The 71,676-nt window shown below is 45.3% G+C and overlaps 1 protein-coding gene and 1 long non-coding RNA gene across 4 annotated transcripts; one reads left to right on the top strand and one right to left on the bottom strand.

The window, feature by feature from the left end:
- Nucleotides 1–4,636: 4,636 nt before the first annotated feature.
- On the bottom strand, nucleotides 4,637–21,693 carry DYNLL2 (dynein light chain LC8-type 2). 2 transcript variants are annotated; one of them, XM_047833569.1, is made up of 3 exons: nucleotides 21,642–21,693; nucleotides 8,605–8,743; nucleotides 4,637–6,693 (listed from the first exon to the last, which is right to left on the bottom strand). In XM_047833569.1, the coding sequence occupies exons 2-3, from the start codon at nucleotides 8,734–8,736 to the stop codon at nucleotides 6,556–6,558; spliced, it is 270 nt and encodes an 89-aa protein (XP_047689525.1). In that variant the 5' UTR covers nucleotides 8,737–8,743; nucleotides 21,642–21,693; the 3' UTR covers nucleotides 4,637–6,555. The 2 variants fall into 2 exon arrangements, with proteins under 2 accessions (XP_047689525.1, XP_047689524.1); XM_047833568.1 differs by lacking the exon at nucleotides 21,642–21,693 and adding an exon at nucleotides 11,646–11,871.
- A 3,164-nt stretch (nucleotides 21,694–24,857) lies between these two features.
- LOC125151873 (uncharacterized) lies at nucleotides 24,858–46,581 on the top strand. 2 transcript variants are annotated; one of them, XR_007146967.1, is made up of 3 exons: nucleotides 24,858–25,050; nucleotides 25,424–25,642; nucleotides 46,269–46,581. It is a non-coding gene; the product is annotated as an uncharacterized LOC125151873 (long non-coding RNA). The 2 variants fall into 2 exon arrangements; XR_007146968.1 differs by lacking the exon at nucleotides 46,269–46,581 and adding an exon at nucleotides 27,554–27,708.
- Nucleotides 46,582–71,676: the final 25,095 nt, after the last annotated feature.

The following is a 71,676-nucleotide window of genomic DNA, read 5'->3' on the forward strand; positions in this document are numbered from 1 at the left end:
AAACCAATTCCTAGTAAGAAACTAGATAGATAGATTAATAGATAGATAGATAGATAGATAGAACAAATAGATATCCTTCCTACCGGTTATGTTTTACTGGTGAAACTGGTACACAAACGACCTAAAAAAAATATTGCACTCCCAAGAGTCAGAGTTGTTTTTGACCCAAAAGGGATCACCCAGCATATTCATCAGGCATGATCCCCAAAACTCCCAGGCAAATCCTAGTTGTTCCAAAGATTATCCTGATGAAGGAGTCCATTGGGCAAGTCAGGACAATACACGTAGAAGAGTGTTCTGTCTTTCAGGACATGTCTTCAGGAGTCCTAGTCCTTTCATGCTTATTAAACTACATGCAACACATCGGAATATTGTACAGCCACTTAAAAATACGCTTTTTATCAACTGTATCTGAAAGGAAACACAAATCTCATAACGTTAATTGTTTCTAAGGAGGGAAACCCAGTCAATGCTCGGGGACAGAAGTGGGAGGGAGAATTTCCACTTTTTCTACTTTGGAATATTGAATCATGTTAATCTATCTAAATTAGGGGTTAGCAGGGGTGCCTGGGTGGATCAGTCCTTAAGCGTCTGACTTTGGCTCAGGTCATGATCTTGTGGTTTGTGAGTTCAGACCCCATGTCGGGCTCTGTGCTGACAGCATGGAGCCTGCTTGGGATTCTCTCTCTCCCTCTCTCTCTGACCCTCATCTGCTCATGCTCTCTTTCTCTCTCAATAAATAAATAAACATTAGAAAAAATAAATCAGGGTTGGGCAAACTATGGTCTACAGGTCAAATCTGGCCCGCTGCCTGTTTGGTTTTATTGGAAGACATCCAGGCTCGTTTGATTACATATTGCCCACAGCCACTTCCATGCTACAATGGCAGAGTTCAGCAGTTGTGACAACTACGTATACAATGTCATATGGCCCATGAAGCCTAAAATATTTACTATCTGACCCTTACAGAAAAAAATTGGCAATTTCAATACAGATTTTTAAAAAATAGAAAAGTAAACTGACATTAAAAAAATAAAAGATGCTTCAAGGGGCGCCTGGGTGGTTCAGTCGGTTAAGTGTCCAACTTTGGCTCAGGTTATGGTCTTGCAGTTCATGGGTTCCAGTCCCACATCGGGCTCTCTGCTGTCAGCACAGAGCCTGCTTTGGATCCTCTGTCTCCGTCTCTCTCTGCTCCTCCCCTGCTCAAGCTCTGTCTCTCAATAAGACATTTTAAATAAGTAAATAATCAAATATGCCCCCAAGAGAATTAAAAAACATATACATGAATGTTTACATCAGAACTGGCCTGGGAGTCGGCATCCCAATTGTCCCAAACATCCATGTGATGTTAGGTCAGTTTCTTTCCTTATCTGGTCCTTAATTTCCTTCTCTATAATACAGGTATATTTGGACATGAAGGGGAAGGCTGGTACAAGGTGTGAGGGGTTATTTGAAGGCCTCCCACTTCCCAGAATCCTTTATTCTTTCCCCAAGCTTTATTGTCACAGAGCCTAATAATCAGTGTCCTCCTCATCATTGCTTTCCACTCTCAAAGCACTTTTGCATACATGTCATATACTTTAGGGTAGATAGGTATCATCCCCATTTTCAGATGAAGAAATTGAGCCTCAGAGTGGACTTGAGCTGGGACTCAACCCTAGATCTTCTGATTCTAGAACTGGGTTCAACCCACACTACCACACTGTTTTTGCATGTTTGGCCTCTCTCTGGAAACTCAAGAGAACAACGTCTAGCAGCCTCACCACAAGCACTGCACACCTTTTAGACAAAGCAAGGAAGGAGAGGCACAGGGACCTGGGATTTTGATCTTTCCTTATGAACCTGTCTATATTGGCACAGCAGCTGTCTATGCATAGGACTATGCCTGTACGTTGATCTAGACACCAGGCCCATTACATCACAAAGATATTCATACAGGTACACTTGACCTCTGCAACAGGTGATATGGGTCACTCTTTGTTACCAGGATGGTAGGGAAGCTGTACCTTTAGTTCAGGGGAGGCCTAAGAGGTCAGGACTCTGGGATTCTGTTTTTTCTCCTAAGTCCAGAAGACTTACTAGGTGAGACCTCAAGGAGGGAGGGGCAGCTCCTCAATCTTTAGTATATGGGAGGAGCGAGAAGGGAGGATAGTTCCCTGCCCTTGCTGAAGCAGAGCCTGGGAAAGGGAATAGCAGTGCAACCAGGGATTTACTCCTAAGCTCAGAGAGCTGGGCCTAAACCTCAAAGAATATCAGCGAGACCACTGCTGTCAAACCCAGTCCAGCCTTATGGGTCACAGCACCTGGACTCCAGTGACGCCACCGCGAAGCTACACGGGCTTCGGCAAGTCACCCACCCTGATTCAGTCTTATCCAAAAACGCACCTAACGACTGCTGGGTCCAGCCCAGAGGGTTGCTCAGGGGTATCTGGGGCAGAAACTGAAATGCTTTAAAATGCACTTTATGAACACATGCTTTCATTCTTCCATAGCTGGCAGGCACAAAGGGCTGAAGCTTGAGCACACTTGGGGAGTGACACACTCACTCCTCTCCAGGCAGCAGGACGATGCACAGGTTGGGCAGCAAGAGGGCATGAAGCCAGACAGAAGTCTCTTCAGGAAAGGCCGGGCTGTCCTAGGGCAGGGGAGCTGCCCTAAGGCTCGCTTACACTCTTCCTTTTTCATGTGAACCATCAACATTTATCAAGCATTTACTCCAGGACAAGTGCTGTTGTGTGTGCTCAAAGAAGACAGTGAAGAAAAGGGAAAATGGCTCTGCTGTCAGAGTTTATATTCTAGTTGTGGGAGACCAACAAGTAAACAGCATGCATGTCTGCATTGGCAGGTTCTGTGCTGAATTAAACTGGGTAATAAGGTTAGTAGTGAAGTGGGGGGTGGGGGGGTGGAGAATGCAATTTCATATAGGATGTCAGAAGGCCCTTCTGATGGGTAACAGGATGTCTGAGTAAAGACATGAAGGAAGTGAGGGGAGAGTTAAGGGGACAGCCACCTCTTAGGCCTAGGCCTGTGGACACTAGAGTTCTAGAGACAGACACACATATCCATGGCAACAGAGACAACTCCCTACCATGTTCGTTTGGTTTGTCCCCCTTCGATTTATTCTCCATTCTGTTCCCTGAGAGGGGGCTGACCCTTACAGATTGCTCAGCCTTGCCATCTGCCTTTCAGTTAGGTCCAGCCAAAGGCCCCAGAGATTGAACAGGATAAAAGAGGTATTAGAAGATGGACAATCCCACTCTTTGCCCGGCCCCAGTTCTGACAGTGGCTGCTTTCCTCTATGCCACAATGTCCATCTGCCTTCCACAGTTCCCTCTGTAACCCATCCTCCCATCCTGCCCTTCCTGTGCCCCACAGGGTCATCCTCACCACAAAGCATTGCAGGATTAGCCTTCCAGATGCACAGTGTACCTACCTGTGCAGGGATGTGTTGTCCACAGATGCCAGCTGGACTGCCTCTCCCACCAGGGCAGGAAGGGGGTGGGGTTTGGGCCCTAGAGACACCCATCACAGACAAAATGTGGACCACAGCCTCGCTCATCCCTCAGTGCTCCAGCTGTCAAATTATTCATCACACCAAAGGCCAGAACAGAATTTGGGGTTTGACAGCCCCTTAGGACCTCACCGCCCCCAGAGACAGAGCCTTCTCCAAGATCCAGCCCACCAACTTCCTAGGTGAGGGAATTCAATCTACCTATCTGTAATAATTAATAGCTCATTACCCAGTTTATTTCCTTGATTGTACATTTATCACCATTGGAAAAAGCTTTTCAATGTGTAGACCTGCTTTGATTAGAAGGTTGTACACCTTGGAAACACAGAACTTGTGTTGTTCTGTGTGACAGCATCCTAGGTGCACATACACAAAAACTCAGGGCATGTTTTTGAGTAAGAAGCAACGGAAGAGTACGAAGCACTTCTGTTCCCTGACACTTCCACGAGGATTGTTAATAATTGCTTGGCATTCGGGGTGGGCAGATCCTTTCAGAAGTATTGCTGATTTCTTCAGGTGTGTGGGAGCAGGAGACCCCATGTGGAACAACCAGGACAACCTAGGGGTTGGGGAATCACTCACGTTCCCCCAAGTGTTTCCACTTTTCTAAAGATCCCCTACTTTTCCATTTCTAAGTGGCTAGAGCAGCATTTAGCTAACAGACAGTGTCCAGGTCTCAGGGAAGCATAGAATAAGGAGTAGGAGGGCATGAGCTTTGGCCAAAAGTTCTAAGAAGCTAAGAAGCTCCTCAGGTCTAAGACAGCAGCTGGAAACCACCATCTGGACCTGGGGTGGAAACTGGGGAGGCAACATCTACTACACCAAAGACCCAAAAAGTGGCTCATCTGGCCATCTCCACCAAGATACCTAGAAAGCCCTGTGGGTGAGTACTACTGGTTAGTCCTCCCCCTGCCCCGCCCCATGCCATTAAGGGGCCACAGACTAGACCCTACAACTAAGACCTAATTCGGACCAATCAGTCTCTCTGCCTGGTCTTAACTCTTCAGCCCCAATTCTATTCCACCCTAGATACCCTCTACCCCCACCCATGTGGCATCACTGCCACCAGGGCAACCCTTTTACCCACCATCCCCCCCCCAAAAAAAAACCCAAACAGCTCAGAAGTGCATCAATCGACCTTTAATGTCCAAAAGAGGCATGGATGCAGAGCATAGAAGATGTGGTGGGGTCTCAGCCCCTGCTCCAGAAATGAGGGAGAGATGAACACAAACCAGACATTTCCAACTGGCCACACAAGTCTGGGAAGGCAGGGGGAAACACAGATCTGGACAATCATAAAAAAACAAAACCTAAAACCAAGCACTCAATCTTGTGCCCACCGAAGGGTTTGATATAGGGAACTCACTCACCATCCCCGTACCCACCCTCCCCTGTCAGCATCAAAAAGAAAACTCGGCACACACTAAAGGCTTAGGGAGGGGGCATTCTCCTGCCTCCCCACCAGCCCCAAGGATGGACTTAGAAAAAAAAAGAAAAAAGAATGAGCTGGATCCCAACCACCCCCCTCCCATAGTGTCAACCCTACACATGAGAGTTTTAAATGCGATTTACAAGAATCAGCAGCTCAGTCAGCAATGACTGCCCTCCCTCCACCATCCCTGTTTGATCAACAGACAAGATTTCCCCCCACACTCTCCTTGGAATCTCCTGCCACTAGCGGCCCTGCTCCATCGCCTGATACCCAGCTTCACCACTGCAAGACTAATCCCCTCCAAAGTTCCCCCAAAGGTCCTCACAGCCCTTTATCACTTCTATCCCTACCTCCCACAAGAGGCTGCAACCACCCACAACGTCACTTTCCCTCTCCATGGAGAACCAGTTCCAGGGCAGATGGCATCATAGCCATCTCCTCATGGATAATCCTCCCAAAGCCTTCTGGGGAGCAGATAGCCATAGAGCAAGCAGTGTCTGGGCCAGATGGCCTGGGGAGTTGACAACTATCTTCAGCCCCAGAGATTTTTTAACATAAAGGCCCAATTAGAACTAACTGTGCAGCCTATCTACCCATACACCCTAGAGATTCCACACTGTCCTGCCCCTCCCTCCCCTCTACCCCAAACCAAGACACACACACACATACATACATATACACAGAGGAGAATCAAGGGAGACATTGATTTGGTTTGATTGCTAAGACTTAACTAAGGTACTACAGTCACCAGAAATTCCCTTGCCAGCCAACTAACAGGGGCTGCTCTAAGAGAACTCCAGAGGAATGAGAAAACCAAGGGCTAAGCAGGGAGCAGACAGAAGGAGAGAAGAATGAATCGGAAAAAAAATCAAGCTAATCCTACCTCCAACATCCTCCTAGCAGGAGCTCCAGCAGGAAGAATAAAAGAAGGTAATCCACAAAGACACAGCCCTTACTTAGAAACTCTTCTGACAAAGACAGCAAGACAAGTCTGCTCCCCACTCCCACACACCACAGACAAACACGTCTCAGGGCCCCTTAAAGAATCCACCCCCCACCCCACCCTTTGCCCCAAGCCGTGAAATCACAGTTCAGTGGAATATTCTCCCTGGTACTAGATCAATCCCCCTACCTCCTTCCTATCCCTCTCTCCCTGCCAATCCTAATGCCGCCCCCCCTGCAGCCCCCCTGGCCCTCCCAAAGCAGCATCCACTGCCAGGAGGAGGCTGCTACATTTACTTCCACCTCCAGAAACCAATTTCCTTCCCCAGCCCTCCTAGGCTTACAGACTTTGTGGAGGGCTTTTTATTTTATATAGGGAGAGAAAGAGAAGAGGGAGGAGTGGGAGAGACTTTCTAGTGCAATACAACCAAAGAAAAAAATTTTAAGTCTTGAAAAATAAACATAAAGCAGCCTTCTTCCCCAGGCAACTAAACAGAAAGAAGTTTGGTTTTGTTTACTGCGACATACACATGAAATCGAGTATACAGTCCATGCAGTAGCACAGCCATTGGAGAGGACATCCTGATGCTGGCCCCAGTGCAAAACAGTCCCAGCAACGCCGCCTGCTTGCCATCGCTGCCGCCGCCACTGACACCTTCACTGTGGCCACCTAGCCTGACTTGAAGAGGAGGATTGCAACTTGACCCAAGTAAAAATAGATGAAGTGCTTTGTCTCGTGTGTAACATAGCTGCCAAAATTTCGGCCCACGATACAATGCCAGGTAGGGTTATATTTCTTGTCAAATTCCTAAAAGAAGAATAAAAGGGAGAGAAGAAAGGTGATTAGGACAGCTGGAAGATGAGAAATCAGAATAGGAATCTGATTAATTTAGTTATCATCCCCCACCTACCCCTAGCCCATGGCCTCAGCTCCCCAAACCTCAGGAGCTCAGGTTAAGGCTGGCTAGGACACTCCTTCCTTCATTAATAATGGAACACCGCAAAGGCTCTGTTATTTCTCTCTAGCACTTTATACCCTGATCATCTCCCCTCCTCCTAGCTACCCTACTCCATAGCCCACCCTGTGATTTTTTAGCAAAGGAGTCAGGGAAGCCAGAGGCATAAACGACCACTCCAGAGTCACGCAGCATGTGGAAAACAGAAGAGCCTCCCTGACTGGACACCCATTGCCTCCCACATTATTAAACCAGCATTTCCAAATGCCAAGAAGCAAGACCCTACAGCCAAAGTCAGGAGTACCAGGAAGCAGTTCTTTGTAAGTCAACATTAAACCCATTCCTATGTGCCAGACACCGTGTGGGCTGTAAGATGCAGAACAAGGACATCGGTCATGAGATCAAGGCAATTTCCTTCACTTCTCTCAAGGGCACAAGTTCAGCACCAAAGCAACCTAGGAAATCCTTATGACCTAATCAGACAGGCAATTCCCGGTCATTCCATGCATGCAGCAGGAGACAGATGGCTGAGTAGATGCACCCTGCCATGCAGCAGCCCTCCACCATGGGCCTAGCAAAGCTGCCAACCCTGGGACTGTCCCCTGGGTGCTCAACATACAACTTGTTTGGACTCCTCACAGCCCCTATACCACAGGACTCCAAGAGGTATTAGGGAACAGTAGAAAGGGCATGGATCACCAAATCTAGACTTAATGCTGACTCTCACTCTGTGTAAGATAGGAGAGCCATAGTCACTTCCCTGGGTCTTATTTTCTCAATCAGCAAAACAAGGAACCTGGGACAGATATAATCTAAGGATTCTCCTGACCCTCAAAGTCCATAATTCCAGATTCCCTGTACAGGACAGATAAGGCCATCACTCAGCAAGGAGCTAGCACCCCCAGCAGCCTTGCTGGGTCTGCACCCATTGGCTCCTTACACAGAAAGTCTCTCAGGACTCCAGAGTTTCCTCTTTACCTGCACAGAGAAGCAAAACTCTGGAAAACTTAAGGATACCCTACCACCTCTATGGACCAGAATACCACTATACTTAGACATCCTTTTTGGGATATAAGAGTTGAAAATACCAAAGACTGGATTATGTCACCAATGGACATAGATTCTAAACAAAATCAGAGACCCTGGGTACCACTTCTCACTTCTAGCTCAGCTGCTTCTTCACCATGTTAACCATATCCATTCACTCATTCACTCAGGAATTTTTCAGGGACTAAACCTATTGCCCATATTGCTCATCCAATATTATATATTCAAGCCCACCCTTTTCTTAAGAAGGTGAGGAGAAAGAGATGATACAGTACCTGTGTCCTTTCTAAAAGAAAAAGAAACCACCACATGGTAGGGATTATTATAGGGATATCTCACTTTAAATGATGCAGTTCCCTGAAAATTTGTGTATGATCTTATATTATCTGTTCAAATATCCTTATCTACATTTTGAATACTTCTGAATTAATGGGGTCATATTTGATCCCAAGTTTCTCTCCCCAATGCCTTGCAATAATTATCTATAAATTATCTATTATCACATAACTATCTATACACACACACACGCACACACACTTTGGCAGAGTTCCTGTTAAGAATTCCTAAGGTGAAGGCTTTGGTAAGAATCATTCCCTAATTTGTCTGCTTTGCAATCTCCTGGGTTTTGTTTACATGGGTTATACCTGCTTTCCTAAGTCCCCAGCTCAGCTGCCCATCCCCATCCCTGGCTAAAAGGCACAGCTCTCTGGGCGCACCTTCTTGATATAGGCAGCAATGTCCTTCTCTATGTTGTACTTCTCCATAGCCTGCGTGGCGCAGTCAACGGCATCCTGTTGCATGTCCTCAGACATGTCTGCGTTCTTGATCACTGCCTTCCGGTCAGACATCGTGACACTGCAGAAGAAGCAGAGAGGTGAAGCTGACAGCCCCATGCGCTAAGCAATGAGCATGAGCAGCTGAATGTGGAGCCTCAGTGGGAGAGCTGAGTACAGAGAGTGAGGGAAACAGAAAACAAAGACATGAGGTATTAATTAGGAGAAGGAGGTCCTAAGCTTTAAGCAAAGACATGGTTCCCAAGCCTGGGAAATACAAGGTAGATAGTAAAAAAGACATAATTAGCCATCAGTTTTTAATCATTTGTAAAATGAGGTTTTTCTAACTTTAAATTTATTTCTGATATTTTCAAAAGCATCAATTGCCAAAACATTACAACGTATCTATAACCTACTAGCTGTGTCCTTGGGCAAGTTACTTAACCTCTGTGCTTTCATACCATCATCTTAAAATGGAGACTCAGGGTTATCAAGGGTAAACTAGGTGACATTAACACCTGAACACAATAAATCCTTAATTTAATGACCATTATTGCATCATTGGTATCATAGTGGAAACAAGATGGGACTAGGAATCAGTAGGCCTGACTTCTGGTCCTGACTATGAAGTCTTGTAGTCTAAGGACAAGTCACTTAGCCTTACTGCATTCATTATTTCCATAGCAATGAGGATAGCTCTCTATCCTCTATAAGGATTAATTAAGGTTAATATGAGAACACCTGCAAACAAGGACAGTCTACACTGGGGTCTGTCAGCCAGATTCAGCCCACCATCTGTTTCTGTAAATAAAGTTTTACAGAAACAGGCTACAATGGCAGAATGGAGTAGTTAGTTGCAAGAGAATGCATGGCCTATAAAGCCTAAAATATTTGCTACCTGGTCTTTCACAGAAAAAGGTTGTCAATGCCCAGTGATAGTGATAGAGCTAACAAAGGCAAGAAATTATTAACAGTCTTTTTTCATATCTCTGCTATCTAAGCCATGGCATTCATCCTACAGCAACCAGAGTTCTGGGATACACCTTGCATGGTCCATTCCTAGAATGACAGGAACCCCGATAAAACTAGTCAGGATCCAGCTGGCAGTCTATACCATGTGAGGTGACATGCAAGAACAGAGATGAGCTGCAAAATCCAATCTTGTCCTTGATCACAGTCCCATCACACTGACCCCCCCCCCAAAGAGGAATTTTGTCATTCAACCCAGTGGACAAAAGATGTCGTCATTCCAGCCCTGTCTGATAAGGCGGGGGTGGGGGGAGCTGCCCGCTCAAAGAGAGACCCCTGGGAATGATACCTTGATATGGGAATGATACCCTGATATGGTATCAGGCCACCCTGATCTCTGAGTCCACACTAGCCTGTGAGCTGGGTGAACTGAAAGGGAAAGCAGAACTCATGATTACTCCTTCAGCCTGCACCAGATGCAAAGAAAGCATACATGCCAGCTGCCAGCCACACAGCCCTTGACCGCACCCAAGGCCACCTCTGTCTGGCACTTTCAAACTAAGCAGGGCTGGTTCCACTTCAGCAGAGACTGGCAGAGCAAAGGGTTAGTGGACCAGCATCCTCTGCCCCACACCCGAAAGAAAAAGAGCCTCAAGGAGTCTGTGTGCACCACCTGGTGCTGAGGAAAGGTCTGGAGAACCCTGTTCAAGGCCTGACGAGCTACATGACCTTGGGCAAAACAACATCTTCATTTTAAAAACCAATGGTTGAAATATGATATGGGGCAACTTCAAGGAGTTTGAGCAGATATACAACAGCAGCAGAGGAAGAATGTTCTGATACTATAAGGCTCTTTATATTTGAAGAAAACTAGTGTCACCTGGTACCCTATGCCAGGTTACCACTCAGAAGGGGGCACTGTTTACAAACGCTAGGGTGGGGGTGGGGCCTGGTTAGAGACTGCGAAGTTAAAGCATGAAATTGGCACCGGTTTTCCCAGCAAACTCACCTGCTCCACTGCCTCATCACCAAAGTCCAAAGGAACAACTTTGTCACAATAATTAAAAGCCACCTTACTCTCTAGTAGGAGAGAGCCTGCAGTTACATAACGTTGGGTCTTGTGACTACAATGCTACGATTCTTCACCCCTGGCCCCCCAGGCGTCCGAGAGGGGAGGCCTAGCCCCAACTTGCCCTGTCCAAGGTGCCAATGAGAAAAGGACAGGGAGGGGACCGGCCTAACCCCTCCCTCCTGAGAAAAAAAAAAGGGGACCTGGGCCTTCAGACAGAAGAATGACCAGAAGGCCCCAGGCCAGCTGCCTCAGTCAAGAGCCAGGGGATCCTGTGAAAAGCGAAGAGGGCACTCCAGGACAGCACCCCATCCTCTAACCCCGGTTTTGCAAGAGAAAAGGCTAAGCCTCCGAAAGACGGACCACCCTACCCTCCCCAGCCCCCAACACACACAAACGCTTGTATTTCCTCCCTTGAGAACTCCAAGGGGGCTTATCCCTCCACCGTGCCATCCTCCAGAGAGCGGCGGTCCCCAAAGGCCAGCACCTGGGGAAGGAGAAAGCATCCTCCCCCCACCTCCGCCCCGGCCGGTCAGCCGCCCTCCCCCGCCCGGCCTGGAGCAGCGCCGGAGTGACTGGGCGTCCTCGCTGCAGGAAGGACGCCCCAGAGGGTGGTGGCGGCGGCGGCAGGAGGCGCCGCGTCACGCCCGAGCCCTCTCCACCCCCTCTCCCTCGGCCCCAAACACCAGAGGCCTCCACGCAGCGCAGAGACTGTAGGGGTGGGGGGCGGGGAGGAGGCGGGGAGCCGCACCTCCGCAGCCCAGGGTCTCTAGCCGCGCCCAGGGGTCGCCAGGACACGGGGTGGCGCAGCCCCGGGAAGGAGGGGCGCCGGGGGCGTCACACCGAGGCCAGCCCTGCTCCGGGCCTCGGGGCTGGGCCCGGCGCGTGGGCCTACACGCGACAGGTGCGGGCCGCCGCCCCGGGGACGCCCCCACCCACCGCTCACCTTCACGGAGGCTAGTCTGCGCGGGGCCCCGGGGGAGCAGCGATGGCCTGAGGCAGGGCGCGGGCAGGGGCGGTGTCCCCTCGGCTCCTCCGGCAGCAGCCGCCGCCGCCGCGGTCTCCGGTTCCCGCAGCCCCGGGCCGAGCGCTCGCCGTCGCCGTCGGCCCTTCGAGCTTCCCCGGCCGCCCGCGCTCCGCCTCTCGCCCGCCGACCCGCCCGCCTGCTCCGCGCTGGCGCCTCACAGCTCCGCTCCGCTCTGCCGCTGAGCGCGGCCGACGCGCGGCCCCCACTGAAATAGCGCCCCGCCCCCGCCCCCCCGCCGCGCGCGCCGCCGTCCGCCCTCCCCATTGGCTGCGCCCGCCCGGCCCCGCACTGCGGGCTTCTCCCCGCGCCTCTCTCGCCCCACATCTTGTTTCCTCCCACAATGCCTCGGGGCGGAGGGAGGGGGAGCTGGAAAGGGTTGGGGGAGGGAATGTGGCCTTAGGAAGAGAAAGAAGGAGAAGAATGCAGACCCTTCTACCAGGGCTAGGAGGCCAGGCCTAAAAAGGAATAAAGAGGCAAGGCTTAGACAGAGGGAGGGGTATAAAGACCCCAATCCCAAGAAGAATAAAGGAAGAGAGAGGGAAGGAGATTCAGACCCGGGAGCAGCTGGGGAAGGGGTAGAGATCCTAACCTGAGGAAGAAGCAGGGAAGGAGGTGAAGTCATCAGCCTCAGAGGAAAAGACAGGACCCCTTTCCTCCCCCCAGATCTGTAGGAAGAAGAGGAACAGCCTGCTCCACAGAGAGGTATAGGCACAAACAGCCCCAAGGGCTCCCCCTCCCCTTTCATTCAGGAAAAGTCCCTTCCCCACGCAGCTCAGCCTTTGTTCCCGAGTCTCAAGGCCACAGGACCTAAACTCCCAGCTGGAGCTCCAGCTGCTCTTTATCACCAAGAGCAATGGAGGCCGACCCTAAGCACAGTTGTGAGAAGGGAGGTTGGTCTTTGGCGCGCAGGCTCCTGGGATAGAGGTGAGAATAAGCCATTTCTAGTCAGTCTAGACTGGAGGGGGAGTGAATAGAACCCCCTAGACGTGCGAACCAAAGTATGGCAGAGATGTGAGGAGTTTAAAATTCAGGCCATCCATATTTCTCACCTTACAGAGGAGAGAACCAAAGCCCTCACCAGATCACCGGCAAGTCAGGCCTGGTCTTAGCTTCTAGGCAGCAGCCCCTCTGGTGGCTGAAGGGGCTATTTGTGGGAGTGAGCCTTAATGCATGTGCCCATTGGGAGGGTGCCTGCCTTCCACTCTACCCCACCCACCTCCAGAGAACAGGAAATGTCTGCATTTTTCTTCCCTTCTGTTTCACAAAGGAAGTATCTACCTAAAGGGGTGGTGAGACTCTGTATAGGGAGCTACGCATTTGGGCCACACAGTGAGGATGAAGAAGCTCCCGTTCCCATTTTCCCTTCACTGTCCCAAACCATGGTCAGGAAGTCAGACTTGCTCTGGCCCTGGTCTTCTCTGGTGAGGAGCATCATAATTTAATGTTCATTATGTGTTAGGGAAAACCTAGAAATCATGCCCTCCCATTCTACTCGCCACAGTTCTATCATCTCCCAAACTCTGGGTATTTCAGAGAAATAGACAAGGCCTGCTGTATCCCCTCACACCCAGGGTATTCTGATGTCAGCCTCTGTGTGAATGAATGGGGGGCGGGGCACATGTGGGCAGAGAGGGAGGAGATGAAGAAGGATGCTTTATCACCTCAAGGTTTGTGGAGAACTAATCTCATGGATTACTGGGAGGAGAACTCTTACCCTCCTTCTCCAATGGTCATTAGCTTCCAGCCCCTTCTATGGTCTAAAGATCAGAACAGCCATGTATGGTTGTGCAGGTTGTTCATTGTACAATGACATTCAGCCTAAAAGGCAAGTGAGAGCTAAAATATAGCCTGCACTTCACTTACTAAACTGCGTGCCCTGGTACAGGACAACGTTCACCCAAAAGATGCATACTTTTTTTTTCAAGTGGGCACAGAGGAAACTGAACTAGTGGTGGCCCTGCCAAGGCCATACTGCTGATGTATATATAAATCCTCCCTCTCCCTGGCCTCAATGCTTAGAGTAGAGTAGGCAAGCATTTGGTCATTCCCGGTCCTGGGCTGTGGTGGGGTGGAGGTAAGGGCACAGAGTTAGAACCAGTGCTTTGCTGTTAAGAAATATGAATGTCAGTGTGTGTGTGAAATATGTGTGAGAAAGACTGACTCTGTGGGATATCATGGAGACTTGCTAATAATAGTATGGTTTATAGACAATAATTAATATTTATAGAGCCCTCACTCTGCGCCAGGCTCTATTCTAAGTGTTTTAAATGTGTTGTTGCATTTAAATCTGAAACAATTACAGTGAATATGTATTACCATCTTTCTGCACAGACGCAGAAACTACCCCTTAGAGAAGTTCAGTAACTTGCCCAAGGTTACCCAGCTTTTGTCAGTGCAGGATTCAGCCCCAGGCTGTCTGTTCCCAGGGCCTATACTCTTAGCCTTCCGCTATCCTGCCTCCTAACCGAGAAAAGAAAAAACTGTAAACCAAGGGTTTGGTTTTCTATCTGAATTATACCAGCATTTCGTAAACTTACCTTACTCCTAAGCCCTTTTTCATCCAAACGTTTATTAACATCTCCAGGAACTACTATTCCACAGGACACAGTTTGGGAAACTTGTGCTATACTAATTACTGCTATTTATGTGAAATGCGTACTGTTTAGGGTAATTACTATGCAACACAGGAACTGCTGTAATTAATACGTCAGCTTAACTTGGTGGATCTTTTTATTTGATGCCACTACACATTCGTGATTGCCCAGTTATCTGTTGCCCGGATGACATAACCGTGTCTTCAAATGTAAAAATCACAGGGGACTTTCATTCTTGCCTTATCTGTGGGCCCCCTATCCCCTGCTCCCTTCTTTAACCTAAGGGTCCCCTAGGGCCCTGATGGTCCCCCCCCCCAAGTCTCAGATCTCCCCACTGTGGGTGTCCCACGGGCTCCTCAGACTCTTCACATACACACATACAAAGCCTGGTCATTAGAAGCATTGGCCCTGGTGCCAGAATGCCTGGATTCGAAATTCTTTCCACCAGTCTACCAGCTGTGTAGAGCTAGTCAAACTATTCATCATCTCAAATTTTCATTTTCCTCATCTGTAAATCAAGAACAATATCTACTTCATAGTTAGGAGAAAATACTGGAAAAACTCTTGGCATGATGCCTGGTCCATATAAGTGATTAATAAATGTTAGCCATCATCCACATTTATTTTCCAGACTTGTTTCCCTTCCCTGTATTTCTTACCTCAGTTCACGGCCCTATTATCCCCCCAGGCACCAAGTCAGAAACCTGCGAACCATGAATGTGGATGAAACTACTCCATGGCTGAGAAATATGGATTAGAAAGACACTCCATCCCTTCCTCCACCCAAAGAACTGTGTTTGGGATCTTCTCTTTCCCTAGAACCCACCATAGGTCTGTCATCACCCACCTCTTGGCTCTTTCTCCAGTCCGTGCCCCCTCTCATCATGAATACCCTGCATGGGGCACTCATCATCTCTTCTAGTTGGTTCCCTGCCCTCAATCCTGGCTCCTCCTCCCCAAATCCACACTGAAGTGTTCTGTCTAAAATGCAAATCTCCTAGGCACATCCTGCTTCCCTGCTCAGAAAAAAAGACTGCTCTTTCCCATAACTTACCTCCCCCATCTCACACCCCTACCTTATCTCCCCGCACTTTCCATCTCCCTCTTCGTGCTCTACTAACACTGTCTACTGCCTGCGGTTTTCCTCACACCCAGATTCCACACCTTTTTTCATGTGGTTCCCTTGCCTGTGAGGTTTGTGGCTTTCTTTGCTGGCTAACTCGTTGGTATGTGTGTCCTCTATGAAGCCTTCCTGAATCCCAGATGCTTTGACAACATCCAGGGCTTATCACTGACCACATTCTATTAAACTTGTGAGGCTTAAATTTGTCTGTAGTTCTTTGCAGACAGGGATTACATCTTATTTATGTATGGGCTGTAGAATCTAGCACAGTTCTTGTCACGTGGGAAGTTCTCTAGAAGTATTGGTTACATTGATCATTTCTATTAGGGTAGGGCCTGCGGGACTCCCACAGTGGAGAGGTCAGGACTTAGGGGGCCATCAGGGCCCACATCATGATAAAAACCATGAATGTGAATGAAACTACTCCGTGGCTGAAAAATATGGGTTAGAAGGACACTCCATCCCTTCCTCCACCCAAAGAACCGTATTCGGGTTTTCTCTTTCCCTAGAACCAGCAAAGCATGCTATTTACACTGGGGCCCTTCCTGCCCAGAACAAGTTGCTGGCTAAGGTAAACCATTGTCAGCACTGGGGAACACCCAGGCCTGATGTCTGAATTGATTTCCTCCTCATACTCCCTGTTGGGTATTTGGCTGATATCCTGACCCTTATAGGTAAAATAATCAAAGGTTCTTCCACCCCAGCTGACCAGGTCACTGAGAAGAAATAGAGCATGGCAATGACAAAAGTCATTTCACCAAGCCCTTGAGTTGTTGACTTGCTTCAAGGATTTCAAGAGGATGGAGAAGGGTGGGAACATACACCCTCAAACTCAGTACAGTGCAGACCCTGGTGCCAGTTCCCTCTGCCAAGTCCCCATTTTGGGGGGGGGGGGGACTAAGGAAGAAAGCAATGTGACAAGAATGACTGGAATCTGCCCCAATTCCCCACTGATTTCTTGAGTGGCCTTGGAAAACATGTTTCCCTAGGCAACCATTTACCAAGTCCTAAATATTGCCTTTCCTCCTCCCCAAGTCCCCCAAAACCTGGAGGAGCCAGCCAAGGTCAACCATGCGCCCAAGAACTAGTGAGATGAGACTAGAATAGGAGTCAGAGGAGAAGTCCTAAGCCCAAATTGGCTCAGTCAAATCATTTTATTCCTTAGAATATGGATTTCTTCATCTAGAAAATGTAGGACTGGATAATCTATAAGGTCCTTGTCAGCCCCCAGATTTCACAGGTCTATGATTCTCTGATTTCAATACCCCACCATAAAGGATACTTGCTCTGTGGGTCAGAGAAATTTCTCTACCTGTAGCCAAGCTTAAATACCCTCTTTTCTGATCTCTCTGATCCTCTTAGAATTCAGAGAGCATTCCTCTATACTCCCACCACCCAACAGAGTTGGGATATTATTCTGTTATCTTTGTATTCTCTCAACTAACAAAGTGCCTTGACATAGTTAAAGTTTAATTAATGTTTGAGCTTCAATTAAAATATTAAAGCAAGTGGTCATCAAGAAAGAACCAGAAAAAAGATGTTCCAACGCAAGTAGTGGTTTCTAGATCACAACTCCTCATAATTTAGGAGTCTTCCTCCTTCATTGTCTGCACAATCCTGAGGAACCCTGCCCCTGCCATGGGAGAACCAAAACAGTAATATGGAATTTGTCAGTCCTTGTGCAAAAGATCAAGTTAGGGTTCTTGAGTGCACGAAACATCTGAAGAAAAAAGCAGGACCAGGGTAGACCCCTGACTCCAGGGAGTAGGAACCATGGAATAGTTTCCCAGGGCATCTCAGTGGGGCAAATCACTGGCATTTTCCTTGAGTCAGACCAACTGTCGATTCAATTCCCAAAGAAGGGCATCTGATTGGACAGATTGGCTCACAGGTCCACTTTTTGGCCCTGGAAGTGAAGGCAGCCTGAAAGACCTTCTGAGATCGAGGGGGGAATATCTGACAGAAGGAAAATCCACATGAAGTTGCAAGAAGCAAGAGAGTGGGTGCTGGGCAGGCAGAAACACAGATGTCTACTCTTGGAGAGCCTCCAGAGTGGGAGGCAAGATTATTTATGAGGGAGAACCTTGTTCCCACTGTCATAAAAACAAACACTAAGCTCTCACACCCTCAGTCCCATAGAGCGAGGTGGGGAATGGTGAGTGGAGTCCTAAAAAATGAGGTCTGTACAACTTTGCCTTCCTCTCTGAGAACAATTTTGAAGAAAAACTTTGCCTTGCTAGGCATATTGAAGTATATTCCAGTTGGCAAAAACTTTAAAAAAAAATCTTCTCACTAGGATATGGAGGCCCACCTTACATTTCAACGTAATAAGCTAATTCTGTTTTTACATATATAGCAGCTTTAGTGCACGATTCAATGGTTTTTAGTATTCACAGAGCTGTGCAACCATCACCACTACCTAACTTTAGAACATTTTCACCACCCAAAAAAGAAACCCTATACTCATTGGCAGTCACTCCTCCATTTGTCCCCAGTTCCCATTAATCTACTTTCTGTCTCTATAGATTTGCCTATTGTGGACATTTCCTACAAATTGAATCATAAAATACATGGTCTTGGGTCGCCTGAGTGGCTTAGTCAGTTAAGCATCTGACTTGAACTCAGGTCATGATCTCATGTCTCGTAGGTTCAAGCCCCGCATTGGGCTCTGTGCTGACAGCTCAGAGCCTGGAGCCTGCTTCAGATTCTGTATCTCCTCTCTCTGCCCCTCACCTGCTTGCATTCTGTCTCTCTCTCTCTCTCTCAAAAATAAATATTAAAAAATTTTTTTTAATAATAAAACACATGGTCTTTTAGGACAGTCTTAGTTCACTTAGTATAATGTTGTCTAGGTTTATCCATGATATAGCATGAATCTGTACTTCATTCCTTTTTATGACATTAATATTCCATCATATAAACATACCGTATTTTGTTTATCCCTTCATCAGTTGATGGACATTTGGGTTGTTTCCACTTTTTAGCTGTTATGGGGAATGCCTCTATAAGCATTCTTACACAAGTTTTGGGGTGGATATATGACTTCAATTCTCTTGACTATACACCCCAGTGTAGAATTGCTGGGTTTTATAGCAATTCTATGCTTAACCTTTTGAGGAATGGTCAGACTATTTTCCAAAGCAATTGCTTCATTTTACATTCCTACCAGCAGTGTATGAGAGTTGCAATTTCTCCACATTCTGACCCCACACCTATTATTGTCTTCTATAGTATAGCCATCCTAGAGGGTATGAAGCCAACTGTAGTTTTCATTCACATTTCCTTGGTGTTTAATGATCTTGAGCACCTTTTCATGTAATTGGCAGTGTGTATATTTCTTTGGAAAAATATGTTCAGATCCTTTGCCCATTTTTATATTTTATATTAGGTTTATATTGTCTTTATATTATTGAATTGTAAGAGTTCTTTATATATTCTAGATACTAGACCCTCACCAGAGATTATGATTTACAAATATTTTCTCCCATTCTGTGGATTGTATTTTGATTTTCTTTTTTTTCTCTCGGTTGTATTTTCATTTTCTTGATGGTGACCTTTGAAGCACAAAAGTTGTGAATTTTGATGAAGACAAATTTGTCAAATTTTTTGTCCCTTGTGCGTTTGATGTCATTCCAAGAAATCATTGCCTAATCCAAGATCACAAAGATCTACTTCTACATTTTCTTTTAAGAGTTTTAGCTCTTTCTAAATGAACCTATTTGAGTTAATTTTTGTATGGTGTGAGATGGGGTTTAACTTCATTGTTTTGCTTATGGATATCCAATTGTGCCACATCTTTAGTTGAAAAGACTATCCTTTCACCACTAAATTGTCTTGACACCCTTATCAAAGATCAATTGACCATAAATTTGTTTCTTTTTTAGACTGCCAGTTGTATTCCATTGATCTACCTATCCTTATGCCAGTATGATACTGTCTTCATTACTATAGCTTAGTAAGTTATGAAATCTGGAAATGTCCTCCAAATTTGCTCTTCTTTTTCAAGATTCTTTGTCTAATTTGGGTCCCTGGCATTTCCATATTACCTTAAGGACTAGTTTACCAATTTCTGTAAAAAAGCCAGCTGGACTTTCAATAGAGATTATGTTAAGTCATAGATCAAGTTGGGGAGTATTGCTATCTTAACAATATTAAGATAATTAAGATAATATTAACATGTTCTGATCCATGAACATGGGATTTCGTTCCATTTATTTAGGTCTTCTTTAATTTCTTTTAATAATGTGTTATAATTTTCATTTGTGTTATAATTTATAATTTTCACTTTTTTGGTAAATATATTCTTAAGTATTTCATTCTTTATTGTATTTTATTAAATATTTTATTTAATTTATTTATTTTGAGAGAGAGAGAAAGTATGAGTGGAGGAGGGGCAGAGAGAGGGAGAGAGACAGAATCCTAAGCAGGCTCCCCACCATCAGTGCAGAGCCTGATGCAGAGCCTGATGCAGGGCCTGAACTCACAAACCATGAGATCAAGACCTGAGCCAAAATCAAGAGCCAGATGTTTAACCAACTGAGCCACCCAGGTGCCCCTCATTCTTTTTTTTAATGTTATTATGGGGTGCCTGGGTGGCTTAATCGGTTAAGCGCCAACTTTGGCTCAGGTACTGATCTAGCCCCATATCAGGCTCTGTGCTGACAGAGGATTTTTGTATCTATATACATAAGCAATATTGATGTATAGTTTTCTCGTGATGTCTTTGTCTTGTTTGGGCATCTGGATAATACTGGACTGCATTGGAAAGTGTTCCCTACTATTCTTTCTTTCTTTTTCTTTTTCTTTTTCTTTTCTTTTTTCTTTTTTTTTTTTTTGAAGAGTGTGGAGGATGGATATTATTCTTTAAACATTTGGTAGAATTCAGTAAGGCCATTTAGGCTTGGAATTTTCTTTGTGGGAAGTTTTAAAAATACCAAAGCAATCTACTTCTTTTAGGTCTAGTCATATTATCTATTTCATGAAGTAGTTTCAGTAGTTTGTGTCTTTCAATAATTTGTCCATTTTATCTAGGGTCACCTAATTTGATAGCATATAGTTGTTCATAGTGTTACTTTATAATCTTTTTTATTTCTTTAAGATCTGTAGAAATGTCCCTTCTTTCATTCCTGACTTTAGTAACTGAGTCTTCTCTTTTCTCTTGGTCTAGCTAGAGATTTGTCACCTTTGTTCATCTCTTCAAGGTACCAACTTTTATTGCATTAATTTTTCTCTTGCTTTCCTATGAATAGGTGGTTCTCCAGCACTCAGATGATAAAAGCTCCTGGGTCAGGGGAAGCTCAGACTGGAACTATTTCTTTGAGCAGCTGGATTTCAACTCAGTTCCTTGTCGATTTTCCTCTAAATCAGAGTTCTCTCTATTTTAGTGTCTCCCTTGCCCCCCCAATCCCTGAAGTGATATGAAAAAAAAAAAAAAAAACCAGAGACCACACTATTAATTGAAGGCTGTGAGGGACAAAATTTCATTAAATCCATAAACATTTCTTAAACATTTGTAACAAGCTCTGTGGAAAGGGGACATGGATGAGTATCCAGAAGTAGCCTCAGACTTCTCCACCCTCACAGCCTATTAGCTGGGGAGACACACATGTACGCAACCAACTTGACCCCAGGCTAGACTATGATGAGAACTGTGATTAAGAGTGAACAAATGCTCATGGGGGACACAGGGTTGGGTGGTAATCAATCTTTCTGGAAGAATCGGAGCAGAAGAGTTGACATTTGAGGTAAGTCTTGAAGCATGGTAGGTTTCGAAGGAAAAAAAAGAAAAGGGAGGAAGTACGTTTCTTTAGTTAGAGAGAAGCTCACTGGCTAAGGTAGAGAATGATAGGAAGTCAGGCCTGGCAGGAGAGCAGTGTTCTGGAGAAGGAAACAGGGTGGACAGAAAAGTTAAGGCCAGACTTTGGAGGTGGCTAAAGGATATGCTGTGGAGCTAGAACTTTATCCTTAAGAAACCCAGAGCCCACTGAAGGACACTGAGCAGGAGGATGATGTGACCAGCCTTTGTTGGAACTTGGGGCTGCAACAGAAACCGAAGTTGGTTTACTCAGACTCTCTGGTGCCATCCACACCTACAGAAGCAAGCAGTGACAGCTGCCATTACCACTGTTGGTCACACCCTCCTTGGGACTCTCTCCTCCTTAAGCTCCATGGCACAGCACTTCCCTGATGCCTTCCTACCTCTCTGGCTGCTCCTTCTCAGTCTCCTTAGCAGGCTCTTCTTCTTCTGCCCATCCTAAGTGCTGGTGTTTCTCAGAGTTCTGTTCTAGATTCTTTTCTCTTCTCACTGGACCACTTTCCCTTGGAGATCTTCTATGTTACCATGGCTTCATGACCAACTATGGACTGGAAATTCCAATCTATGTGTAGCTTTCTCAGACCTGTCTACTTATTTAGACCCATCAGATCTAACTATCCATTAGAGATCTCCACTGAGGTGCTATATTCTTCAAAATTAGGTCCAGGGGTGCCTGGGTGGCTCATTCAGTTGAGCGTCTGACTCTTAATATCAGCTCAGGTCATGATCTCGCTGTTGTGAGGCTGAGCCCTATGCTGGGGCAGAACCTGCTTGGGATTCTCTCTCTCCCTCTCTCTCTGCCCCTCCCCTGTTCTTGTGCGTGTGTGCGTGTGTGCATGTGTGCACTCTGTCTCTCTCTCTCTCTCTCTGCCTCTCTCTCTCTCTCAAAATAAATAAATAAACATTAAAAAATAAATAAATAAAATAAAATTAGGTCCAGATGTGACTAGAAGGGAAGTCCCAAGTAAAATGGCCCAAATGAGATAGAAGTTTATTTCTCTTTCAGATAAAAGGAGTCTACAGGTATTAAGTTCCGGCCTGGTATGGCAGCCTGGGAGTCATCTCTCTGAGATCTGTCCCTTTGTCTCTATCCCCAAGCCACCATCCACCTCCAGGTCCACTGCAACAGCTCTGCCATTCTTGCTCCTCTCAAGCACACTCTCTGCATCTACACGGTAGCCACCAAACATATGTAGCTATTGAGCACTCAAAACGTGGCTAGTCCAAATTGAGATGCATTATCAGTGTCAAATACACACTGGATTTTGAAGGCTTAATATGAAAAAAAAGTAAAATATCTTATTAAGATTTCTCTATTGATTATCTGTTAAATGATAGTATTTTGATATATTGGATTAAATAGCATCTATTATTTTTAAAAATTTCACCTATTTCTTTTTACATCTTTTTACATTTTTAAGGTGACGACTAGAAAATTTTAAATTACATATGTGGCTCACATTTCCAGTGAACATTGGCTCTTGTCACATTTCCAGTGAACACCACCTCTCCACACAAAACCAAAATAGATCTTTTTAAAACACAAATCTGAACACGTCACAATCTTCTTAAATCCTGTTCATGGCTTAGCCATTATCTTTAGGGTAAAGTTCATTCCACTCAGTACGGTTTTCAAGGCTTCGTGACCCAGCCCCAGCCTCACCTTTCAGCCTCATCTTTTATTACTTTCCTCCTCCCCCTTCCTCTTGCCTCTTGTCTCTAGGTTCCAGGCCTTCACACATGCTATTCTGTGTCCGGAACACTCTTTATACTCTTGGGTGCTTAAAGTGCCACTCACTCATCTTTCCATCCTCAGCTTAGAGGTCTCTTCCCCAGGAGGCTTTCCCTGCTACCCTGTTTCTCTGAGCTCCCTTTACATCTCCACCTTGACCCTGCTCTACCCCACCCCCAACTAACAGTTTTGCCAACTAGCTGTGTCCTTTTCCAGACTGATTAGAATCCTGCCTGTTGCATTCACTGTGGTATCCAGAGGAAAGACTACTGACATGTGGCCAGTAGTCAACAAGCATTTGCTGAGCCAATGAACAAGTCAATGAATGACTCACCCCAAAGCCAAATAAACAAAATTTCAGGTAGGGTAACACCAGACCTCATGACTTCTAAGCCTCAAAGAAATGGCCAGGTGACCATTAGGTTCCCAGTCTGGGAAGTGAGGCAAAGGGAAATTTGCAACACATTGCCGGTCTCCAGTCCTGCTCCAGGCCCACATATGTTCATTTATAGAGACCCAAGCCACCACTGTCTCTTCCCCCTTCCCAAGAAGGGCAAACAGTACTGGCTCTCCTCCCAAGGAAGCTCTCTGGCATGTGCCCCCAACATTTTCAAAAAGAGCTATATTGAGGATACTTACCAGAAATGAGCTTCCTCCTGGGTGGGGTGGAGTGGGGTGGGTCAGAATGAGGGAAGGAGGTGAGAAGGGTGCCCATTTTGAGTTGCTGTCTACCCAGCACCAGGAGAATTGATGTGCATGTTTCTTATAAAGTGTGAGCCTCTCTGTGAAGATTTCCTTTGAGGAGACAGGAGGTGGAGGAGATGGGGAGATGGGGACCCAGAACTGAAGATAGGAAAGAAATTGGAGTCAAGAAGCCAAAGAGGGAGTGCCTGGGGTTCCATTGTTAATTTACTGTGTGACCCAAAACAAGCCCATATAGCTGCTCTGGGCTTTAATTCCTCATCTATAATCAAAAGAGGGGCACCTTGGTGGCTCAGTCATTAAAACATCCAGCTCTTGATTTCGGTTCAGGTCATGATCTCATGGTTATGAGATAAAGCCCTTTGTCTGGCTCTGAGCTAACAATGCGAGCCTGCTTGGGATTCTGTCTCTCTCCCTCTCTCTCTGCCCCCCCCCCCCCACTTTTCCTTGCTCTCTCTTTCTCTCTCTCTCAAAATAAATAAATAAATAAATAAATAAACAAACAAACAAACATTTATAATAAAAAAAAATCAGCTTTTGGGCCACCTGGGTGGCTCAGTTGGTTAAGAATCCAACTCTTAATTTTGGCTCAGGTCGTGATCTCACAGTTCATGAGTTCGAGCGCCACATTGGGCTCTATGCTTGTTAGTGCAGAGCCTGCTTGGGATTCTCTCTCTCTCTGTCTCTCTGCCCCCTCCCCACTTGCACATGCATGTGCCCCCTCTCTCTCTCTCAGCATAAATAAAGAAACATTAAAACAAAGTTAAAAAAAAAAAAAGAATCAGCTTTCTGCACCTCTGGAGGGGTTGTTGTAAGAATGAAAGGTGATAATGGATGTAAATGGGCTTTGAAAAGACAAGTATCAGAGTAAAACTACCATGCACAGGCAAAGTTTTTAGGCTGTGATTCTGTTTGGGCAGGAGATTCCCACAGTTGTGGGAATGAGGCTGGGAGTGCTGGCTAGGAACCTACATTCTCTCAACAAAAGTGAGAGCAGAAGGCAAAGCCGGAAACCATTCTCTCAGCCATGATCCTCCCAGGAGTCTGATCAGCCTATCTGCCTATTTTGCCTTGGAGCAGAAAAACTGAATCTTTTATTTTTTATTCTTTTTTTTTTTTTAAGTAAGCTTCATGCCCAGCATGGAGCCCAATGCAGGGCTCAAACTCACAATCGTGAGATCAAGACCTGACTCCAGATCAAGAATCAGAGGCTCAACCTACTGAACCACCCAGACACGCCCAGAAAAGCTGAATCTTGAACAGAGCCTTGAAGAAAGTGCACCCAGCAGCTATCCTCAAGGCCTTGCAGAAAGCACAGTCCCACTTTGGGGCCCCCTCACTGCTTCTGACACATTCAGGTGAGCATGAGCACACACAAACACCCATATGTGCACACACACACACAAATACACACCCTTTGTAGATGATACACACACTCCAGGTCCTCCGCCCAGTGCCTTGAACCTCAGAGCTTCTCAACTTGGAAGGACTCCCGGTGGATCGACCCTGCCCTTAACCCAGCTAGAGACCATGAGCTGCTCCATGCGGAGTCCCTGATCCCCCAAAGAGGCCAGCCAGCACAGAAAGGGTTGCTGGAGACCCCTCTGAGCTAATGAAGTGGGTCTTGAAGGTGGGGTGCATGCTGGAGGCCCTTGCTCTACGGGCAGACCCTATACTTGACAAAGCGATCACTCACAAGTTTTATCAGCCTCTTCTCTCTTTTCCTTTCAGAGCCGTGTGAGATCACACAAAGCCATCAGGAATACCTGCAGTTTCCAACCTGGAGAACTGAAAACATTCCCCAGCATGCTGCCAGCGTGAAGAAGCTCTGTAATTACAGACATGCAGGGGTTTGTGTTCCTGACCTCACTCATCGATGAAACGCTTCCATCCCCTTCACTTCCCACGGTGTCTTTATCAAGGAAGCAGGAAGCTGGGCCCATCAGAAAAGTGAGTTCTGACTCCCTGCTCCACCATGGGCAAACACTAGACCTCACTACGATTCAAATCCATTCAATCGTGTATTCATTCCCTCATCCAACACACATTTAATGGCCCCCTGCCATGTGCTAGCACAGGGCCTGGTGCTGGGGACACACCAAATGTGACCCAATCCCTACTGTTGAGGAGATCATAGTCTAGTAAGGAAGGTAGGGTATATGATATAAATAGTTACAATAAAAAAATCAAAAAGTGATGTGTGATAAGGAAAGCACAGGTAAGGGGCTCCTGGGTGGCTCAGTCGGTTAAGCATCCAACTTCCACTCAGGTCATGGTCTCATGGTTGGTGAGTTCAAGCCCTGTGTAGGGGGTCTCCACTGACAGTGCAGAGCCTGCTGCTTCATATCCTCTGACTCTCTCTTTCTGCTCCTCTCCAGCTTGCACTCTCTTTCTCTCAAAAATAAATAAACATTGGGGCAGGGGGAAAGGAAAGTACAGGTAAAATCCTAGATGAGAGAAAGATAATTTGGGGAAGGGTGGCTGTTTCTTGATGGTCAATATAGTGCAATGGCTGAGAGTACAGACTCTGGAACAACAGACCTGGTTCAAATCCTTACTTTGTCACCTACTAACTATGTAACCCCATGGAAAAATGAGAATTTTCAGGGGTCCACCTGCTATGGATGTCAGCTGGAAAGTGGCATAGAACATGGTTTTTCTGCATGTGTAGAGCAGGAGGGAAAGACAGTCTAGAATGATAGGGGCACAGGGAGAGAGTGTGGTGCTTGGAAAGATTTCCTTTTTGCTACAGCATAGCCTCTGAAAAGGGAAGAAAAAGAGTTGAAGCCGGTGAATTCAGTTGGGGGTAAACTTTGCAACACAGGATGCCAAAACAAATGTGTGAAGTGCCCGCCTAGCCCCAAGCAATTGTCCTCATCTTTAGAGCCAAGTTCAACTGGGCCAAAGTGGGGAGGGTCCCCAAAGTGGGGAGCCAGCCCTTGGAGCTTGGTGCAGTGTTGGCCTGCGTTCTGGATTCTGCCCACCAAGGGAGGCCTGTTCTTGCCTCTCTGGCAAATTGAGCCTGAGAAACAGGGCTGAGGGTTTTCTTTCACAAGGACAAGCAGACATGGGTAGCTGTGCCAATCTGAAGGCCAGTGATGGAGCACAGAGGCTGGGAGAGGCCTCTGGAAAGGTGGCTGATGGGGAGGGAGGGAGGGCTGGAGGGTGGATTCAGCCGGAAGAGGCTGAGCTGGTTCATTATCATTGTCACTGGCTTCCGACTTCCTCTGGGGTTATTCACAAACCCTTTGATCCCAGGTCAGAGTAGGGGAGACTGAGAGCAATATGTCACCAAGCTCAAAACAAACTAAGGAGCGGCTGCAAAAGGGGCCACCTTCCCGGAGAGGGATTCCTAGCTCAGTGCCATCCCCAACCCGGGGTTGAGGGGCCAGATTGGGAGGCCACGTGGTAAGGCTCTAAGTGTCCTCACCCAGGGGGTATCAGGAGGCCTCCATTCTTGTCCACCTTGTGCGTCTCTCTTTGTGTGACTTTGGGGAAATCACTTCCCCTTGGCCTCTGTTCCTTCTCAGTAAAACAAAAGGGTTTTGCTGGAAGGATCTCAGAGGTCTTTCACAGCTCAGAAATCGACGCCTGTACATGAGTTAAGCAACTCCCTGCTGTTAAGATTTGGGGTGTGTATCCTAAATATTGGAAGAAACCCAGAACATTCAGATATGAGAAAAGAGGAAACTAGGGAGGCTGTCTGGAGCCCCCAACCCTCAGTGTGCTCAGGTGTGAGGGCCACAGAAGGGGGTGGGAAAAGGAGGAAGAACAAGGAGAGGGAGGAGCAGCCTATCTGAGCACCTGACATCTCAGGGCAAAGGAAGCTAAATGATAAGAGGATTCTTCCCCCAACTCCAGCCCAGGATCCTGTGGAAAAGCTGCATTATAATCGATAGCCTCGTAAATAAATAAATAGTCAACGCATCCTGTCTCCAGCTCAGAGCTTCTTCAGGAAAATCGAACCTCGACCCACTTCTGCTCGCTCATTCTGGATTTCTATGGAGGCCTCCAGAGGGAAGGAACACTTACAGGTCATCTTGGGCATCCCCCCGCCTCTGGGCCGGCCTGCCATCAGTCATGACCTGAAGGAAATGATTAGGAGGGTAAATCTGTAGCTAAGATACCCACAATGTTCCCCCCTCCCCGCCCCCCGCCGCCCCACATAACACAACAGTGTTGTTTTCAGATTATCTACACTGCGGTTCCTTTCCCCCAGCACTGATAATTGGGGTTTCATTGTCTCAGGGAGGAATTCAGGCCTCAGAAGCAGTCGGTAATCCAGACTCCTGGCTCTGGTGTGGTTATCTCACAGCTGACAGAGGTAGCTCTGGCTGCCCGGAACGTGGCAAAGGACTCATTCCCTGGTACCTTCTAAGAGGCAAAGGTAGCCAGTAGCACAGCGTAATGGGCTTGTAGAGCTGGTTACTAATTTGCAAGGCTGCATGAATGAACTGCCCCAAAATACGAGGAACACATTTATGCAATGGACTTCCTACACTAGGGAAGAGACTATGAACGCAGTACACCAGCCTTCAGTCAGTTCATAGAGCCAAGAGGGCCTTCAAGAAATTATTTGGCCCGGCCCTCTCCCCATGAGCAGCCCCCAAGGTCCAGCCCTGAAGTGACAGGCCCAGGGTCTAATGTAGGGCACCCAGGTCTGGCCCTAGGCTTCCTGTTCTCCCCATAGCACAGGTTGGGGCTGGTGCTGAGCAAATGGCTTGTGGCTGTCACCAGAGAGGAACTGGCAGCCGACACAGCAGACTCTGTTTTCTTCGCAGGCTGAGGGTAACTAGAGGAAGCTGAGAATTCCTCTGTTCTGCTCTGCTCTGCTCTGCTCTGCTCTGCCTCGGCAGGAAGAGGGGACAGGAGGAGGGGAAATGAGAAGGCCAGTGGCTCTCATTCCAAAGGAGGAAATGTTCCAGCTCCTCAAATAAGCCAGGTAGCTTGGGACAAAGATGGCAGGGAAGACAACAGTAGGGCCCCATGGCGTCCCTGGGGGGGTGGGGGGGGGGGACGTCAGGAGCCTGGGTCCCCTGTTTGGAGTTGCTCTGGGCTAATGGTGAGATCTAACATTTATTAAATGCTTGCTGTATGCCAGGCACTGTGCTAAGAACTCTATTGTACTATGAAGGCAGTTTGTGTAAGGGCTGAGAACATGGCCTAAGTGACTCATGACTGGGTTCAATCCACCTTGGCTACTCACTAGTTCTGTGACCTTGAGTAAGCTACTTAACCTCTCTGTGCCTCAGTTACTTCATTAATAAAACGGGATTAACAGTACCTACCTGATAAAGTCATTTGAAGATTAAGTGCATTCACTCACAACAACTCTTAGGACAGTGTCTGTCATGTAGTGAGCTAAGTTTTGCTATTACCACCTTGTTGAACTCTCACCTAGAGTAGCTATTAATCTCGGAGGCTCAAAGAAGTCGAATGCTTGCCGAAGGTCCCAGGTCTGTTTGACAGACAGCATGGGTGCTCTCCTAAGATCCTCTGTGTGTGTGTGTGTGTGTGTGTGTGTGTGTGTCTCGGGAAGCAGCTCCAGAACTTGGCAGCTCCCACCCAGGTCCACTCCAGTTTGGAAACTCCATGGCTGCTTCCACAGCAGGAACAAAGATGGACCTCTATCCTGCTGGTGAGGCCTGCCTCCTGGGGCAGAAGGTACCTACCGTTGCCTCTGGCAGGACCCAGACCCAGGAGCCTCCCAGAGGCCTCCCTCTGCACCAGTGCCCCGGGCGGGCCTCGCCTAGAGCCTCCCACCTTCCCGCACAGTCTCCCCTCCTCATGCAAGATGCCGGCTGCTGAGACGGGAGGGATAAACAAACTGTGGCTCTGGCCCAGCCCTCTGCCGGCTGGCTGCTCCCCGCCCCCCTCAATCCGCAGTGCACAGTCGCTCTGTTCTCCTGCCAACTTGGCAGCTCGTCTCTGCTGTTACTATCAACACCTCCCAGGGAAGAGGGAGAGGAGTGAGTTCTGATCGCCTGGCACACCAAGCAGCAAATTCGTGTCAGAGCCAGCCCCAGAATGTCTCCCAAGCTCCCAAGGCTCCTGGTGGGGAAGGAAAGGTGGGCCTGAGCAGAGAGGCCCCACTGCAAGCCAGGCTCCAGCAGAGTGCCTGGGCCTGGCCAAAGCTGCAGCCCCCAGGAGCAGGCAGCTCTGAGAGAAGGGACCACCAGGCCGGGCAGGTGCACAGGAAGGGGTTCTGTCTCACCCCGGCACTTGCCACAGTCCAGGGTGGGTTGGTATCTCGATTCCTGACATGGTTGGTCAGGGGTGGGGCAGCCTATGGCCAAGCTAGAAGAAACAGGTCTTTCTCTCTGCAGGCCATGAAGCCCTGGAGTGCGTGGACTGTACCTCCTTTCTTCCATCTTTCTTGGACTCATGCAGAGCTCTTGCCCTCCTCGTCAGATTGGATTGGGAGGCCCAAAGGGGCCACATTTTACCCTCAAATGGAAACTTCTCGCAGACAGAAGCCATATTTCCTTTTCCCAACCCTCTTCCCCAGGCTCTTACACCCTGCCTAGTTGGCTCCATAAAGCAGCTGATGCCCTTCTCAGCTCCTGCTGGACTCCTAGGGCCCAGTTAGGAAGAAGAAAGAACCCATATTTCCAGGGGCCCAGTGCTCCACCTCAAGCAAGGTCCACTCACTCCACCTCAAGCAAGGTCCGCTCACAGTACAGGACCGGGGTGGTCGCTGTGTGGCCTCTCCCAGGAGGCATGGCCTTCTTAGCTTTGTCATTGCTCGTGAAGGGAAGACCTTTGTGCCCTGCTTTTGGCATCAACAAAAGTGGTAGGTTCAGGGGAAACTTCCTAACGCTCACACCACTCAGTCAGCTAGTCTACCCAAGGATGAGTTGTATGCTCCCAATCTTTATGTGCTACCAGCCTGTCTCCTCCTCTGTAACGCAGCAATGACCTTTCATAACTCACTGGGTTCTAGCTGATAGTGATAAAGACACGAAGACGATGCTTATACTTCTAGGGGTGCGCCTGGCACTTGGAATCAGTATGTTTTCCTTCCTTCTTTCCTATCTTTCTACCTTCCTTCCTTTCTCCCTTCCTCCCTCCCCCCTTCCTTCCTTCCTTCCTTCCTTCCCTCATTTCTTTCTCTGCTCCTTCCAGGACCCCATCTCCCAAATGTGAAGCCAATCCTAAGACCATCTCTATTCCCTGCTCCAAAAAAAGTCTAGAAACTACCACCAGGAGAGATATAGCCATTTCCTGGTAGGAACTCCCTCGGTCCCAGAGGGCCAGCTGGCTTTCCATGGCCAGGAAACAGGAAAAGAGAATTCATTCAGTGGGCTGGGATGTAAATAAGCCATAAAAGGCTGCACCATTCTAGGCTGCACCTGTGAGCATCCCTCGGCTGAAGCCCTGTCAGCGTTTCCATGACAAACTCGTATTTCTGGATGCCTCTCTTCCAGCTTCAAGAGCATGCCTTGTGCTGAGACTTGACACTGAAAATGCTTTCATGTTTTTTTCCCCTTAAAAAAGATTGCACACTCTAAAAATCCACCTGCTCATTATATGTGTTTGCTTTTCATTCTGAGAGTTTTGTGGGTATTATATTTGTATGGTAGACACACAAGCATATGATAATACACGTGGGGGTTCTGTGGTGGAGAGCTGCCTTGGCAAATACACAACCACCACACAGCACGGTAAGATGCCTCCCCTTCCTAAGACATCTCTCACACCCATTTGCCTGTTCCAAAGCCTGAAATTCTATCATTAGAGATTTACTACTTTTGAACTTGGGTGATTATCCATCCCTAAGAGTCTACTGTGACAATGCACCAACCCCTAAAAGGGACTGAGCTGCCATCTGATGAGGGGTTAGCAAAAGAACCATGAGGCATCAGGAAAAATGGCTAAAGGATAGAAGAGCCCTAAAAAAGTAGATGAGAGGCATCCAAGAAATGTTACCTATTTTACAGTTTGTTAGGCCTGCCTATTGGATACACCGTGTGCATATATAGAAGCGTGCGTGCACACACACACATACACACACACAGTGCTCTTTATATACAGCAGTTGTTCCCAAAACCTAAGTGATGTTCGTATTCACCTGGGAATACTTCCAAAAATGCAGGTGCCCAGGCCTTGCCCCGGACATACTGAATCGGCATTTCTAGGGCTGGAGCAGAGCCCAAGTTTCCGCATTGGTCAGTCAGGTTTAGAAACCACTGACAGAAAGCATAGAGCACCAGAAGAGAAAACAGAACACCTGAATTTGAGTAACAGCATCGCCGTTTATTGAGGGACCCTGGGCCCTGCACTCTCTGAACCTGGGGGAAACACCCAGTTCCCATGGCCCATATGAGGCAGCGTTACAGAAATGCCCATTGAAAACCAGCTGACATTGCAAAATTAGTTATTTTCCCATACACACATGGCACATGGCATGCATTGATACACATTCATGGGTATCCATGTCCCCGGATGCCCTACAGAGAAGACAGGTCTGGTGTTCATCACTGTCCTTCACCTTAGCTTATGTCTGCCTTCACTTCCAGATGGACTTTCTCACTCCAGGACATGTGCTCTGCTCACCTCTCCTAATAGCTTGGCACAGTCCTTGATCACTGAAACATGATTTTTCCATCTAATGGGTTTATCTACCGTCTATAATCTCTCCGATGTTCATCAGTTCTGGGGAGAAAGAAGGAAGAGGAGTCACTCCTCTGCTTTATGATAAGGGGAAACCCAAACAAGGGGGTTTATAAAGAGGGCTTTGTACTACTTAAACATAGAGCAGTGATTATTTCCTTTTGAAAACCTGGTGACAATGTGCTCACAAAAATTCCCCCTACGGTTTCAGGGTTTCATGGACTTCCTGATGTCTTTCCATGGACCCTCTAGGAGTCCAAGGAATCCCCCGTAAACAACCCCTGCCCCACGTGGCTCTGGCAGCCCAAGACCTCTGAGCTTCTAGAGGGTCACATTCAAGCACATGAGGCATCCTTTCAGTTGGGCCTTGGCTGAGTGTCTGACTTCTCGCCCCTCACCACAAGCCGTGAGATGAACTTGAGTGACCTCCCCTCCCTCCCCACAAAAGAGAGTTAAAACCCAGTGACACAGTGATACATCACCTGTGTTGAACAGAATCTTCTCAGACCCAGACAATGCCTCCTTGTTCCTGATCCTGCAGCACAGGGTCTAAGCTGCCATAAGGTATCAGGAGGATGGATGGTCTTTACTATGATGACAAAAAACACAGCTCAGACTGGTGTAAGCAATAAAAGGAATCTATTGGTCCATGACAATAAAAAATTTCAAGGTGGCTGGACTATTTGCCCATCCAGGTGAGATCCATCTGCTCTGAGCTGTTTTTGTTCATTTGCTTGCTTGCTTTTGGTCTCTCCATCCTCCTCCATGGCATCAACCTCATCCAAAAACTTCCAGCCTTCAAGGTTGCAATGTGGTCTTGCCAGCAGCAACCAAAACTGTACACACCCTCATCCCTACTTGGGAGAGAGAGCAAGCTGCTTTTTTGATAGTACCCATGAAAGAAAATGGAAGCTTCTTTCCAGAACCCCTCAGTCAGTGTCTCCCACATTCTATAAGCCTACATTGGGAAACATCCCATCCTGATTAGAGCCTCTGATGATGCAGGACTGCATGGCTGGGAAATTCAGAACATAGTATAAACGGCATGCCTCATTGCTCAGACCTCAGGTCCTTGGGCTTGGCCTCCCACCCTTACACAATTCAAACTGTTTTCCAGAAAGAGGTTGATAACTCAAAAGAAATGATTTTACAAATGCTAAGGCTCCAGTCTTGTCCCACACTTGGCCCCTTGACAAGAGCATGGACCTTCTCAAGAAGGTAAGGGGGAATGGATTTTCATTTTCTAGAGAAAGGGAAGGAAACACAATCTACAGCCAGTCAGCTGAGCAGAATGCAGGCCACACAGGGGTTCAGAGGCCTGGGATGGGCCTCCTTTCTCCTTTAAGCTTTTGGGTGATCATGAACAACCTGTTTACCCTCTTTGGCCCCAGAAAGAGTCAAATTGTCATCCCTTCCATATGTAAGGAGCAACAGTTTGGAGGAAGCTGGGTCCTCAGAAGATTCCAGGCTTGTGTGCAACTGCTCAGAGCATAGAGATCATGGTGTGTGGAGTGGTTTCTGACCAGTCCTCACTTGCCGATACCATCCAGAAGGTATTTTAGTATAACTCCAATAAAATTACGGGCTCTGTGTGGGCCCTGGCTCTGCTCAGACACTCATATAAAGAAATATGGTTCAGCAACTGAAAGTCATTTCAAAATGAATTCCAATTATTTATTAATGTCTTTTGAAAAGATATAAACACTTTGCAAAGTTGGTCTGAAGCCCCCTTTTGTCCTCCTTAATTCTGTCACATTGATAGCTACTCAAGGGCCTTTTACACATCAAAATCTCCTATAGTCTCTCCAGCACCCAAATGTCTCCCTTCTTTCCGAGCTCTTTATTATGGAGGTCAATCAAGTTAGTCTCTTGCGTCAGGTCCTTCCTCTTTTCCTCCAGTCTCTCTTCACACCCATTACCCCAATTCTACATCTGAGAAGATCTGGATATCAAAGTTATTAACACAGAACTCTCTGTAGAATACTCACACTTTAATAAATCTTGTCCTGTCACATAAGCATTATTGGGGAACAGACTTCCAGTCTCATATATGCATAGATTATTCTCATAGTGTGTATTAAGGTTCTCCAGAGAAACAGAATCAATAGGATATAGACAGATACATATAAGATTTTTATTAAAGGAATTGCTCACATGGTTATAAAGGACAAGAAATCCATGATCTGCCATCTACAAGCTGGAGAAGGAGGAAAGCTGGTGGTATAATTCAGGTCAAGCCTGAAGGCCTGAGAACCAAGAACTCCTGTGTCCAAGGGCAGGAAAAGATAGATAAAATCTAGCTCAAAAAGAGAGAGAGAGAGGTGCCTGGTTGGCTCAGTTGGTAGAACATGTGACTCTTGATCTTAGGGTTGTGAGTTTGAGCTCCATGTTGGGTATAGAGATTACTAAGTAGAAAGAGAGAGAGAGAGAGAGAGAGAGAGAGAGAGAGAGAGAATCCACCCGTCCTCCATCATTTCGTTCTATTTGGGCCCTCAAAGAATATGATGATGAAAGCCCACATTAGTGAGGGTGGATCTTCTTTACTCAGTCTACTGATGCTCTTCCAGAAACATCCTCACAGACACTCCCAGAAATGTTTTACCAGCTATCTTGTCATCCCTCAGCCTAATCAAGTTGACACACAAAATTAACAATCACATACCCCATCTTGAAGTAGAACATCAGCTTTAGTTGTTTTTGTTAGTGGGGACAGGGGTCATAAACCATCCATCTTGAGAATATTACCTTACAATAGCTTCGACACCAGGAGTTATTTTTCAGAAAAAGTCTGCAGAATAATCTCCACTGGCCTCTCCTTCTCCACTCTCCAGCTGTGTCCACCCTGCTCTGAGATCCAGGAGGCTGAGCTGGTGATCCATACCAAGAGGCTTTCTCGTCCTCTGGTTTCTGGTTGTCTGAGAGGCATTGACAAGAGATGGGAAGGAGAAGGAGGTCAGGGTATTTATTCTGCCAGATCCTACCCTGGTGAGCTGATGGTTGGCCAAGGCTCCTGTCCCAGGCCCTCTCCCAGCTGCAGCTACCCCTGGGGTCTTGTCACTACTCCCCACCTGCCCCTCAGCCTAGAGGTGGCAATGGTTCCCTATTGTTTCTGGTTCCTGGAACTCATTACCACCTTCCCTTGCTTTCTCCCCATTGCTGCTTCCCTGAGCCCTATGAACAGCTCTTTCATCCAAGCCTGCTCACTACCTAAGTGTGCCCCTGACCTCCACGGCATTGTCACCTCACTGAGTCTCATCTTATCAATGTAAAGTAGAGAGGGAAGGGAGAGAGGATTATACTTTTTTTTTTCATGGAGGATCTAACATGTGAAACTTACAAAAATGATTCAGTCAAGTGTCAAGGTCTAACTTGCATCTTTGGACTGGATTATCCACCATTTGGGGCCAAGTTAAGGGCTTAGTCTGTGGTTGAAGAACAATGTCTCTCTGAAAAGCTAAGTGGAAAAAGAATCCAAAGCTTATCACTACTGCGATCTAATGATGGACTGCCACAACCAGGCAGCAACCACTAAAATTCAGCGTGTGGCTTTGCTGCTCTCAACCTTCTCCTGATCACAGCAAGACCATAAAAGAGAGAGAAACACCGAGTACCTCCTACAGAAAGACTGAGTCAGCGATCGACAAAAATCCACACATATCCTCCTTGTCCATCCCAGGCCTGATTAGGAAGAAACCATACCCACCCATATCTGAAATTTCATCAGTAGAGAGGCGTAACTTTGCCTTTAGGCCGGATGTAAATATTGTTTCCTGAAAGGAGTAATTTAGTTACATTTGATTAATATTTCCATTATGTGCAAGGCACTGTGCTGAGCGCTAGTTAGCATTGTAATCCTATCAGTTACACTTGAGTATGAATAAACTGGATATCAGAAGAAAGAGGAAGTGCAGAGAGGTGGGGAGAAATGTGCTCTAAAGGGAGGAAGCTGAAGACACGCTTTGCCTTTTAATCATCCTGGCTCAGGAGACAGGCTCTGGGTGAGAGATATAAGGAGGGGATCTTACTGTGTGTAGATGGTGCTTAAAGCCGTGGGACTAGATCAGGCTATCCCAAAGGAAGGAAGGAAGGAGAGGAGACGGGAAGGGCAGGGAAGAGAAGAGGCAAGAGGACATCTAAGAGCTAAGCCCCAGGGTATTCCAATCTTAGGGCTAGTGAAAGGGGACAAGGGAACCAAGAAAAGAAAATTGACAAGAAACAGCTGGTAAAGTAGGAGGGAAATTGGTAGACTAGGGTGTCTGAAAGCACCTAAAGAAAGTATTTCTAGAAGGACAGTGATCTAATGACAGAAATTGCTGCTGATGGGTCAAATAAGAACAGAGTACTGACTGTTGAATTTGTCAGCACATTGGGAACCTTGATAAATGTGGTTTCACTGTCATGGTAAGGGGAACAAGCCTGATTGGATGATGTGTGATGGAGAATAGGAGGGGAGGAGATAAAAACAGCACAAGTGTTTTTGTTTTTGTTTTTGTTTTCATTTTTTATTTAACTAATCTCAACACCCAATGTGGGGCTTGAACTCAGGACCCTGAGATCAAGAGTTGCATGTTCCTCCGACTAAGCCAGCTAGGTGCCCCAACACAGTACAAGCCTTAAAAACTTTTTTTTAAGTTTCTCTATGAATGGTTAGCAGAAAAATGATGAAGTAACTAAAGGGGGAAGGTAGAGCCAAGGATTTCTTTTTTTAAAGATGAGAATTATGTCCCATTAGTTGCTGATGGGAATGATCCAGGAGAGAGAAAATTTAACAATGCAGATGAGAAAGCAGAGAATTACCGGATTGACACCTTTTAATAAGCAAGAAGGGAAGGGATCTAGTGCACAAGGGAAGGGCCTGGCCTCAGACACATGGATTGTCCATTCATCATAAGAGGAGGGAAGGCAGATTATGAGAGCCTGAATCAGGAAGATTGGTATTCTGGGTGGTGGGAAGATAATGATTGTCCCCCAACCCCGACCCCAGTTTCTGTTTTCTCAGTGAGGAAAAGATAATATCAAGGGCTGAAAATGAGAAGCAGGGGGAGTTGTGTGAGGGCCTGAGAAGGGAGGAGTAAGACTCAGTTATCCCAAGGACAATGACTTCCTCAGGGACAGATTATAAGATTGCTGGGCAGCATGTGGTCCTCCTGAGGTTAAAGTTGATGAGTTTAAAGGGATACCTTTCACCACATTCAGCAGCTGGGGTGCAGGTGTGGAAGAGGTAAAAGATTTGACCCATGTCGGGGTTTTGCTACTTCTAGGTTGGGAGGGAAAAAGGTCAAGATGGTTGCAGTTATCAATTGCTGTTAAACAAATTATCCCAACACTTAGTAGCTTAAAACAATAGACATTTACTATCTCATAGTTTCTTTGAGACACAACTTGGAATCTGGAAGCAGCTTGGCTGAGCAGTTCTGGCTTGGCATCTGTAATAAGGCTGCAGCCAAGATGTTAACTGGGCTGCAGTCATCTGAAAGCTTGACTGGGTTGGAGAATCTGCTACCAAGATAGTACTCTCATGACTAGCAGAGTCATGGGGTTGTTGTTGGCAATCAGACTCAGTTCCTCTCCAAAGGCTGCTCGAGTGTCCTCACAACCTGACATATGGCTTCCTGCAGAACAAGCAATCCAAAGAAGGACTAAGCAGAAGCTGTCCTTTTATGACCTTGACTTGGGTCACTTTGCATTACTTTTGCCACATTCCATTCCTTAGAAGCAAGTCACCAAGACCAATCCATGTTCAAGGGGAGGAGAATTTGACTCCACCTTTTGAATAGAGGAGTATTGTTATGGACTGAATGTTTGTGTCTCCCCAAAATTCATACATAGACTCTCTAACCCCCAGTGTGGCTGTATTTGGAGATGAAGTCTCTAAGGAAGTCATTAAGGTTATATGGGGTCATGAAAGTGGGGCCCTGATCTGATAGGATTAGTGTCCGTATAAGAAGAGGCACAGAGCTTGCTTGCTTGCTTCCTCCATGTGCACACAAGAAGGAAAAGCTATGTGAGGACATAGCAAGAAGGTGACCATCTGCAAGTCAAGAAGAGAGCCTTTACCAGAAACTGAACTGGCTAGAACTTTGACCTTAGACTTCTAGCCTCCAGAATGGCAAGAAAATACATTTCTGTTGTAGAAGCCATCCAGTCTATGATATTTCATTATGGCAGCACGAGGAAGTCTAAACAATTGTCAAAGAACTTGAAGACATATCTTAATATTACAAAGGACAAGGGTATGTGCAAATGTATTTACTGTGAATCACTGATTGGAAGAAGTCCCTGAGTGGGTAGGGAAATGTAGGAATGGGAAGCAACTGAACAGATATGAGGTAGTGGCCAGAAAAGAGTAACTCGAAATGGAGATTTTGGACATGGCACAGCTGATGCTGGTGACAAGATCTAGGATGAGATGATGGAAGGAGGTGACTCAGGTGAGAGGGAAAAGAAAGATCTTTGGTGGCAAGAAGATTAATTAGCAGAGAGGCAGAATGTTGGAAAGATCATTCAAGAGATGCTGAAGGGACCAGGATGATACTGAGTATAGGGATGGAGAGAACCAGTGAACCAGGCGTTAAGGTCTTCAATGAATGGGGAGTAATGAGGAAGAGGGTAGTAGCAGGGGGCAGAACTTGACAGCAGGTGGGACTCAAAGGGACATTTCAGGTTGTAGTCTGAGAGTCTGGGGGAAGGGTTGTGGTGTTAGTACTGAAGTGGCTACTAAGGAGCCAAGTGCATAGCCAAGGTTCCGAAAAAGCTTGATAGAAGAGGAGGAGAAACAGAGGATCTGAGCACAGACACACACACTCACAAACAACCAGATAATAGTACATATCTCAGAGGGTTGTTAAAAGGACTGAATGGGGTGCCTGAATGGGGTGGCTCAGTTGATTAAGCATCCAACCCTTGATTTCGGCTCAGGTCATGATCTCATGGTTCACGGGATTGAGCGCTGCGTCAGGCTCTGCACTGACATTGAGGAGCTTGCTTGGGATTCTCTCTCTCCCTCCCGCTCTCTGCCCCTCCCCAGCTCATGGGCACTCTCTCTCAAAATAAATAAATAAACATTAAAAAAAAAAGGACTAACTGAGCTAACACTTCATGTTTAGACAGTGCTTGTGTGGGGTTTTTTTCTGACACAAACCAATTCTCCAACAGCACCTGGGTGTACAACAATTCAATTCTTACACTATCAACATGCAGTTAACATCAGATCCCACAGGTTAAAGGGCTCAGTCCCACAAGACTGCCCCCACTTCAAATGCCAACGGTGAATGGGGTGCCCAGACTTTCCACACTTCTGCCCAGATGACTACAAACTTGGAAGTTCCCACAATGCCCGCTGAAATTCAGTAATTTCCTAAAATGACTCACAGAACTTAGGAGAATGCTTTGTTGGTTCATTATAAAGAATACAAATGAACAGTCAGATGAAGAGATTCATAGAGTGGATCCGGAAGGATCCCAATGCAAGTGCCTCTGTCCCTGTGGAGTTGGGGTGCACCATGCTTCCTGTACATGGTGCATTCACCAACCAAGAAGTTCTTCAAAGTTTGCTGTTCAAGAGTTTTGATCCTGAACAATCTCTAGCCCTCCTCCCTCTCTGAAAATTGGGAGGTGGAGCTGAAAGTTCCTTACTCTAATCATACCTGTTAGTCTTACTGGTGGTGGCCAGCCTCCATCCTGAAGCTATCTAGGGGCCCACCCTGAGCCATCTCAGCATAAACTCAGAAGTGGTCAGAATGGGCTCATTAGGAATAACATAACACACTTCCTATCACTCAGGAAATTCCATGGTTTTTAGGAGCTCTGTGCCACAACCGGGTACTTATTTATTATACCACAGCCCGCCATGTAGTAAATGCTGTATAAGGTATCAGTAATCCCTTGTTACAGATGAAGCCACTAAGGTACAGAGAGGTTAAGTAACTTTATGGGCACATAGCCAATAAGGGCCAGAGTTAGGGACTCAAACTCAGAATTATGTTAAATGAGAGACAGAGACAACCTATTGGAAATGCAGCCTACACAGAGGATTTTAGGCAAACCCTCCCTGCTACCATTCTTTCTCCTCCCCCTCCCCTGCCTCTCTCCCCCTTCTCCCCTTCCTCCTCCTTTTTCTTCTTGAGATAGTCTGAGTTTGTTTCTGTTATTTACAATGAAAAATGCTCTGATCAAAGTAACTACACCAAGGGGCAGAAGAGTCTATGTGAGTGGTACAAGCTCTGAGTGGCTAAAAAAAAATATTGTACTGGCCGATGACAAAATTCCTCTTTAAGAAACAATTGTCTGAGTCTAAAATACGGGCTTTTGGACATAAGCTGGAAGTTGAGGGCAAGGCAAAAGGGGAGTTGAATTGCTTTGCTTAAAAATCAAGAGGATTTTTTTTTTAATAGTTTGGTTTCCTATGAGGAAATTTTAGGTTGCCTCCAACTTGACTTTATTATGAAGCCATCATGAATAAATAAGCATCCTCATACCCAAGACTTTGATTATATCTCTATTTCCTTCAGACCAGATTTTAAGACATAGAATTATGTGGTCAAAGGGCATGGATATCTTAAAGACATTTTTTTTTTTTACCTGGCACCAAATTGCCCTCCAGAAAGATCAAAACAGTTTAGGGGTGCCTGGCTGGCTCAGTCCATGGAACATGTGACTCTTGATCTCAGGGCAGTGAGTTTGAGCCCCACATTGGGTGTAGAGATTACTTAAAATATTTTTAAAAAATCAAAACAGTTTATATTTCTATCAGCAATGAGTGAGACTTCCAGTTTCCCAAGGTGTTCATATATTTTAAAATCTTTAACACATAGATGAAAATTGCTTTAGTTTGTATTTTGATATTACCAGTAAGACTTTTTTGTGTGTTTATTGGCTGCATCTATTTCTTCTTTTAAGAATTGTCTTCCCAGGGCACCTGAGCAGCTCAAACATTTGACTTTGGCTTAGGTCATGATCTTGTGGTTCATGAGTTCCAGCTTCATCTTGGCTCTGTGTTAACAGCTCAGGAGCCTGCTTCTGTGTCTCCTTCTCTCTCTGCCCCTTCCCTGCTCAAGTTCTGTCTCTCTCTCAAAAATAAATAAACATTAAAAAAAAAAAAAAAGAAAAGAATTGCCTTCCCACAGGCTTCTCTCTGGTGCTTCCCATCTTTCTAATGAACAAAATCCAGCCAATTCCTGTTGGCTTCCTACTCTGCCCACATTGGTTTACTTATCACCGCTGCTGACAAGGTGACCAACTAATTTGTGTTTTAAAAGTGGAAATCCCATGTCCTGAAATCCTTTCAGTCCCAGGTAAATGGAGACAGCTGGTCACCCAGCTCTGGGCCTTAGATCTTCACCTGCAAAATGAGGACCAGAGGCCCTCACATGTCCCTCTCAGATGTTCCTTCATTCACCCCGTAAATATGTACCATGCTACACAGCTCTGGGCAGGTGTTCTGCGAGGGAGGCATTACAGATTCCTCAGGGAATGGGACCCGAGTATCCCGAACATCCATGATGGTTCCCCAGAGAGAGAATATCTTGATGAATTTTCAGCTGAGACCTGCGTGATTGGTTGATAGCGGACAAGGAAGCCCTAATATGGAGGCAGGAAGAATGGTCCCCAGTGCACACCTGAGGGAAGTTAGATGCCAGGAAAGGTAAGAGGGGGGTGAAGGGGCAAAAGATAAACCTGATCTACTTTGAAGTTTGGCCAAAGATCCACCTGTCCACAATTCAGCCCAGGACCGGATAACAGCGTAAATTTCCCCCCAACCAGAGGCAGATGCTCCACCATCTGGGGCTGTCTGTTCCCTCACACCCTTCCCAAAGTCCTGAGCCCTCAAATTAGGCATCTGAGGAATTCTTCTGGGTTCCAAGGCCTATAATGACTTCATGTGTGTCTTTTTTTTTTAATGTTTATTTATTTTGAGAAAGAGTGCAAGCGGGGGAGGGGCAGAGAGAGAGAGGGCGAAAGAGAATCCCAAGCAGACTCCCCGCACTCAGTGCAGAGCCCAATGCAGGGCTCAGTCCCACACGTACCATGAGATCATGACCTGACCTGACCTGAGCCAAAACCAAGAGTAGGACACTCAACCGACTGAGCCACCCAGGCGCCTCCATGTGTCTCTTTTATTGACCCCACTTTACACTTCCCAAAATTCTGAGAGTCCCTCTCCCTGGGACGTCCTGTAGAAATGAGCACCACTAGACATCCTTTACCCAGAGCAAGCACTTTTGTGCTCCACATTATTGAACAGCAGAAAATAAATTTTCGCAGCATCCAAGAAAGGCCCTCAAGATAGAAGCAGCCAAGGACACAAAACTTTCCAAAACCTTTCTCTTCTCTGCCAGGCTCAAGTGGGCCTGGCTTTTTTTGATTCCTATCACAAGACTGCTGAGGGGACGGTGAACTCACTGAAGCCAAGAGCAAAGCTCTGCCTCCGGTACCCCCTGCAGCACTGAACACAGCACCCACACGGGGCAGGAGCTAGCTTAAGCCCCACTGCAACCGGGGGCCCAGGCTGGGAGGAAGGGAGGAGGGGAGGAGGGGAGGAGGGAGCTGGAGCCCAGAGTTCCTGCCGCCGCCTTCGGGCCGCCGGGAGGTTCTAATGAAAAGCCTGCCAGACCTCTAACGAGAGCTTAACCGCCAGCAGGCTGTGATTGCTCATTGTTTGGTTATAATTAGCAGCGATTTCTGCGGCGGCAAAGCTGCAGCCTACTGCCAGCAGGAGCGGGGCTGGGGGAGGGCTCCGCCACCCTCGCAGCCACCAGCCCCTGGCCCGGGGGCTCCCAAGCCTGAGCTCCTTCACGCCCTGGCCCCGCCTGCCCTGCGCCCACAGGCAAGGGCCCTGGCTGGCAGAACTTGATCATTGATACCGGACCAATACCAGACCCCTTCCTCAGGCCAGAGAGAACCGCCAGCTCTGATTGCAAGAGAGCGTGGGCTGAAAAATTGGGCACACCCGGGTGTGAGACCAAGTTCTGTCTGCTAGGCACAAGCTGTGTGTCTTCAGGCAAGTTATTGAGCCTCCTGAGCCTCAGTTTCCTCATCTCTAAAATGGGGGTGGTAGGGTCACCTGGCTGGCTCAATCAGTAGAGCATTTGATCTGAGTTGTGGGTTCGAGCCCTGTGTCTGGGCATCGACATAACTTTAAAAAATCTAAAAATAGAAAAAAAAATGGGGATGGTAAGGACAGTACTCGTCTCCCTTAGGGGATGTGGTAAGACTTGAAAAGGATAATTCACTTAAGCCACTTGGCGGAGCGCCTGGGGCGCTGTTGGCACTCAGTGCATCCTGGCTGCTCTGGCGGAGGTGACGAGGAGTGGGCTTTGGCTCAGGCCCCTTCCTCTCTCCTCCTGCACCCTCTGTCCCCCTGCCCTTGGCCAGGCTCCTCCCACACAGGTGCTGGGCAGCTTGCTACTCTTTCTGCCTTCCCGGTGGAACCAGCTCTCGGGGGACGGTGGAACCAGCTCTCGGGGGACGGTCTGCCTTAGCGGTTTCAGTGTCAAGGTGACCTCTCCTAGGAGAGTGGTCTCCAACTTTCTTACTGTGACTCACAGGGAAAAACTACATTTTACATAGTGACCCACATGTAAGACACACATACATATACATACAGGTAGATAAGACAGAAACAAACGTTTCATGAAGCCGTACTTACCCGAATCAAGTGTGGTGTGTACTAATGTGTTCCTTTCCCTTCTCTCTTCCATTCTGCATCCACATCTGTATGTAGAGCTATATCTATATCCATTTTTAGATAGAGTTTTGAAGTGTTGCCAAAGGTCAGCACCCACTAAATTGATTTCATGACCCAACCGTGGGTTGAAACCTTCGGTGTGAAGAACGGTGCCCCAGAAGGAAGAGGCCAGTTAACTCTCGTCTCTCGTTAGAGAGTAAAAGGCTCTGTTCTCTATTAAAGGGACTTGTATCAGGGAGCCAGGGGGAGAGAGAATTCTGAAAAGCTGAAAGCCACATGACCACATCTGAGATTTACAGGTGAAAACAAGTCTTAATCTTCATCCATAATGAGGGTGGGCTTTTGCATACATTTTGGGGGGCTTCAGAATCAAGCTTCAAAAAACGGGAGGTTTGTTCCTACACCAACCTGCAAGCTAATGTTTCCTTAGCTGGGATTCCAGCGAGTCTGCTAAACGCCACTACGCCTAGGTGCCAGGGAAGGGCAAGATTTATGTAGACTCAGCTGGACAGGAAATGCTCTGAGCTAGGATTGTACTTACAGTTTTTTTCCATAACAAAATCAGGGCACGTGGCCTCACAAGTACTTGTGAGGACAATAGGATACAATATTTAAAACTAGAACTGTCCTGGAAAGCCTCCAACTTGGGATCGCAAGTTTACCATGAGAATTGGAGAATTTGATACCAAGAGAGTCAGAAGGAAGAAGTCCTCTTTCCCATGCACCCAGGTCTTGCCTCCTGATTTGGGGAAAGGAGCCTTGGACTTCCAGAACGTTCTGGAGTACCAGAAACTTCTCTCAATACCCTTGAGGATATTCGGTTATTAAACACATTAGTGGATTTGTAGGAAGACTGAATTCTAACTGTAAGAGGAGAGGTAGGGTAAAGGGAACTGGGAGGCCTCCGAGGCATTTTATAATTTTGCTCACACATGTTTGGGCTCCCAGCTTCTTGCTCACCCTGCCTTGCTCCGGTCACCCTTCCCCCTGCCCGCTGCCATATCCTCATTGTGCCCTCAGTCGACTGTGCAACTTGACTTTGGCCAAAGGCGGCTGCTATTATTTAAGAAGGAGGGGACAGGGCTACGCTGAACTTGCACACTTGGCTCTTTTCTTCCTGGATCAATCCACGTCAGAGTGTGATATAATAGTTTCCTTGTCATCTGGGGGCTCAAATACTGGGCTTCCTCCTTCCTACACTGCACTCCAGGTTTCTGAGCTTAAGTAGGACAACAGTACTGTGGAAAGGTCTAAGGACACCCTCCTCAAATCTCCTCTACCTCACGATGCCTCCTACTTCTAGCCCTGGTTGTGTCCACTGCCTACATCCAGACTTCCCAGTAGGACACATAGCCAATGGGAATGGTATCTCCACATCTCTGTGAGCCCCTCAGAAAGAAGGTTGGTTTCAACATATATTCAAGAGCTTGCTTTGGGCCCCAAGAGAGGAAGCCAGATGAGACAAAGCAACACCTCCTCTGGGGGTCCTCTCTGAGACCTTCCTCCCACAGGTTCCAAGGAGAGAAGGTGAAGGGGACATGGGGTCACTTCTTAAGACCTCTTTCAATCCCCATTGCTGTCAAACAAGCCCAGCTCAGCCTAGTCCATCAGATCAATGCCCCCGTAGACCCCAACCCCAATACCAAGGAGTAAAGCGTGAAGTCCCTTTAATCGTTTGCCCAGTTACCTCATTCTGAGCCCTAACCTCCCTCTTCTCTGGCCCTGCACCCTCTGAAAACAGTGCCTTCGACTGGAACCCCTGGCTGCTGTTGTTTTCTGCCATCTCCCTCCTTTGCCCACTTGTTTTCTATGTCTGTGTTTCTAGGAGTCTAATTGTGATTAAATTACAGGGTAATACTAATAGGGGGGTGAGAACCAGCTAATGGCTCACTGTTCCACGAGGCAACAATTGTAGTAATCACCAAACTAAAGACTCTGTGCATTAGCTGGAGGTTGCTGGGATTTCCTGGCCTACGCTTTCTCCACACCCCTGTCTGAGCAAATGAATACAGGTCACAGGGCACACTAAAAACCCAGAGGCAGGTGAAGGTAAAAAGAACATTATTAAGAGAATAGGGGGAAAAGCAAAGAAACTGGGGAAATACACCTTGAGTTGCAGCAAAAGCAGAAGCAAAGAGAATTGGGCTCAACAGTTCAAAAAATATCTTGGAAAAGGAAACAAAGTAATCACATCAATCATTAAAGGGGCTTTGGAGTGGGTTTTCTGGGATGTGATGAAGCTGGGGTAATTACTGGTCCTCCACTCACTTTCTGCAGGTTCGGCCTGATGGAGAACACACGGGAGAGAAACATGTGGCTCTGTAGAGCAAACCCACGCCACAAACATCCAGGCCAACAGCACCACAATTCCATCCAGTAAATTGTGCTCCCATTGAGACAGAAGGAAAACAATTTGACATGGGCCCTGACTTTCAAGATCCACACGGTCTGAGATGGGAGACTAAATCGAGTCTAACTGTCGATACCAATTCTGGACACTCGTGACCCACTCCTCAACTTCAGATGCACTTCATAGGCTCTTGGCTCTCAGCAACACAGAGAGTCTTATTCTCATCCCACAGAGGTGGAAACCAAGGCTTAGAGAATTAACTTGCTCAAGGTCATGTATGCCCTACGTTTCTGAATGCTTTTTGCTCATGCCTGTTCCTGCAGGGAATCCCCAGCAGTGTCTCAGTCTTCGATTGAAGACGTCTCCCTTTGCCACTGCTCTATCACCTCTCGCCACATCCCAGAGATGCTAGAAATCCGAGAGGGAGAGCAACTCTCCTCCAGAGTTAGAGGACCATACAGGTGTTCCCCCCCAGGGCCTTACAGTTTGGTTGAAGTGCTGCCTCTCTCTCTCTCTTTTATTTTTTATTTTTTTTTTCAACGTTTATTTATTTTTGGGACAGAGAGAGACAGAGCATGAATGGGGGAGGGGCAGAGAGAGAGGGAGACACAGAATCGGAAACAGGCTCCAGGCTCTGACCATCAGCCCAGAGCCCGACGCGGGGCTCGAACCCACGGACCGCGAGATCGTGACCTGGCTGAAGTCGGACGCTTAACCGACTGCGCCACCCAGGCGCCCCAGTCTCTCTCTCTCTTTTAAATTAGAGCCCCCTTCTCTCACTAGAACACTAAAATCCAGATTTGCATCTATAAGGGTGGAGCCGGGGAAATAAATCCAAATGGTAGACAGTATCCTTGGCTTGAAAAATAGAGGTAAATGCATGAGCCAAGGGAGAGAGAGAGAGAGAGAAACCAAGAAACAGACTCTTCACTGTAGAGAACAAAACTGATGGTTACCAGAGGGGAGGTGGGTGGAGGGGCGGGGGAAGTAGATGATGGGGATTGAAGAGTACACTTATCAAGATGAAAAAAATTTTTTTAAGTAGAAGTAAATATCATATGAATGCTCAGGATTCAGATAAGAGAAGCATTTTGGTTCAAGACGTGTCTTAGATGAAACAAAATCAGATGTTAAAATAGGAGCTTTAACTGGGTGTTGTATGGAAACCAATTTGACAAATCATATTATAAATAAATAAATAAATAAATAAATAAATAAATAAATAAATTGATTAATTAAAATAGAAGCTTTAGTCGAAGCACAAGAAATACCAATTTCCAAAGTGAAGTGTCAGACCAGGATTTACAAAGTAAGTGGCAAAGAATATTTAAGGTATAAACAAGCTGACAGTAAGATTTTAGATGAGAGTTTCTTTGGAGAAAGCTGTGCTGTGAGTTCCTTTCCACCCCCATCTCACAGGTGTCAAGTCTGAGAAACCAAAACAGCAAGAGGCACAGTAGGGGTTATACTTGGGCAGTAGCTATCCTCACAGTTGTTGGGGCAGAAGAAGAGCTGTGAGTGGGAGAGATGCTCGGCCTGGGAGAGTCAAAGGTGCTATCTAAGAGGGCAGCCCAGAAGGGCAAAGAGATTTCAGCAGGAACCTGGAGGTATGGCTGGGTTTCTAAGGATGGATAAAGCAGTAAGCAATGAACCAGAGGTAAATGCATCACCCAAAGGAAGAGAACCAGAGGTGAGAGGTCCCCAGCAATGGGGGTGTTACAAACGAAATGTGTCCCCTACAAATTCTTTTTTTTTCTTTTTAATTTTAAGTTCATCTATTTATTTAGAGAGAAAGAGAGAGTAAGCATGATTGGGGTAGGGATAGAGAGAGACACAGAGAGAGAGAGAATTCCAAGCAGGCTCCTCGATGTCAGCGCAGAGCCTGACGAGGGGCTCAAAGACAGGGTGGGGGAGAGGGGGGACTCAAACTACGAACCGTGAGATCATGACCTGAGCCCAGATCAAGAGTTGGACGCTTAACCCACTGAGTCACCCAGGAGCCCCCCACCCAAATTCTTATGTTGAAATTCTACCTACGATGTGATGGTATTTTGGGGGTGGGGCTTCTGAGATGTAGTTAGGTCATGAGGGTGGAGCCCTCATGAATGGGATTAGTGTCCTCATAAGAAGAGGCCAAGGAGGGGCGCCTGGGTGGCTAGTCGGTTAAGCGTCGGACTTCAGCCAGGTCACGATCTCGCCGCCTGTGAGTTTGAGCCCGAGGTCAGGCTCTGGGCTGATGGCTCAGAGCCTGGAGCCTGTTTCCGATTCTGTGTCTCCCTCTCTCTCTGCCCCTCCCCCGTTCATGCTCTGTCTCTCTCTGTCCCAAAAATAAAAAAAAAAAATAAAAAAAATAAAAAAAATAAAAAAAACAACAACGTTGAAAGAAGAGGCCAAGGAGCTAGCTCTCTGTCTTTCTGCCACTTGAGGATACAGTGAGACTGGTCAGCAGTCTGAAACCCAGAAGAGTGCTCTCACCAGAACCCGCCCCTGCTGGCGCCCTGATCTCAGACTTCTAGCCTCCAGAACTGTGTGAAATTTCTGTTGTTTATAACTCACCCATTGGTACTCTGTTATAGTGGCCCTAACTGATTAAGACAGAGAGGGATATAAAGCACACAGAGGTATCTGCTTAAAACACCTGCCAAGTGCAGAGAACACCAACGCCAGATCCCCATGCCAGGACCAATCAAGTGGAAACTTTCCTGCTTCTGTCCATTCCAACACTGTAAGCATCAGAAACCGCAGCCAGAAAGCGGGGAGAGGAGGGACAAAAGGCTTGCTGACCACGTATGTCCAACCTGACCTAAAGGACAGGGGAAAAGCCTTAATTTTACATCATATTTGGAATTTTAATGATTATATATATTTTCGTCACCGAATTGCATCTATATTCAGACTTAGGGTGAACACAGACTACAATTTTTTGTGCCCCAGGAGGGGGACCTGGCTGTCTCCATCAGTAGAGTGTGCAACTCTTGATCTCAGAGTTGTAAGTTCGAGCCCCAAATTAGGGGTAGAGATTACTTAAACGTAATGTTAAAAATCTTAAAAAAAAGAAAGAAAAAAGAAAAAAAGAGGGGTGCCGGGGTGACTCAGTCGGTTAAGCGTCTGACTTCGGCTCAGGTCATGATCTCACAATTTGGTTTGAGCCCCCCTTCGGGCTCTATGCTGAGAGCTCAGAGCCTGGAGCCTGCTTCAAATTCTGTGTCTCCCTCTCTTTCTGCCCCTCCCCTGCTTGCACTCCGTCTCTCTCTCGCTCAAAAGTAAACATTAAAAAATAAAGAAAAATGGGGCGCCTGGGTGGCGCAGTCGGTTAAGCGTCCGACTTCAGCCAGGTCACGATCTCGTGGTCCGGGAGTTCGAGCCCCGAGTCAGGCTCTGGGCTGATGGCTCAGAGCCTGGAGCCTGTTTCCGATTCTGTGTCTCCCTCTCTCTCTGCCCCTCCCCCGTTCATGCTCTGTCTCTCTCTCTGTCCCAAAAATAAATAAACGTTGAAAAAAAAAATTTTTTTTTTTTAAAATAAAGAAAGAAAAAAAAAACAAGAAAATTATGGGGACTGTCTCAATTTTTATCCAGGTGCAGCAATCCTACAGCCCCACTGAATTTAAACGGTTAACAAGAGAGAGAACCCAAGTTTATAATTACATCTCATCAGTTGTGCTTATTTAACCTAACAATTGCTCAAAAAATGTACTGATTTGTTAAATTGCTTCCCTAAGAAAGCTAGAAACACTTATGCCATTCATAAATAGACCCTGCTCTTCAGACTGATGGCCGGCAGTTGGTGGGGAGATTAGCCAATGAGAGACAGGCCTCTGTTGTCCGGAACCATCCAGTCAGGGGTAGGCCTGCATCTACAGAGTGGAGCTGGGGGAACTGGTACCCACGGTCGGGCCCTGGTCACAGTCTGCAGCTGATGGAACACTGCCAGCCCATTCTGAGGATGCCCTGAGTCCCAAGATTCCACCAGCTCTCCTGGGACAGGAGACACGGAGGGTCATGCAGCTGAGGCTCGGTGCGGGAGGGCCCAAGAGCACAGAATCTGCTCCAAGTGTCCAGGTGGGAGGAATCCCACCCTGGGCTGGGTGAGAGGGGGCACTGGGCAGTTGCCACCTGTTCCCTTGTTCACAATGTACCATCAATAGACCCCTTCGTACATTTGAGTGCCTGGGGTGAAGTGGACTCATTCCACCGGAGGCAGGCAGGTGGGCAGGGGAGGATGGAAACGGACCATCTGGAAATTTCTCAAGGGGTTTAGAAGTCATGCTTCTGGAAGGCAGCCCAAACCACTCCTCAGACATGTCCCAACAAGTCTGAATTCTAGCTGAGTGTGAGGCTGAGACCTCTCCGTCTCTCTCTCTGTCTCTCTCGTGTATTTAAGAAGCAAAAGGACTTCTAGCACACGCCTTCTTTTTTTTTCTTTTAGTTTATTTTTATTTATTCTGAGAGAGAGATAGGAGTAAGTGGGGGAGGGGCAGAGAGACAGAGGGAGAGAGAGAGAATCCCAAGCAGGCTCCACACTGTCAGCGAGGGGCCGGACTCAGGGCTCAAACTCACGAACCGTGAGATCATGATCTGAGCCGAAATCAAGGGCTTGACTGACTGAGCCACCCAGGTGCCCCATGTACACACCTTCCTCCACAGTTTCCTCACTGGCCTCCCTGCCTTAAAATATCCCTCCTCAAAGGCAGCCTGCACAGTTTCACCAGACTAAGATTTTTCCTCCCCCTTTTGACCTCACCCCTTCGTCAAGCGTGAGTCTCCCAGATTCCTCCCAATAACTTCCGGCTCCAGTCCAAGGCCTAGAAGGGCTTTAAATCACCTACCTTTTCAACCTCCTATGGCGCTTTGCTTCCACACAACCCTTCTCCTTCTGTGGCTACTCTTCTGTGTTTACTGGTCCCCGAGGATGCTTTGTCCTTTCCTCCTTACTTATTCCCAGGCTTCCCCTGGTCAGCCTGGTGGGTAGCTGCTAGCAATAGAGCCCAAAGGAGGCCTGGCCACCACTTCTGGCTCTGCCACTGCCTCTCGTCAGATCCATGACCTTCAGGAAATCACCTCACTCTCTGAGCGAGCCTCCTTTCTTCTGTCACAAAATTACCAAATTGAATGATTTTGAACCATTGTTTTGTTTTTTCTCCCCCTAGCTCAAAGTTCAGTGATTCTCCCATTTACCAGGCTTTTACGCAAACCTATGCCTCTCAGGTAATTCCCAGGCCCGAGTGACCTAAATCTAATGACATGTCACCACCTTTCCTCTGTTACCCTTTATGTACATTTTTATCTTCTTGGGCCCTGGCCAGAGATGGGCTGGCTTTGCTTTTACGAGCATCTCTACAGCAAATGAAATTTCATCTTTTTTTTTCCCTTAGTATCTTCTGGGTCCCGATATTTATGCTTTTATGGCAACAACTTGACTTGAGGCCCTGCTTCAAATGGTTCCAGTATTTTAAAGGTTCTGCTTTCCAAGCTTTACCTGGACACAAAAGACTCTGGGTTCATTTGGGGCCACCAGAACAGGATTCGAAAGAAGAGTATGTTAGTAACTTAGTTGCAATGATATTTTCAAAACTCAAACCAGACTGAAATTTCATCACTCAAGAAAGGCTGGAGGGGCGCCTGAGTGGCTTAGTCAGTTGAGTGTCCAACTCTTTCTTCGGCTCAGGTTGTGATCTCAAGGTTTGTGGGTTTGAGACCCATGTCCGGCTCTGTGCTGACAGCATGGAGACTGCTTGGGATTGATTCTCTCTCTCCTCTCTCTCTGCTCCTCCCTCCCTCTCTCTCTCTGTCTCTGGTCCTCCCCCGCTCACTCGCTTTTGGTCTCAAAATAAATTAATAAACATTAAAAAATATATAGGAAGGCTGGAGACCCCCACATTCCAGGCATCTTGCCAACAGATGTTAGGATTGCCTGCTTGCCTGCTACTGAGTGACTATTTGGGTCCCACTCTGAGTATCGAGAGTCATAACACCTATTCTCCTTCCCAAACATAAACCCATTTGAGAAGCCCTTTTCAGATGGACATAGGATCATCAGAACGGACATTAATCCTCAGACATGCAAACATTCGCCTTAAGGATTTAGCATCTCCGGGTACCAATCCTAGACAGCTATTTTACCAGCTGGTTGCCCTTGGGCTAGGGTCTTAACCCATCTGTGCCTCAGTTTGTTATCTATAACATGAGAAGTAATGTTAGGGTTATATTGAGGATTAAATAAAATAATGCTTGTGAAGTTCTTAGCACTATGCTTGGCCCTGGTGGTTCATATCACAATAACATGAATAACCACACCAAGGGCTCATGGTCACCTGGCTTTGTGCTCGCTCCAGAGTGGGGTTGGGTAACAACAGATGCACCGAGAGAACAGAGCCCAGGTTCTTATTCCTGCCCTCATCTCCTTGCTTTCAATGTGAGTTCCAAGGCTCTCCCATCCGGCACCAATGCTATAAAAATCAGAAGTAACATACAGGCAGCAGTATGATCAGCTATTATGAGTCGCTGTTAGAAAAGTTTGCAAGGAGGTGAAGATGAAACGTAAGAACTGGAGGATCCTCAGAGAATCTGGACTCCATTTACCCTCCACTCACCTCTCTTTACAGATGAGCAAAGCCCAAAGTCTAACACCAAGTCAACAACAGAACTGATTCAGGGAGATCTTGGTAAATTACAGACTCAGGGAAACATTGTCCGATCAAGTTTTAGGCAGTTGTGAAGAAATTAATATTTACTGGTGGTTGTCGTTGTATTCAACTTTAAGTAGGTTTTTACCAGTGGGCCTACCTGATGTCCAGACAGAAAGAGAATTTAGTCAGGAAGGGAGCTGGGGGGAGAAATGGAAAGAGAGGTGAAGGTGAGGCAGGCGTGAGTCATGGAAGTCTCCAGCTCAAACTGTGAAGTGACCCCAGGGAGAAGGGTCCACAGAAGCAGTCCCTGTAGAGCCTGGGGGATAAAGCTGTTTTAAGCTAGTCTGTGTGGCTGCTTCCTTAGCAATCAAATGAGTGTTAGCAGAGCCTGTCCTATCCTGGGAAATTCCTTTGCTGATCGGTGGCCAGCGGGTATCGAAAAAAGGAAGGGCAAAGTCTAAAGGGTATGACATGTGTCTGGAGAGAGAAAACCCTGATCACCTAGACGGTGGTGGGTAAACGTCCTGTCAGAGGTGAAATAACCTAACAATTCTTTCAGGGATAACCTGGGTAGGGAAGTTTGGGGAAGAGGAAAGAGAAAAAAAAAAAACCAAACTTTTATTTCAGCCTCTACAGTAGGCCAGGCAGAGTTGTTGTTTTTTTTTTTAAAGTAAACTCTATCCCTAAAGTGGGGCTCGAACTCACAACCTTGAGATACAAAAAGTCACATGCTGTATCTACCGAGCTAGCCAGGCACCCCATAGATGCCATTTTTTAAAATAGCAGTTTTAATAAGATATAATTCACATGCCATATAATTCACCCACTTAAAATATACAATTCAGGGGGTGTCTGGGTGGCTCTGTTGAACATCTGACTCTTGATTTCTGCTCAGGTCATAACCTCTCAGTTTGTGAGATGGAGCCCTGAGTAGGGCTTGCGCTGACAGCACGGAGCCTGCTTGGGATCTCTCTCCCTCTCTCTCTGCCCCTCCTCATACTCTCTCTCTCTCTCTCTCTCTCAAAATAAATAAATAAACTTTTTAAAAAGTTTATTAAAAAAAAGAAACAGAGATAAAATAGACAATTCAGAGGCGCCTGGCTGGCTCAGTTGGAAGAGCCTCCAACTCTTGATCTCAGGTCATGAGTTCAAGCCCCACGTTTGGTGTAGACATTACTAAAAAAATAAATAAATAAACTTAAAAAATAAATTAAAATCATAAAATATACAATTCAATGGTTTTTCGTTTATTCAGAGTTGGGCAACCATCACCACTATCTAATTCCAGAACATTTTCATCACTCTAAAAAAGAAATCCCATACCCATAGGCAGTCATGCCCCCAACACCATTTTGGCCCAATCCCCACCCTAGGCAACCACAAATCTACTTTGTCTTGTTTGTCTGGTCTAGACAGTTCATGTCAGTGAAATCATAAGATATGTGGTCTTTTGTGACTGGCTTTTTTCACTTAGCAATAATGTTTCCAAGTTTCATTCCTTCATCTCTTTTGTTTTTATAGTTTTTTTTTTTTAAGTTTTAAGGGTTTTTGGGGTTTTTTTTTTAAGCTCCACACCCAACAGGGGGCTGAAATTCACAACCCTGAGATCAAGAGTCATGTGCTCTACTGACTAAGCCAGCCAGGCTCCCCACTACCTCATTTCTTTCTATTGCCAGGTAATATTCCATTGTCTGGATATGCATTTTGTTGATCTGTTCACCGGTTGATGGACCTTTGGGTTAGCCCACATTTTGGTTACCGTGAGTAACGCTGCTATAAACATTCATGTACCAGTTTTTACGTGGACATATGTTTTCCTGTGTCCCAGAATACATACACAGGAGTGGAAGAGCTGGGTTGTATGGATAACCGATGTTTAACCATGTGGTGCAGGGCCAGACTGTTTTCTTTTATTAAATTTTTTTTTTCAACATTTATTTATTTTGGGGACAGAGAGAGACAGAGCATGAACGGGGGAGGGGCAGAGAGAGAGGGAGACACAGAATCGGAAACAGGCTCCAGGCTCCGAGCCATCAGCCCAGAGCCTGACGCGGGGCTCGAACTCACGGACCGCGAGATCGTGACCTGGCTGAAGTCGGACACTTAACCGACTGCGCCACCCAGGCGCCCCAAGGCCAGACTGTTTTCTAAAGCGGCTGCACCGTTTTCCACTCCTACCAGCGGTATGGGAGGCTCCTAATTTCTCCACATCCTTGCCAACACTTGTTATCTGACCTTTTTATTATATGCATCCTAGTAGGTGTGGAGTGGTATCTCATTGCTTTCCCCGATGCTAATAAAGTTGAGCATCTTTTCACGTGCTTATTGGCGATTTATGTATCTTCTTTGAAGAAATGTTTATTCAGAGCCTCTGACAATTTAAAATTTTGGTTATTCGTCATTTTCTTACTGAGTTGTAAGAGTTCTTTATGTATTCTAGACACAGGCTTCTTTATCAGAGATACGATTCGCAAACATATTCTCCCATTCTGTAGGGTTTTTCACCTTCCTGATGTTGTCCTTTGGAAGCAAATGTTTTGGCTTTTGACGAAGTCCAATTTCGTTATTTTCTCCCTTTTACCACTTGTGTTTTTGATGTCATAGCTAAGAAATCATTGCCCAACCAACCCAAAGTCACGAAGACAATTATTTGCTTCTCTGGGCATTCTGTTGGTGTGTGGCAATTTTGGGTCAATTATAAAATAGAGACAGAGTTAATTAATGCATTATTATATCTTTGTTCTATAAAACTAATTTTTCTTGCCTTTATGTCAGCAAAATCATGAGTTATATCATTATAATCCATATTTTTCACACAATTCACATTGTATTGACAGTAATGATCTAAAGCAAGGGTCAGCAAATTAGGCCCACTGGGAAAATTCAGCCCACCGTATGTTTTTGTAAGTTAATATTTACTGTCACACAATCTCAGTCATCCATTTATTTATTGTCTATGGCAGCTTTCCCCACAACAGCACAGCTGAATAGTTGTGGCAGATATCACAGGCCCCGTTAGGCCTGAAATATTTACTATCTGGCTTTAAACAGAAAAGCCTTGCCAACCTTCAATTTAAAAGATTAAAAAACAAAATGTAATTGTATTCAAAATATATACATTTCATCAAAAATGTTAAAGTAAGTGTCAAATATTTAAAATGTAAAGTTATAATCCTGCTTCGGAGTTTCCTCTAAAAATTAAAAATTATCTATTGAAATTCAAATCCAAATTATAATTGGGGACCTGGGTGGCTCAGTCGGTTGAGTGTCCGACTTCAGCTCAGGTCATGATCTCACAGCTCGTGAGTTCGAGCCCCGTGTTGGGCTCTGTGCTGACAGCTGAGAGCCTGGAGCCCGCTTCTGATTCTGTGTCTCCTTCTTTCTCTGCCTCTCTCTCTCTCAAAAATAAACATTAATTTTTTTTTAATTAAAATTATGATAAACAAACACCAACCTTTAAATTAAAATACTCTAGGGGTGCCGGGGTGGCTCAGTTGATTGAGCATACAACTTCTGCTCAGATCATGATCTCATGGTTCATGGGTTCAAGCCCTACATCAGGCTCTGTGCTGACAGCTCAGAGCCTGGAGCCTGCTTCGGATTCTGAGTCTTCCTCTCTCTCTGCCCCTCCCTGGCTCACACTCTCTCTCTCTCAAAAACATTAAAAAAATGTTTTTTAAACAAATTAAAATACTCAAACTGATGTTTTAATTTAATTTTTTTGGAAATTTTAATTAAATCTTTTTTTTTTTTTTAGAGAGAGAGCACGAGTGGGGAAAGGGGTGAAGATGGAGAGGGAGAGAGAGAGAGAGAGAGAGAGAGAGAGAGAGAGAGAAAGAGAGAATCCCAAGCAGGCTCCATGCCCAGCGAGGAGCCTGATGCGGGGCTCCATCTCACGACCCTGAGATCATGACCTGAGCCAAAATCAGGAGTCGGAGGCTTACCTGCCTGAGCCAGCCAGGAGTGTCAAACTGTAACATTTTTACAAAAATAAAACTGTTCTCAATTCTAGCATTCAATGTCCATCTAGTGATAATGTAAGTTATCTTTATCATGCTTCACGTCATATTACCTACATACATGCGCATTTAAGAGTAATAGGAGTTGTTTAATATTTCAACATGTTTCTCAGTCCCTCTGTGTAACTTTGGCAAATGCCACACTAAACAGTGTGGACCACAAACGGAACATGAAGAGAAGCAAGAGAAATGGATCTTTAGCATGACTGGGAAATGCTACATTATGTAAAAATCTATTGCATTTATGCCGTCTGAGAGAAAGGACTTAACAAGTTAGTTTGTCTTTTCTCTTACCTAAACCCTGTGCCACTCAAATCCACAGCATTCTGTCCCCAACACAGAGAGCAGCACAACCCATTCTGTTTCACAGACACTGGGCACAAGCTGTGGAGAAGTGCCAGTCTGGGGCCTGAAGAGCATCTGACACGAGGGTCGATATTTAGAAGTCATGCTGGTTCCACACTGAGCATAGAATCGAGAGTAACAGAGGCACTCGTGGGTTTCTTTTGTTTTTTTCTTCTATATGTAGCAGGTACTACCACTTATGTGGAAAAAAAAAAAAAAAGCTACCACATTCAGAGGCCTGTTTATGCCTAAAATAGGCATATCCCCTTTCCTAAGGGGAAAGGGGATTTTTTAATACTTGGTAAAATCTACGTAACAAAATCGAGGCACCTGTGGTTTTGTTTGTTTAAGATTTTTTCAAAGTTTTAAAAAAATATTTATTTCTGAGAGACAGAGAGACAGAGCACGTGTGGGGAAGGGGCAGAGAGAGAGGGAGACACAAAATCCAAAGAAGGCTCCAGGCTCTGAGTCGTAAGCGCAGAGCTGGACCTGGGGCTCAAACCCCCAAGCTGTGAGATCATGACCTGAGCCGAAGTTGAAGGCTTAACTGACTGAGCCCTCCAGATGCCCCTAAGATTTTTTTTTAATTTTTTTTGGTTTATTTATTTTTGAGAGAGACAGAGACAGAATGCGAGTGGGTTAGGGGCAGAGAGAGAGGGAGACACAGAATCAGAAGCAGGCTCCAGGCTCTGGGCTGTCAGCATAGAGCCCGACGCGGGGCTCGAACTCACAAACTGTGAGATCATGACCTGAGCCAAAGTCAGACACTCAACTGACTGAGCCACCCAGGCACCTCCCTAAGATTTTTTTAAAGTAATCTCTACACCCAGCATGGGGCTCGAACCCACAAACCCAAGAACGAGAGTCACATGCTCTAATGACTGAGCCAGCCAGGTGCCCCAAGGTGCCTGTGTTTTTAAAATAAATGTGTATTTGTGCTATGTGCTGAGACTAGAGCGGGAGCCTCTCCTGCCTGTGTCTGAAGGCCGCATTCCTGGGACAGGAAGAGATTGGCATGAAAACCTGAAGTTTTAGGTAGAATCATTGTGGAATTAGTAACTAGGAACCAATGTCTCAGTACAGAATATCTTATTGTAATTCCAATCTATAACCATATTGTGGTCCTCAGTCTTTAAATAAGTCTGGTCGGTTGGCTTCTCTTAGATAAGAGATCTTACCATCCCATAAAGGTATAGAGGATGTAGATGTTTGAAATGTTTTAGGAAAGCTAACATATTAGAGAATTTAACCTATCAAATTTGTGATTTTAATTTGAAATGTTTAATGTCATTGGATTTTTTTAAGTTATATTTCTTAAGTTTATTTATTTATCTTGAGAGAGAGAGAGAGAGAGCAAGCACGGGGGAAAGCAGCAGAGGGAGAGAGAGACAATCCTAAGCAGGCACCTTGCTGTCAGAGTGGGGCTCCATCTCACAAACCTGTCATTAGATATTTTAAATTTTTTATTAAAGTACTCCATGCCTATGGGGTGTCTGGGTGGCTCAGTCGGTTGAGCATCCAACTTCAGCTCAGGTCATGATCTCTCAGTTCGTGAGTTTGAGCCCCGTGTTGGGCTCTGTGCTGACAGCCTGGAGCCTGGACCCTGCTTCGGATTCTGTGTCTCCCTCTCTCTGCCCGTTACCTGCTCATGCCCTGTCTCTCTCTGTCTCTCAAAAATGAATAAATGTTAAAAAAAAATTGTTTTTTTCTTTTTAAGTACTCCATGCCAGGGCACCTGGGTGGCTTCCAACTCTTGATTTTGGTTCAGATCATAGTCTCACGGGTCATGGGGTTGGAGCCCGGCATCAGGCTCCGAGGTGACAGCACGGAGCCTGTTTGGGATCCTCTCCCTCTTTCTCTGCCCCTCCTCTGCGGTGCATGCACCACCTGCCCCCCCCCCCCAATCCTCTCTCTCAAAAGAAAATAAATTTTTAAAAAAGGATTCCATGCTTTGCAGTGTAAACTATGTTCTTTTTAAATTTTTATTTGTTTGTTTGTTTGTTTGTTTTTATTTGAGAGAGAGAAAGAGAGAGACAGACAGACAGACACATGGGGCTCGATGTGTGGCTCGATCCCACAACCCTGTGATCATTACCCGAGTCAAAATCAAGAGTCTGGCCGCTTAACCAATTGAGCCATCCAGGCGCCCCAATGTAAACTAGATTTTTAAACGTAGTTTAAAAAGTGAAACAGCGACTTGAGACAACAAAAAACAATTGCTCCTGGTCGATTCCAGTAGTAAACATTTTCCATTCTTTTAGCTCTTCTTGTAATTGCCTCCACGTTTCTGTGATATACTGTTCTTTGGATTCATCAATTGCAGATGATATTCAGTGACTTCTTATGATGTATGAGAGTGTTTACTTACATCCCCTATCCAACTTCCAAATACAGTAAAATCACAATTTTTGCTCGGATCCACATTTCACATTTTAGTTACCATGACTATGTAAATATTGTTCAAGGCTGATCCAATAGTATACAATGATTTTACTTCATCTCTTGTAAGTCTGTGTAGTTTTCCTGGAATTAATAATTAACTGAGTTTTAAAATAAACATTTCTATTTTAGAACAGTTTTAGATTTACAGAACTATTGCAAAAATATAACAGAGAGATCCCATAAAGCCCTCACCTAGTTTCCTTTATTATTAACAACTTACATTACTTACACTAAGGTATAGTTGTCACAATTAATGAATCAGTAATGATGCATTATTAAACTTATTCTATTCAGTTTTCCTCAGCTTTTCCCTAAGTTTCTTTTTCTGTTCCAGAATCCTGTATCCTTGGACTTCTCCTGATCCTGAGAGCTTCACAGACCTTTCTTCTTTTTATGACTTCGACAGTTTTGAGGAACGCTAGCCAGGTATTTTGTAGAAAACCATCAGTTAAGATTTGTCTTATGTTTTTATGATTAGGCCGGGGTAATTTATTTTGGGGAAGAAGACCATTCTCATCACATCATGCCAAGAGTATGTTATCATCAAGCATATCATGTTATTGATATGTTGACATTAACCTTGATCCCCTGACTTAAGGGAGTATTTACCAGCTTTACCGCTATAACATTAACTCTTCCCCCCACCCCATTTCTATACTGTACTCTTTGGAAGGAAGTCACTATGTTCAGCCCACACTTAATGAATGAGGAGTTAGCTTTACATAAATTATTTGGAATTCTTCTATATGGGAGATGTATCTATTCTCCCCATTTATTCAATACTTATTTGTACAGTATGGACTCATGGATATATATTTTAAGTTTATTTATTTGTTTTTGAAAGACAGAGGTGGGGGAATTCCAAGCAGGCTCCCTGCTGTCAGCACAGGGCCACAAACCGTGGGATCATGACCCGAGCCAATATCAAGTGTCAGATGTGTAACTGACTAAACCACCCAGGGCCCCGTGGATATATATTTTTTATACTTTGGGTTATAATCCATTACAAGTTTTTTTTTTTTCATTATTGTTTAAATTGTCCCAGCTTGGCCATTGGGAGTTCTGTCAGGTACCACCTGTATTCCTTTGACGTATCTCCATCGTAGCAGGATTTTTTTTTTTTTTTTAAAGCATTCTCTTACTTTCTGGCACTAGAAAATGCTACAGGCTCATATTGTATTTTTCCTGCTCCAGTTCTAGAATCAGTCGTTTCCCTAACAAGTCCCGGCTCCTTCTACTGGAGAATAGTATTAGAAGCCAAGATCTGGATGCTTGGTGTGCTCACTGCCACTGGGGTGCCTTGCTTCTAGGCCCTCTCAGCTGACAGAGATAGGAGATACACATGGTGTACTAAACCATGTATACATACATATCTATAAATATTTTTATAGGTAGCTATATAAACATGAGTTCATACCATCTCCGACTCTATCCCGTTACCACAGGGATCATTCTAGTTCTTCCCCTTGCTTATCTGTAAGCTCCTATTCTGACAAGGACAACATAGCTCTCGCTATCAGCCATCCACTTACCCGCTGGTTCAATTCCAACACACACACAGTTTTTTTCAGAATTATTAACCTGGGAAGCAATTCGTTTATGTACAGTTCCCTTTGTCTTTAGTTTTACAGACTGCACTCATTTCCAAAGTTACTTAGGTCAGATCTTCATTCTCCCACCACCTTCAGAGAAGTTGTTTCATATATTTGCAATGTATTTAGAATCGTTTGGTAGATTCTGCATTTTGTACTGGGTTCCCTCAATCTCCTAAGTGATATTTAAAATTTGTATGCATTAAACTTTATGCTCTTTATGCTATAAAGTTCTATGGGCTTTTAAGATAAAAAGTTCTACAGGTTTTAATGTCTTATATTCACCATTAGAGTATCATACAGAATCACCCTAATAGTTTCATTCCCCTCCTCCTGAGCCCCTGACAACCACCAATCTGTTTATCATTTCTGTAGTTTTGTCTTTTCCAGAATGTCATATAAATGGAATCATACAGTATTTAGTGTTTTCAGACTGGTTTCTTTCCCTTCTCAGTATGCATTAAGACTCACCCATGTCTTTTCATAGCTCATTTCTTTTCATTGTAATTAAATTATCCCACTGTATAGGTACACCCATTGTATAGGTACACAAATCTCATTTTTCATGCACTTAAGTTTCTTTGAACTTACCATTAAATCTTGTAATACTCCTCAGTATTGAAATGTTTCTTTTTCTTTTTTTTAAGTTTGTTTATTTATTTTTGAGAGAGAGAGACAGAGAGAGTGAGTGGGGAGGGGCAGAGAGAGGGAGAGAGAGAATCCCAAGCAGGCTCTGCACTGTCAGCACGGAGCTCGATGTGGGGCTCGAACTCATAACCCTAGAGATCATGACCTGAGCTGAAACCAGGAGTCGGATGCTTAACTGACTGAGCCACCAAGGCACACCTGAAATGTTTCAGTAGAAGTTTAACATGATCAAGTTTTTTAGATGATCTGTCTGTTACTTTTTTCCTGTTAGAGACACCACACCTGCAGTTTTCCAGTCCTGCTCCAATCTAAACTAGCTGTCCTCAAAAGAGCTGCAGCATTGTCCTCCTGGGTTTGTCCTCTGACATCATGCTGGAAATTCCTTTGTCTCTTTCTACATAAACTTCTTGTTTTCTGCAACCAATGTCTTCTTTTTTCTTGGTTTACTCCTTTTAGTGAAACATATCTTCCGGCACCTTGCTGAGAAATAATGAGTGGAAGGTATATCACTGAAAATTCTGGCTTCACTCATGATCAAGAGTCTGGATGTGTAAAGAATTGAACGTTGAAAACAAATGTTGGGGCGCCTGGGTGGCGCAGTCGGTTAGGCGTCCGACTTCAGCCAGGTCACGATCTCGCGGTCTGTGAGTTCGAGCCCCGCGTCAGGCTCTGGGCTGATGGCTCAGAGCCTGGAGCCTGTTTCCGATTCTGTGTCTCCCTCTCTCTCTGCCCCTCCCCCATTCATGCTCTGTCTCTCTTTGTCCCAAAAAAATAAATAAACATTGAAAAAAAAAAAAAAAAAGAAAACAAATGTTTACTCAGAAACGTCAAGGAATCGTTCCATTGTTGTTGTTTTAGCTTCCAGTGTTGTTAATGAGAAATCTAATAATGTTCCGATTCAGGGCTGGGAGTGGGGGTAGGTGACCTGTTTTTTTGTTAAAAGCTTTTAGAATATTTGATCTATAGGATTCTAAAATTTCACAATGATATAACTTGGTAAGAGTTTCCTTTTTGTTCATGGTGCTAGGCATTTGGTGGTCTCTATCCATTTGAAGACTCATACCTTTTAGTTCTGGAAAATATTTTTGTACTATCTCGATAACATTCTCCCTACCATTTTGCCTTTTTGGGTGGGGGAGGACACTCAGTAGTACTTTTTAACCTCTTGAATTCTCTGATTTTCTTACCTTTTCTCTCCTTATTGTCATCTATTTGTTTTTCTAGTTTCTGAGAGGTCTCCTTGATTTTCTCTCTCAATTCTTCTGTTTTGTTTCTTTTTCTTCTTTTTTTTTAATGTTTGAGAGAGGGAGGGAGAAATTCAGAGTGTAAGTAGGGGAGGGGAAGAGAGAGGGAGACACAGAATCTGAAGCAGGCTCCAGGCTCTGAGCTGTCAGCACAGAGCCTGACGCAGGGCTTGAACTTCTGAACCATGAGATCATGACCTGAGCCGAAGTCAGATACTTAACCGACTGAGCCACCCAGGTGCCCCATGTTTTGTTTCTTTAATTCTTACTATCATACTTTGAAGTTTCAAGAGTGTTCCTTTCTTAGGCGCCTGGGTATCTCAGTCAGTTAGCCGCCACACTCTTGATCTCAGCTCATGTCTTGATCTCAGGGTCATGAGTTCAAGCCCCATGTTGGGCTCTGTGCTGGGCATGAAGCCTACTTAAAAAAAAAAAAAAAGTGGTCCTTTCCATGATTGTTTCATATATACACCATATACACATGCATGGTCTCCTTCTTTCCTATTTATTTTCTTTAGTCTCCCTCTTTCTTGTTGGACATTTTCTTTAAACATCTGGCAGTTCTTGAAAGAATATCCAATGGAAAAAAGACAGTCTCTTTAACAAATGGTGCGGGATAACTGGACAGCAACATGCAGAAAAATGAAATTAGACTACTTTATTACACCACTCACAAAAATAAATTCAAAATGGATGAAGGACCTGAATGTGAGACAGGAAACCATCAAAACCCTAGAGGAGAAAGCAGGGAAAAAACCTCTCTAACCTCAGCAGCAGCAATTTCTTACTTGACACATTCCCAAAGGCAAGGGAATTAAAAGCAAAAATTGGGACCTCATCAAGATAAAAAGCTTCTGCACTGCAAAGGAAACAATCAACAAACCTAAAAGGTAACTGACGGAATGGGAAAAGATATTTGCAAATGACACATTGGACAAAGGGCTAGTAACCAAAATCTATAAAGAACTCACCAGCTCCACACCCGAAAAACAAATAATCCAGTGAAGAAATGGGCAGAAGACATGGACAGACACTTTTCTAAAGACATCCAGATGGCCAACAGGCACATGAAAACATGCTCAATGTCGCTCCTCATCAGGGAAATACAAATCAAAACCACACTCAGATACCACCTCACACCAGTCAGAGTGGCTAAAATGAACAAATCAGGAGACTCTAGAGGCTGGAGAGGATGTGGAGAAACAGGAACCCTCTTGCACTGTTGGTGGGAATGCAAACGGGTGCAGCCGCTCTGGAAAACAGTGTGGAGGTTCCTCAAAAAATCAAAAATAGATCTACCCTATGACCCAGCAATAGCACTGCTAGGAATTTACCCAAGGGACACAGGAATGCTGATGCATAGGGGCACTTGTACCCCAATGTTTATAGCAGCACTTTCAACAATAGCCAAATTAGGGTAAGAGCCTAAATGTCCATCAACTGACGAATGGATAAAGAAGATGTGGTTTACATATACAATGGAATACTACTTGGCAATGAGAAAGAATGAAATCTGGCCCTTTGTAGCAACATGGATGGAAATGGAGAGCGTTATGCTAAGTGAAATAAGTCAGGCAGAGAAAGACAGATACCATATGTTTTCACTCTTATGTGGATCCTGAGAAACTCAACAGAAGACCAGGGGGGGAGGAGAAAGGGGGAAAAAAAGTTACAGAGAGGGAAGGAGGCAAACCATAAGAGACTCTTAAATACTGAGAATAAACTGAGGGTTGATGGGGGGGTGGTGTGGAGAGGAGGGGAAAGTGAGTGATGGGCATTGAGGAAGGCACCTGTTGGGATGAGCACTGGGTGTTGTATGGAAACCAATTTGACAATAAATTTCATATTAAAAGATAAATAAAAATAAATAAACAAACAAATAAACATCTGGGAGTTCTTGACTGGCCATTCATATTTATAAGTAGGCACCACATAGTTGACTGAAAGCAGCATATATATGGGTAGGACTTGACTGTAGGAAGAACTGGCTACAATTCTTCTGCTTTTGGTCAAATTGAAATTTTCCAGAGATTCTATCATGGTGTCAGCCTCTACCACCTATGAACATGGTACCCTGTTTCTCTTCCATGGGTTGTGTGAGGGAGTTTGGCTTGTGGTTCAGGTGCTTAGGTTTGTCCTTCTGGGACTCTACCAGTCTGCTGAGTCATCTACTGCTCCCTTCCATTTTCTATTTTCTACTTTTCCCACTTTCTACTTCCCTGGATGGCTTAAGGCCTCAGATGTCTTGTACGTTTTATCCAAGATTGATCTTGTATTTGGTCTTTATCCTCATGTTTTTTGAGATGAGAATGGGATTGAAATGTCCATACTGTACCGTCTGAAAATCTGAAGTCTTCTGGAATCCTGCTTGTTTAGAAAGGTTTAATATTTATGATTTTAATCTGAAAAGTTGAAGAGAATTTGGTTAATTTTCTACATGGAATTTTATAATTATTGGGTTGGTAAGGAGTGTTACGTTAGGAAATTTCGTTTTGTATTAGATTTTCATGATGGCCATAAGTGGCATATATGGGTACCATTCCCAGCACACTTCTGCATCCAGGGTTCTGGGTTCAATGAATTATATCAATTAGATGTACTGAAGCCCTAATACAACAAACCGTAAAACTTTCTGCTACAGACAACTATCTATTATCTAAACATCTATTGTCAGCAGCAAAATAGCTACATAGTAATGTCCACAATGAAGGTCTCTGACCAGTTGCGAATGGAAATGATCCAGCTGTTCTCTCCCACTTCAATAATACTTACTGCACACGCTCAGTTGCTTATGGTTGGCATACCAGAAATTAAGTTGAAGGAGATGGAAGATTGGGATAATCAGTCAAAGCCAAGACATCAAAATGACAGTATCAAATGTCAATATACTGAATACCCAAGCATCGGTGTGTATTTACTGGGCAACCTCTTTGTGCCTGTGCTACAGGCTGAAAAGAAGAAGGCATGACACCTTTCCTCTTGAGGGTTTCAATTTACTAGAAGAATCACGACAGACCCCTGAGTGACAACGACCAAGTAAGACAGAAGATAGAAGTGTGGCAAGGTCCATCTTCCTGATAGACACTTTGCAGTGTGTAGTGCTGATAAAATCTGAGGTTGCCAGAGTCCAGTCTCTAGCTTCTCGAGTGTTGAGAAGCAGTTGCATCAGTGTCAGTCAGATAGCACAATTCAGTGACAAGGCAATGTGGTGGTGGCTACTATGACTTCCGAATGGCATCCTAGGCAGCATGCTGGATTTTTTGTGTCTCAGTAGTTCAGGTTCTGGCCTCCTCATCTCCGCTTTCCTGATTGTGGTGGGGGAAGCAACATTCTTGATGGGTTCTGCAATGCTCCGGGAATCACACCAAGAGGTATGCCTTGAACCCACTCCTCCATTGCTCCCAACAATTTTGCAAGTACCTAATTTCCTGTATTTAACCCCTTTCTGCTTAAAACACCCAGAGTGTTTCAGCTTTCTGCACTGAATCCTAACTGATGTAGGAATAACATTAGGAATCTGAAGGGTTTGAGAGAATCAGTTAGATTAAATATGTAATTACTTAATTTCTTTAATGTTTTATTTATTCTTGAGAGAGAATGTGTGAGCAGGGGAGGGGAAGAGAGAGAGGGAACAGAGAATCCCAAGCAGGCTCCACGCTGTCAGCACAGAGCCCGACATGGGGCTTGAATTCACAAACCATGAGATCATGACCTGAGCCAAAGCTGGACGCTCAGCTGACTGAGCCACCCAGGCACCTCGATATATAATTACTTTAAAAGTTGATGAACTACTTATTTAGCATGCAAAATGTTGAGGATTTTATCTTTTAAATATAAATATTAATTGAACGTTAGTCATAGAATAAGTAAAAATAATGGATCTTATCAACCTAAGGTTGATCTTAAAGACTTAAGAAAAACTAAACTTTAAAACTTAAGAATTTTGGGGGGCGCCTGCATGGCTCAGTCGGGTAAGCGTCCGACTTCGGCTCAGGTCATGATCTTACACTTCGTGGGTTTGAGTCCTGCATTGGGCTGTGTGCTGACAGCTCAGAGCCTGGAGCCTGCTTGGGATTCCCTCTCTCTCTACCCCTCCCCTGTTCACGCTCTGTCTCTCTCTCCCTCAAATAAACATTAAAAACATTTAAAAATAAAAAAATAAGGGGTGCCTGGGTGGCTCAGTCGGTCAAGCGTCAGACTTCAGCTCAGGTCATGATCTCATGGTCCGTGAGTTGGAGCCCTGCGTCGGGCTCTGTGCTCTCAGTTCAGAGCCTGGAGCTTGCTTCAGAGTCTGTCTCCCTCTGTCTCTGCCCCTCCCCCAGTCACTCTCAGTCTCTATCAAAGAATGAATAAACGGTAAAAAATATATATATATTAAAAATTTAAAAAAACTTAATTTTAGTATGTTAAATATCAACTGAAACGTGAGTATGAATAGTAACCCCTTCCAACAGAAATCTCCCCTCAGACGTTAAAAACAACATTTAGCACTATCTCTCCAGTCCCTCAGAACCTAATATTGGAGAGCGTTCAATGAAATCTGTTGAGAGAATAAATGAGCAACAATAACATGAGAAAGATTTCATTGCCACGATTTTCATGATGAAGAAAGTGAAGTTCAACTATGTCTCTTCCTCTGTGGGCTCAAACCTAGTTTGTGGGGACAAGGCTAAACGCACCAAGAAGGTCAGAATCACTGGTAAATACGGGCCCTGTTACTGTGTCTCCCTCGCAAGGGAAAATGAAGAAGAATGAAATAGCATAGCTATTGCTATAGTATAGCTATACTATAGTATAGCTATAGCTATTGCTATAGTATAGCTATACTATAGTATAGCTATAGCATAGCTATAGTATAGCTATTACATATATAATAGTATAGCTATTACTATAGCAATAGCTATAGCATAGCATAGCATAGCTCCTTCTGCGCCAAAACCAAGGTGAAAAGTTGAGCTGCAGGGACCTGGCATTGTGGTTCCTGTATTAAAATGGTAGCCAGTGGGGCCTGGACCTACCCCGCTACTACTGCCGTCACAGTCAAGTCCACCATCAGAGGACTGAAGGCACTGAAAGGCCAGTAGAAGCTGCACCACTTGAAGCACTTCTAGCCTACAGTAAATGGGTTCGTTTATGTAACAACAACAACAAAAAGTGAGGTTCAGAAAAGTTTATCACTAGACCAGTAGCCTTTAAAATTGGGTGTATGCACCCAGACAGTATGTGATAAAATACTGTATTTAAAAAAAATTTTTTTAATGTTTATTCATTTTCGAGAGAGAGAGACAGAGCACGAGTGGGGGAAGGTCAGAGAGAGAGAGGGGGAGACATGGAATCCGAAGCAGGCTCCAGGCTCCGAGCTGTCAGCACAGAGCCCCACGCGGGGCTCGAACTCACAAACTGTGATATCATGACCTGAGCTGAAATTGGACACTTGACCAACTGAGCCACCCAGGTGGCCCAGTACTGTATGTTTTTGAATTAAATGTCTTATTATGTACACAATAGTGTAAAAGTCATGCATATTATAAAAACATACATACGTGAGAGATTTGTGCTCAAAAATGTTTTAATGATGGTGTGAGTGGTCAGGAAACTTTGTAGCCATGGTATACCAAAGGCACACTGTCAGGATAAGTGTCATGTACCCCTGAAGTCCAGCCTCGGGCCTGACAGAGTAAGAGTGTTCCATAAGTGTTCAGAATGAGAATGAATCCACGAACAGATGAATAAGTGAACACAAGGACATTTATTTATGAGCCCAGATAATACAACTAGTAAGTGAAGGTGTCAGGATTCAAATTCAAATCTGCTCACCTCCCAGGTCCGTACTGTTATAAGAACATGTCACTGCTCAGAAACAGATCAACAAGGAGAAACTGAAGATGTTTTTCCAACTAGTTAGTTTTAAAACACACATGCATACACACACACACACACACACACACACACACACACGCCCCGAGCAACAGAGAAAAGCATTACGTTAATCAGGAGGTTTTGATCATCCTGTCAGCTTTTCCACAAGGGAGACATTCTTCAGAAACATAGAAAAAGGCAAAAGAGCTACATCACATTCCCTCCAGTTATATATTTGGTTAGCACTAGAGGCTACATCCTGCATCTGACTAGAGGCCAGGGACACTTTTGTTTCTCTATGTGATATGTGGAGGGAATTTCAGAACTTTTTTTTTTCCCCACAGCATAGGCCATATCTCCCCCCTGAAAACAAACAGAGAAATTTAATTAAGACAAGAACTTCAACCTACTTTCCACTAAGCTATATACCCACAATATCAAGTTAGTCGCAAAACAGAGTTGAGTTTCACTTATTCCTTCCCCAAAGAATAGTACAGGGGACCACCAACTGAACCACAAATGGTGATAATCCAAGGGCATAGGTCTTCAGAGCCTGAATAAGAACCCCTGTAAAATTAGTGGGAACTTCTGTGTGAAGGGCATTCTACTGCTAGTTGACTTCTACATGCTATCACATTTAATCTTTACATAGACACTGGGAAGTACTATTATTATCCCCATTTTATAGATGAAGAAACAGAGGCTTACGTTAAGGGACTTGTGCAAAATCACACAGCTAGTAAATAGTACAGGGGATTTCAACAGAAGCCCATCTTTCCACCACACCAGAGTCCTGGATTCCAGAATAGGACACAGAGAGTAATGCCACTGCCTGCCCGTGGTTGCCATTATGCAACAAGTGAGACCTTGGTTATTTTGTTAAGCCACTGAAATTTCTGGGACCGTTGTATTACTGCAGCCTTACCAAACAGAAGTTGGTTGAAGCATGTTTATTGACTGTTTGTTTATAGTGGTGTAAACTTTGGAAACTGATTTAATAACTTGGTACTGTGCAAATCATGCTTAGTGAGAGCCTCTATTACTCTATACTATCCCCAAGTATCTCCTTTGATTTAGGAGAAAGGCTCAAAAATGATCGGCACTCCACAGGGAAGAAGACTGAATCTGTGGCAGTATGGCTTTGGCATTCAAACAGTTGAATATAAATTGCTGCATCAACATCTAGATAAATAAATTGTTTTAAGGGCAATTAGAGTATTTGAAGAATACATTGTCACATGGAATTGTAACTGGAGCCCCAAATAGTCCTATGTGTACTTGCAAACTAAGGGTTTATAAGAAACTTTCTGGAACTGTGACTTGAGAAAACATTATTAGAAGAAATGCCTTAGGGGCACCTGGGTGGCTCAGTCAGTAGAGCATAAGACTCTTGATCTCAGGGTTAAAGTTCAAGCTCCATGCTGGGTGTAGAAATTCCTTAGAAATAAACTTTTTTTTTAAAAGAAATTTCTATAATTTTTTTAAAACCTGGATTTAGTTGAGGCTTAAAAAACCACGTTAGAGTGATAAGCAGTTATTGTATCCAAAAAGGTGAAAGATCTGAGTAATCTTTTAGACTGTTTCTTTTGTGTTAAGAAGCCTAACTAATGGGGCTTTCTAGTTGCACCAATTTAAAGCAACACCCACTTGCTCATTTTGAGAAAAACTATAAAGAAAGCTTTTTTCTAAATGCAGATATTTTAGACTGAGAAGCTGAAAATACTGCTTGGGCATATAAATTGTTTTCGGTGAATTCGTGCCATGCCTCTATAAAATTATTATAGAGGCTTAGGAACGTATGGATAGAAATACTTCTTACCTCATTACTAATGTAGATATGTTTTTGTGGGGATGGCTTGTTTAAGCTATTGCTTGCACTGTCCAAACTGAGATCCAAAAGGTTACATAAAGGCTATTGAGACCTGTTTTTCAGCTCTTATTAGAGGAACCGGAAAAGGAAAAATGTACTGGACTATGTTGGGCTGGCAAGGTTCATCCTTGCCTATGTACTGGGAGTGTCCTACATGTGGTTTAAATTGTGAACACTCCAGACTTCAGAAAATACATCAATGTCAGCCCATTATGACCTGATGAAATTGTTCTGGTGGAGTTGGAGGGAGAGGTTATATTTCTGCAGAAAAGAGAGGAAGTTCCTCTAAAGGCAAACATTCTCATTCTCAATCATCTTATATAAAGACAGATTCCAAGACAGGAAATGCAGATTCTGAGCCAAGGGAAAGAATTTTTCTCCCCTGGAGTCTGGATTCTACGGAGAGTAGACAGTAACTTGGAAGAAATCGCAGCTGGTGAGGCAGAGTGGCTCCTGGACACATGCAAGCAGGTGTGAGCCAGACAAGGAAGAACCTCATGGGCATGGGTCTAGATTATAGACTACCCAGAGGTCCAGCATGATGGTACCAACACCAGCCTAAAAGCCAGTGGGATCCTAGAACTGTAGAAGACGATCTGCGACTTTTAGAAATTTCATCTGCAAACCCCACAGTGAGTGGACATTAACAGATACTTCCTTAGACCAAAGCCTGTTATGAACTCTTTGCAG

Source organism: Prionailurus viverrinus, chromosome E1 (assembly GCF_022837055.1).
Source record: "Prionailurus viverrinus isolate Anna chromosome E1, UM_Priviv_1.0, whole genome shotgun sequence".
NCBI classification, from domain to species: Eukaryota; Metazoa; Chordata; class Mammalia; order Carnivora; family Felidae; genus Prionailurus; species Prionailurus viverrinus.

What these genes read in the sequence shown, in the direction of transcription:
- DYNLL2 (XM_047833569.1), bottom strand. Translation starts at nt 8,736, where the DNA reads ATGTCTGACCGGAAGGCAGTGATCAAGAACGCAGACATGTCTGAGGAC. An exon ending in TTGCTGCCTATATCAAGAAG is followed by an intron (nt 6,694 to 8,604) that starts GTGCGCCCAGAG and finishes TTCTTCTTTTAG; the next exon opens with GAATTTGACAAGAAATATAA.